The 61352-nt window shown below is 44.4% G+C and overlaps 1 protein-coding gene and 1 long non-coding RNA gene across 4 annotated transcripts; one reads left to right on the plus strand and one right to left on the minus strand.

The window, feature by feature from the left end:
- Positions 1-6261: 6261 nt before the first annotated feature.
- SERINC2 (serine incorporator 2) lies at positions 6262-33708 on the plus strand. The gene is made up of 10 exons (XM_072609677.1): positions 6262-6515; positions 18886-19047; positions 19624-19811; positions 22725-22804; positions 23454-23591; positions 25870-26039; positions 26430-26520; positions 26688-26826; positions 28529-28732; positions 30122-33708. Exons 1-10 carry the CDS (start codon positions 6477-6479, stop codon positions 30258-30260), a joined length of 1350 nt encoding a protein of 449 aa, XP_072465778.1. The 5' UTR covers positions 6262-6476; the 3' UTR covers positions 30261-33708.
- LOC140504563 (uncharacterized) lies at positions 32040-60637 on the minus strand. Of its 3 annotated transcripts, none has more exons than XR_011967149.1 (7): positions 57790-60637; positions 54739-54795; positions 54328-54449; positions 51977-52116; positions 49489-49701; positions 42416-45061; positions 32040-32482 (listed from the first exon to the last, which is right to left on the minus strand). It is a non-coding gene; the product is annotated as an uncharacterized lncRNA (long non-coding RNA). The 3 variants fall into 3 exon arrangements; XR_011967148.1 differs by having other exon boundaries at positions 42416-45066; XR_011967147.1 differs by lacking the exons at positions 32040-32482; positions 42416-45061 and having other exon boundaries at positions 49331-49701; positions 57790-57935.
- Positions 60638-61352: the final 715 nt, after the last annotated feature.

Raw genomic sequence — 61352 nt, forward strand, 5'->3', positions numbered from 1 at the left:
AGAGGTAGGTGCCCTCCCTGGGAGGAGGGGCACTATCTGTGGGTCCTGGGTCAGACTGAGGAAGGGCTAGAAGGGAAGGGCTAGACTGAAACTTTTCATTACTGTCACTAGGGCAGGTGCACCTTCAAATGTACGTGTACAGCACCAGGCAGCTCTGGCAGTAGGGAAAGCTCAAAGTTGCCTGCTGGGGACCAAGGTAACAGTCTGCCCCACTAAGCATTTAGGGAGTGCCTAAAACTTTTCACACACTCTTTCATATTCATGATCTCACTTACTTCACTCAAGAGCCCAGCAAGAATATGTATCCATGAAAAAACAGGAACAATCAGCTGAAATTATTTGTCCAAGGTCAATGGCAGAGCAGGAACTGAATCCCAGATCCCTAGCTTTCTATTCCAGACTCCCTTACCTAGGACTGACCACTACCTGAATCTTTACCATTAGAACTTCCTTCTTTTGGTTTAATAGTCTTTTCCAGACTTGACGCAAATTTCATTCAAAGGACTGAGGAGTTTAGCCTGATTCACTGTGAGCTAACCTACTTGACAGTACTTTTGTGGGGATCAAATAGATAATGGATATAAAGCCCTTTGCAGAATTTAAACTGCTATAGACATGTAAGTTGCTATTTTTGTGGTCTTCCTTTCTCTCTTGGGTTGAGGGATGGAATGATCCTTTCCCCTAAGGGATGGGTGGGCTTAGAATGGAGCTACCTTTCTGAAACCATAGAAGGCAGAAGGGATGTCTGTTCCTACCCCAGGGAAGCCTTGCCCAGACCACATCTCTTCAGTTCTGAACACTGCATTTTAGGAAGGATATTGACAAACTGGAGAGGAAGGATATGACAAGTTTGATGAAGGGAATGAGGAACATGCCATATGGGGACTAGCTGAAGGGACTGGGGTATATTCATGGAGAAGAGAAGACTTGTCCTCTCTACCTCACCCCTGATAAATTGGTTCGTGTTAAGGTATTAAGATTGTTAAGCTTAATTTGCCAGTTTTTCCAGGGATATTTTCATTAGTAGGAGTTAGAGTCTTGAGCCAAAGGAATGAAGCTCTAATGGTAGACTTTCTAGCACTGTCCAGTCCCTTCAGGGCTTTCACTTCATAGTGACTCAGTTAGGGGTGTGACAGTCCTGGGGGTTTGGTATGGCAAGGTCCTCCGTTGGTCCCAGCAGAATTGTCCTCCCCTTCTTCTCTCCCTCCCACCCACTTGAACCCCAATCCTGGGCACTGTTTGAATCATCTCTGGCTCCAAAGAATCTTTTTCTTTGTTCTCCATGAAATGTAAGACATCTGACTTTCCATTCTGTCCTCGAACTTTGGGTTCCTGCTTGGGGCTCTTCAATGCTGGGTGATTAGGAAAGACTTCAAATGTGAATAGCTGGTAATTACAAAGCAAAAGTGTGTGCATGTGTGTGTGTATGTGAATGTGTAAATTTGTTTCTGGGGAGGGAGTGTGGAGGTGATTCTTGGGTTCACCTCCCACATGAAGGTCTATACCTAAGGAAAAGGGAGAGGGATCACAGTTGTAGGTCTTCAGGGTCTTTCTTCTTCTGTGACTACGGGCTGTTGGGAACTGGTAATAAGAATTATAGCGAAGGTTTTCCAAATGGGATGTAGAGACAGCCATGGAGACCAGAACTAGCCATCACCACTTGTGCCAAATACTGTGTTAAGTTTTGCAGATACAAAGAAAGGCAAAAAAAGTTCCTGACCTCAAGGAGCTTATAGTCTAATGGGTGAGGCGAAATATTAGAAAAAGGGACATATAGGATACATGCAAAGTAGATGAAAGACATCCTCAAAGGGGAAGGCACTAGCAGCTGTGAGCAATAGGAAAAAGGCCTCCTGCAGAAGATGTCATTTGAGTTATTTGGAGGAAGCTAGGGAGACTAAGAGGCAGAGGTGAGGAGGAAGAACATCATCATCTTCATCGTCATAACATTTATACAGCACTTACTATGTTCTAGGCACTGTTCTAAGTGCTTTACAATCATTATATCATTTGATCTTCACAACAACTCTTGGAAATTGGGGAAATTATTATCCCCATTTTACAGATGAGGAAACTGAGGTTAAGTGTCTTGCCCACAGTCACACAACTATTAAGTGAGTTAGGTCAAATTTGAACTCAGGTCTTCCTGACTCCAAATCCAGTGCTCTCTGTACTCTGGCACCATTTAGGGATCAGAACATTCCAGGTATGGAACAAAGCCATGGGAGATGGACTATGGTATGTGAGTTTGGTGTGAGCAGTAATACACTAGCTAACCTAAAGAAAAGGTACGTTTATGATTTTCATTCAACAGCCCTGAGAGGTAGGTGGTTCGAGTGTGGTTGTCCTCACTTGACATAAAATGGAAGGAATCCTTTTGGGGTCAGCTTAGGAGTTTGTCACAGAAAGGTTCCTCTGCACTCAATAAAGGGATCACAGGATGTGGATATCTTGTTAACACATTAATACCTCATCACCTGTGAGGGCAGAGGAGGAAAATGAGGCTGGAGAAGTGAAATGGTTTGTTCATAGTCATCCAAATGACAAGTGGGAATTGAACCCACAGCTCTGATGACTTTAAAATTGCCATTTTAAGAGAAAGAAAAAAGATGGACCCTAAGTTTAGAATTGGAAAGGACTTTAGAGGTCATTGAGTACAGTCAGTCAATAAACGTTTATTAAGCACCTACTATATACCAGACATTGTGTTAAGTGCCAGGAGAAACTAAAAAGAGACTAAAGACAGCAGCCCTGCCCTCAAGGAGCTTACAATCCTATGGGTGAGTGTTGCCCCTTTTATTTGATAGAGGAAAACATTGGAGCTTAGAAAGGGGAAATGATCTGATCAGGGTTACATATTTAGCAAGATAAATGAGGTAAGTAAAAAAAAACCAAAAAACAGTATAAAACCCTTCTCCCATATCCTCTCTCCATTATATCAAGTTGCCAGTGGGTTCTTAGGATCTCTTCATTTTGTCCTCCTTCCACTGAAAATTGAGTGTCCCCAGACCTTGCCAGGTCTACTGAGAAATCTGCCACCCCTTTCTTGTGCCCTCTTCCCGATTCTTGCCCGAGGCCTGGGTGCCCCACCTCTAACCTGTTTCCAGACCAGACAGTCCTGGTCCCAAGCACCTATGAATGGTCCTCTTCCTCTCTTTGGAAATGCCTTGGGTTATCCTTCTTTTGATCTCCGTTTAGGTTAGACTCAAGAGTCTATTTAGGGTTTCCTTATGGGCATCTTTTAAAATTATAATTATGAATATTGGTAATAATAATGACAGGATGATAACTGGCATTTATGTAATGCTTCCCATATATTATCTCCTCACAAAAATCCCAAGGGAGGTACTCAGCTATGATTATTTCCCTTTTACTTCGGAAACAGACTCAGAGATTAAGTGATTTGCCAATGATCCACAACTCTTAAGAAACAGACTTCAAATTTCATGACCCCTCACTGGCTCCTTTTTTCACAACTTCACTCCAAACTAACACTTCTGAACTGATACCCATGTTCACTTAGGGAGCTCTAGAAACTGCATTAAACACAAGGTAGGGCGGATCACTGAGCAGTCCTACCCTTTCTTCTTCCACTCGCTTTCTTTTTTCCTTCAATTTATCACTTAAAGACCAGAATCATTTCCCAACACACCTAGAACCCCTAACACATTGATTCTTGTAGTAATAGAAAATTTGAGCAAAACCTAACCATGAATCAACCATATCTGAAAATATATGCCTCATTCCATACTTGTAGTCTCCCCACCCCATATGACATTTCTTAGTCATGTCCAACTCTTTGTGACCTCATCTGAGGTTTTCTTGGCAAAAATACTGGAGTGGTTTTCCATTTCCTTCTCCAGCTCATTTTCCAGATGAGGAAACTGAGGCAAACAGGGTTAAGTGACTTGCCCAGGGCCACACAGCTGATATGTGTCTGAAACCAGATTTGAACTCAGGAAGATGAGTCTTCCTGACTCCAGTACCATGACTGCAGTCCTCTACTTCTCTAATTTGAGGAGGGACATATGTTTCCCCCTCTTTTCTCTCTGACCAAAATGGGTCATTACCATTCATCTGAGTTTGGCAGCATTTTTGTGTAGTTTTTGTTTATATTATTGTAGTTGTATATATTATATTATTTTCTTGGTTCTGTGTCATTTCAACATACCTTTCTATGTTTCTCTGAATATGCCTCATTTCCTAATGGCACATTAATACTCCATTACATTTATTTGCGACTGTTCAGCCACTCCCCAGTCAATGGGGAGTACTGGCTGTGTTTCCAACTTTTTGCTACCATGAAGAGTGCTGCTATGAATGTTATGTTACATAGATCAGCCTTCTTTTTGTCAGTGGTCTCTTTGACATAACTGGTCAGTAGTGAGATGTCTGGGTCAAAAGGGATGGAACATTTAAGTGAAATGACTAGACAGCCTCACCAATGATGCTTTAATGTACCTGGCTTTCCCCAGCCCCTCCAACATCGACTGTTTTCTGTTCCTTATCATTTTTGTTAGTTTAAGCTAGAAGAACTGGTATTTAAGAATACCTTGAAGGGCCAAGCTTTGTCAACTGATGCCGTTCATTTTTTTTTTAACCTCTAAGGTTAAGAAAAAAAAATTGAGATACGATGAAAATAACTTCAAAGGAAAATTATAAAAAAATTTGTTACTTGACAACTGATACTTGAAGTGTCAATATCTCACCCACTAGCTAGCCATTCTATGATGGGTGGGGAACCTGCAGACTCAAGGCCAAATGTGGCCCTGTTGGTCCTCAAGTGCGGCCCTTTCACTGAATCCAAACTTCACAGAAAACTTGGACTCAGTCAAAAGGCCACACCTGAAGACCTAGAAGGCCACATGTGGCCTCCAGGGCAGAGGTTCCCCACCCCTGGCCCAAAATTCATCTTTGCTGGAAAGCTCTCAGTTCTAGCTACACTTTTATAAGCCGCTAAAGAGGAAGTGGCTGGTTACCAGTGTTCCCACCTCCAGGAAAAAACTCCTGAAGTAAGAAGACCTGGAATTGGGTCTTGCCTCTACTACTTATTTCCTGTGTGACCTCGGGCAAATTACTTCCCCTGTCTGGTTCTCAGTTTCCTCCTCTAAAAAATGACGGGGTTGGATTCAATGAGCTCTGAGGTGCCTTCCAACTCCGGCGTTCTTGGAGTGATAATGACATCTTACCTTAAGAAAGCACTCGACGTTTAGCTGTACATTCATTATCTCATTTAATCCTTCTAACAGCCCTGGATGACAAATATTATTATAGACTTTTTACAGGTGAGGAAACCGAAGCTTCACTTGCTTGTCCCCATCGCACATTCATTTAGGGACAGGCTGGGGCTTGGAGCCAAGCTCTTCGGATTACCTAGCAGACTCCCACTTCCCTCCCACCACCTCTGCTGGCCTCCATTACAGACGGAAGCTGCTAGGTTAGAGAATAGGAAGATTTCCCCCGCTTTGAGAACTGTGAGGTCTTGAGAAGAGGGGGAAGGAAGAGAGAAAGTGGCATTTCTGCAACTTCCTCACCCCTTTCTGATCAAGGAAGAACTTCGGAATCTGCGAGATGCGCAGGCAGTGGGTCAAATCTGCAAATTTCCTCCACTCTTGGCCTCCCCCCCCCCCCCCCCCCCCCCGTCTGTCTGTCTCTGTCTCTCTTTTCCCGTTGCGCAGCACTGGGCACAGAACATAGAATGTCAGAACTGGATCAGATTCTAGATGTCACTCTCGTCCAAGTCCTCTCATTTTACCGAAAGGAAAGGTAGGGCCCAGAGAGGACAAAGAGATTTACTAAGGGGACCCTAGTTCATCAGTGGCAGAGCCCGGACTCCTACTCTATTCCTGTCGGTCAGTTAAAAACCCACGTTCCTTAAGCGCTCAGTGATTGGCACTGAAGATACGAAAGACCAAATAAAGGGCTTGATTCGGGGCCTCAGGGAACTTACTGTCTTTTGCCGCCACTGTGGCTCCTTGGGAGAAGAGGGGACAGATATGTAAATACATGTAACTGTGTAGAACTAGGTAGTAGTGATGGGGTCAAAGGAGATGAGTGCCAGGCTAATTGATCTCTGCATACTAGGAGAGGGCGACCCAGTGTGGCAAAACCAGTTCAGGGACAGCTCCCTTAGAAACGGAGAACTCTCAAATTCTCCGAGCCTTCTCCCAATCTCCACCTGGCCCCGCCCGGGGTTAGGGAAGGTGCCCACCTATCGCCAGGTGAGCTCTGGAGTGCCGGGCTCTCGAGCGCCCCCGAGGCTTCGCCGGAAAGGGCCGAGCGTGGGAGGAGGCGTGGGGGGGCGGACCGCGGAACTTGCGGAGGAGGAGGGTAGAGGACTCCGCAGGTAGGGCGGCGGAGGAGGCCGGTGTTCTTCGTGGAGCGGCCCTGGGCACGGTGGCGCTGCGCGCCCCGTGGGCGCAGAAAGAGCGCACGAGCCAGAGTCCCCCAGGAAAACTGAGTTTGAAGCCGCCACCATGGGCGCGTGTTTGGGAGTCTGTTCCCTGCTCAGCTGTGTAAGTGACTCTTCTGTTCTCCCCCAGCCTCATCCCCAGTCCGGGGCTCCTTTCTTCTCTACCCGGTGCCTTTACTCTGTGCCCAACACCTAGTTGTTGCGCGACAACAGCTCCTTGCCCGATGCCCCTACCCTTCATGCGGGATCCCTTCCTGGAGTCCCCCGACTCCTGCTGGCCGGGCTCCGGCTTCCTCGCTCGGGCTAGACTCCTTGTTTACCCTGGGTGAGCTGGTGCCCTGAACAGCTGGCTGCAGGTTCTCGTATTACGGGGTGAATGGAGACCGTGCGCTCTCCGCCCTGGGGTGGGGTGAGGCCCGGAATAGCTTGGGGATGTAAGGAGGGAGTGTTTCTCTCCACGCCTGGCCCCCCTAGACCCTGGTATTTGGGTTGGAGGGTGAAAGTCAGGACAGGGATTGGGGGAGGGGTGGCTGGTTCTCGGGTTACAGAACAGAGAGGGTGTTTTCCTCTCTGGCAACTCCGTATACCGCTAAAGGTGGGATTTGGCTGTTGGGGCTGGACTGGTAGTGGGATTGGTGGTGGTTCGGAGGGAGGAGAGTCCTAGAGTGGTCTGGCAGGAAGAGGTGGGGGGAGTCCGAGAGTGAGATTCAGGGTGGTCTGGGAGGAGGGGGTCCAGGAATAATATTGGGGGTGGTCTGGGAGGAGGGTCGTTGAGTGGGATGAAAGATTAACTTGTTATTCATAGAAAGTCTGAACTGGAAGGGAATGTTGAGTCTTTAGGCCATGCCTCCCCCTTTATTTTACGGGGCGGGGGCAGGGGAGAATACAATGGGTAGGGTCTGGGAATGCGTTGGGTCTGATTCTAGGGGAGGGTTGAGACTGGAACGAGACTTTTAAGTTCTCTATGTGATGTCAGACCTGGAGGTACTTTAAGGATCCTGAGAAGCAGGAAAAAGAGCTCTCCATTTCGAGGACCAGGAGATGAGTTCAAATTCAGACTGGCTGTTTTGATTTAGTCTAAGCCTGTTAACCTCTTCCTCGTCTCAGTTTCCTCCTCTGTATAATAGGGGGATTGGACTGCGGGGTCTAAGAGTCCCTCCCAGCTCTGACTCTTTGATCTTAATTACGCCCTTAGGGGGATATGGGAGTGGGACTTTGGTGTGGGAAGGGGTGCAGATTGGGGCTTATCCCTGAACTAGCTACCAAACCTAATTAAGTCCTATTCTCAGTCATCAATGGGCCACTCTTTCCCCTTGGACTATTCCTCTTACCCTCAGAGACTGGTCTGAGCCTAGGGGGAAACCTGGCCTCTGAGCTTTTGGGGGCAGAGAAGTCAAACGACCTGACTGGTGGCTCTGACACAGAGTGCCACTTGGACCTGCAGTCCCTCAGACTAGGTGCTTGGGACCGGGATTGGGCTTGTAAAATGCTACTGTAAGCTGTCTGTAGGTGGGGGTAGGGGAATGCAGGGACAACTTTGGGGGCTCAACTTTTAAAAGAAAGTCCCATCTCTCCTAGAAGTGGGGCCCTCAATTTGTGGAAAGCAGAGGGGGACCATTCATTCAGTTCCAGCCAGGGTAGGCTTTGGCTCTAAGCCAAGTGTCTTGGAAAATGTGTCTGGGAAAAAAACAGCCCCTGCACTCCGGCTTTTAGCTGAGTGAAATAAATCCCCCTCTTGTTAGCCCCAGGCCCAGAGGGCAAGGCTGTTCCTGAGTTTCTTCCCCTTCCCAGCCGGGCCTCATTAAGTCTTTCTGGGGTTTATTCTTTCCTAGTCCAACCCACCCTTTCCTCTCCACAAAGAAGAGGGCTCAGGGTGTTTGTCCTGTTGAATGGAAGGGAGGGGGGGATTTTTTCCTCTTTCTTTCCCTGCTCAGACTCATCTCCTCTATCATAGTGTGGGGGGAGGAGTCAGGCTCCCCAGCTACATGGCCATTTTCTAGGGGTTGTGGGAAGGTTGAGAATGGGCTGGTCCTTGACTGGCCAGGGTGTGTTGAGACCTTTGTTTCCTTGGGTGGGAGAGCCTACTAGGAAATAATACACTCTAGGTGGTGGTGGTGGTAGTAATGGGGGGAAGGGGATAATGTGTGTGTGTGTGTGCGTTTTAGCATGAGTGTGGAGAAATCTGGTGAATCATGGAGGGTTGGCCCAGAGAAGACAGCCAGTGCCAGGCAGCAACAGGAGAGTGGAAATGTTGACTGTAGGAATGAGTCTTGTAAAATTGTGAGGCAGGATTTTTATCCTCTTTTTCATCTCCCCTTTTCGTGCCTTCCTTTCACCTCCCATCCAGCATCTTCATTCCAAACACACAAATCTCTGATGGTAGAATCGGTTACTTTTGCCAATCTTCACATACAACTTTCCAACTCCTAACTCCCATGATGTCTTTGTACACTGCCCTGCCATGCCTGGAATGCACTTCCTCCTCACCTCTGCTAAAGTGAAAACCTTCCTGTTCCTCCTCCTTCTCTTCCCCCTCCTCTGTGTTTTCTCCCCCTCCTCCCCTTCCTCCTGCTCCTCTCTTTCCTTCTCTTCCTCCTCTTCCCCTTGTCCCTTTCCTCCTCCCCCCCTAAATTTTCTTGGACTTATTTTGTATAAATTCATGTTTATAGAGACAGTAAGCTCTTTGAGGATAGGAACAGACATTTTTGAATTTGTATCCCCCAGAACCTGGCACAAGGCCCAGTATTTATGAAGTATTGAATAAATGTGTTTTTGTGCATGTGTCTGACACAAAGCTGGGAAGGCTAACAGCCATCTCAACTTTTCTAAACTCACTGTCTTTTAGCAAATATACTCTTTGGGATCCTGCTGTTAGATCAATCATGGGAGAGCCTTAGGCATCACTGGCTGATCTGATCAGTTTCTTGGAGAGGTCAGCACCTCCTTGGAATCATCCCAGGAACCTTTCCTTGGGATTCAGGGCTTTCACTTTCCAAACCTTTCCTTCTCACTGATCTCAAATCTCTAGCCTGCCTCCTGCCTCCTAGAAGGGTGGAGCCTGTTTTGTTCCCAAAGCTCAGAGATCTGAGACCCTTTTAATAATTACCTTGTCCTTCTTCTGCCACCTATATCCAAACTAGGGATGCCCTATTCTGGAATCTATTTCTTTTTTGTCCCACCTGGTCCATCCTCCAGATTGCTAGGTTGAGTTTGCCAGAATTTATTTACAAAGGAAGAAATAATATACAAATGCAGAAGGAATATACTAGGGAAAGGTAATAAGGTGTGGATGAAGAAAAAATACCTAGTCAATCACCAAGTATTTATTAAATGTTTAAGCAGCTAGGTGGCTCACTGGGTAGAGTCCTGGATGTAGAATTAGGAAGACCTGAATTCAAATTCTGCTTTAGATCCTGGGTAACTCATTTAACTTGTCTGCCTCAGTTTCCTTATCTATAAAATGGGTATAATAATATCCTGCCTCTCAAGGTTTTATTTAGATTATGTCTGTAAAGTGCTTTAATAGCCTTAAGGCACTATGTAAATACTGCTGCTGTTTACTAGGCCCCAGGAATAGCTTTTAAATTCTGGGAATACAAAGACAAAAGTGAAAACCTCTGCCCTGTAGGAGTTTACTTTCTCGAGGTGTAAGGAGTCTTGGTTCCTGACTGACTGATTCTTTGTGACTCCTTTTGGGGTTTTCTTGACAAAGAGTGGTTTGCCATTTCCTTTTCCAGCTCATTTTACAAATGAGGAAATTGAGGCAAACAAGTTTAAGTGACTTGCCCAGGGTCACACAACTGGTAAGTTTCTGAAGCTGGATTTGAACTCAGGAAGAGGAGTCTGATCCTATCCACTGCAACACTTAGCCAGCTGCCTGTATACATGTGGGAGACTTCACTTATAGGCTGCTGTTTGTCCTTTGTTCCTTTAAGAGGACCCTTACATCTTGGAATGAGTCGGTTGTTGTCCCTCATTCTCGAAGAAGAACAAAATGACATCACCATGATAAAGTGAAATTTCAGTGTGTCCCGCTGTGACTGATCAGACCAATAGGAGCTCAGCATGCTCTACCACAGATTGGGCACAGATAGTCCGTATGAATATTTGGGGTGGATATCCCAAATCTGCGCATCCTACATTTACTTTGTGCTGTCTCAATTCTGCTTTGCTCAAAGAGCACAGCACCCTGTCTGATGTGGGCACGCCATACTGAGCGGTCCTGTGCCAGTGTCTCCCATGTTGCATAGTAAAATCCAAAGTTCTTGAGAGAGACCTCGAGAGTGTCATTGTGTCGCTTTTTCTGGCCACATGTGCTCAACTACCCCATGAGAGTTCGCCACAAAATAGTCGTTTTGGCAAGTGTATATTTTGCCTTTGAACGTTTTGGCAAGTGTATATTTTGCCTTTGAACAACATAGCTAGTCCATCGGAGTTGCGCTCTCTGAAGCATAGTCTGAATGCTTGGCAGTTCAGCTTGAGCAAGGACTTCAGTGTCTGGTGCTTTATCCTTCAAGGTGATCCTCAGAATCTAAGACAGTTCAAATGGAAGCATTTCTGTTTCCTGGCATGGCTCTGGTGGACTGTCCATGTTTCACAGGCATACAGCAATGAGGTCAGCACAACACCAGAAAGCCGTGGAAGATGGTGGCATTTGAGCTGAGCTGAGCCTTAGAGCATTCCCTGCCAGGGCTGGGAGAGGGCTAGGGCAGGAGAACAGGCAGTCAGTGAAAAGCATAGTTGGGATCTACACCTTCAAATTTCAACTTTCACTAGAGTTTTCCAGCCTGAGCCGAGCAGCTCATGGGTCCCTCTAGGGCACGATCTTCATGGAGAGAATGAAGTCTTTGAACCACGGCTGTGTCTTTCAGAGAAAGTTAATTTTTATTGTTACATTTTTTTCATCATTTCCTTAAATCTAGACAAAGAGCAATAAATCAACCCCCAATTTGTAGCATTTACCAATTTTGGAGATATAACTGTTCACAGTGAATACTGAACAGTTTGCTCACTAGTTGGAGCTGGCTGTTCAACACAGCCTTGCTTCTAACACCCCAGAATACCCCTAGCCCAATTGGAGGGCTAAGAGTGCTAGCTCAAACTCATGGGTCCATACATTCTGAACCATTAGAACTCCTGAAGATTTCTCATGGTGTGGTGCCCTCAGTGTTCTCCCCATAGTCCTATGACTGATTCACTTTATTTCCTCCACCAAGGGAAGGACAAGACAAAGTCACACAAACAGATGAACTCATACAGCCTCCCTGTCACTTCAAGAATAAGAAATATTCTTATTTCTCAGGAAAGACTGAATGACAAACCCAAAATGAAGGATGGGCTGAATCTAATAATATGAAATTTAATAGTGACAAATATAAAGTCCTATGTTTGGCTTAAAAAAAAATCCCCTGCACAAATACAAGATTGGAGGTGTAGCTGAACCTTTTATGGAAAGGACCCCGGGGTTTTAGTGGACCACAAGCTCTGTGTGATTCCACAATGACTGTGCAGTCAAGGAAAAGGCCCCTGAGCTAATGGGACTTTGATTTTACAGGGTAGATTGTAGGATCATAGCTAGAAGGAAATCTTAGAGGTCATCCATTCCATTGTTTTAAAGATGAGGAAACTGAGGCAAGCAGCGAATGCATGAAAAGATCACAACTTTAGAACTGGGCCAGACTTTAGAGGCCTTACAGGAAAGGAAATTGAGGCCTAAGAGGTGAAATGACTTACCCTCAGTCACCTAGGCAGTCAGCATTAGAGATGAGATTTGAAACCAGATCTCATTCTAGGGCTCTTTCCACTGTACAGCCCTAGGTCCCAGTTGGCTGTCCCAGAGCTCCATAATATCCTATATTTAGAACTGGCAGGAACTTTAAAGGTCATCTGGTCTAACACCCTCATTTTACAAAGGAGAAAATTGAGCTCCAGAGAGGTTAAGCAACTTAACCCAAAGTTAATGTAATGAGGCAGTCTCATTAGTGATGTAACTGAACTTGAAAAGGATTTTTGGTGACCTAGAGTTGCTGAAACCTAGGAGACCAAGGCCACTTGGGCTGCAGTTTGGGTCTCAACTCAGTTGAATTGAAAGTCTGACATTTTAACTATGATTCAGCTCTATACAATGGACGTTAAGTGCATAGTATAGATAGATAAGGCACCATTCTAGGTACTGGAGATGCAAAATTCAAAATGATGTGGTCCCTGCCCCCAAGGAGCTTACATTCTTCTTGAGGTTACAATCTGTATTACAAAACCTCAGGCTTGAAAAGCATCACAGAAGTAAAAGGCCAACCTGTACTTTGATGAGAATTCATCCTCTCTGTGGAAATATGCTTCGCATGACTTCATATGTATAATGGGTAACATATTTCTTGACTTTGCAATGGGGTGGGGGAGGAGTGGAAGAAAAGGAGAGAATGTGAAACTGAAAATAAAACTAAATTAAATTAAATTTTCAAAAAAAGAGAACCCATCCTTTCTACCCAAATATACCCAAATGATCCTCTAGAATTTTCTTGAGGACCTCTTGTTAAAGGGGAGCCCCAACTTCCTGTGGCAGCCTGTGTCACTCTGGGATTTCTCCATTGGGACAGGAAGTTTTCCCTGTCATCAAGGCTCTGCATCTTCTAGTTCAGCCCTCAGGATCCAAACTGAACATGTCTCACACTTCTTCCATGTGATGACATACCCAGTTAATTGAACTCAATCTCACTATCTAAAAGGCCCAGGAGTAGTTGAGATCAGATAGCATAAGTATGTAGTAGACCCAGTCTGATGGGCTGTGTTGCCTCTACCAATACTCTTTGGCCTCGCTCTCGTTTCTGGTCCCTCCTTCTCCCTTCCCTTTTTCCTCCCTCAGTTTTTTTAAATTTAATTTGTTTTCAGTTTTCAATAATCACTTCCATAAGTCTGCCTCAGTTTTGACTCTATAAATTAACTACTTCAGCTATAAGCTGTTCTCTACTGTTTGCTTACCCCCTGGTCCTCTCATCATTCATGACTTGCCAGGTCCCTGTCCTGGAGTACTTCCTACTGTCTACCTTCTTTACTCCTACTGCTGAGCTGCAGGATGGCATTGGAAGGAGTCTTCCAATATACCAACTGGGTCCATGGCATATTTATGTGTCTAAACTCAGATGGCAAAGCAGCTAGGTAGCTGGGTCTGGAGTCAGGAAGACCTGAGTTCAAACCTAGCTTCAGAAACTTATTAGCTGTGTGACCCCGGCCATGTCACTTCACCTGGTTTGCCTCCATTTCCTCATATGTCAAATGAGCTGGAGAAGGAAATGACAAACCACTCCAGGATCTCTGCCAAGAAAACCCCAAATGGGGGCGGCAAAGGGTCAGATATGACTGAAGTGACTCAGTAGCAACGATCTCAGCTGGACTTCATTGTTAGATGAACTCCTTCCTTCTTTCTCTTAGATTTTCAGTGGAACTCTCCACAGCAGTGGTTCTAAGCCTTCTTTTCTCAAGCCCCCTATATCCTACCCTTTGTTTCCTTTCCTGGCAAAGAATCTTACCTATTTTATTTGGAATATTGCGTATAAGTTCCCTCTTTCTGTCTCACTCTTCATTCAAAATCCTTCTATGTGGTTCCTTGGATCCTCCTAGGCCCCAGGCTGACAAAGAGTTGACCCTCCCCTTGTCAAGGCCTAGCTATCTCCTTGGACTCTTGCTCCTGCCCCCTGCTTGGTCAGAGAAGTGAATAGAAGGTCATTTGAAGAAAGGAAGAACATTAATGACAGGAGAGATTAGGAAAGGCTTTCCAGAGAAGGTGACAGTTAAGCCAAGCCTTGAAGAAAGGTCAGGATTCTGGTGGCAGAGAGAAGGGAGTTCATCCTGGGAATGGAGGTCAGCTTGTCTAAATGTGTAGAAGTAGGAGATGGAATGCCAGGTTGTAAGAATGACTCATAGTCTTCCTTGGATGGAATTTAGGGAATGTAAAAAGTGGTACCATGAGATAAGGCTGGAAAGGTAGATTGGATCTGGATTGTGGAAGGCCTTGAATGCCAGGCTGGGGTTCTTACTTGTATATCATCTTAGAGGCAATGGGGCAAATTTTGCTTTTTCTTGTCCCAGCTTGCCTCCTAATTTGCTTTGTGACCATGGGCTCAGTTTCCCTATTTGTAAAATGAATGTATTTGGACTAGAATGCTTCCAGAAAGTAGAAAACTTGTTATCTTTATCTTCCTATATTAAATACAGTCTCTTCACACTGTTGGTTGTCCTTCATTATCAGAGAGGAACAAAATGGCTTCACTATGGTGGGGTCAAGGTACAGTATGTCCAACTGTGGCTAATTAGACCAGTAAGAGCTCAGAAGGCTCTACCACAGGTCAGGCACAAATAGTTCATGTGAACATCTGGAGTGGAGATGGTTCTAAATTTGTGTATCTCATGTTTTTTTTAAGCTACTCCGATTCTGCTTTGCTCATAGACCACAGTGCCTTCTTTGATGTGGGCATGCCATGCTGGGCAGTCCTGTGCCAGTGTCTCTTATGCCATACAATCAATTCCAAAGTCCTTCAGAAATATAGGTGTGAATGGAACGAATGAATGGAAAAATGAAGGAATGAATGAGTTAGTAAGTGAAAGAAACAATGATCTCCAACATCTCTTCCAGCTCTGATGTTTTAGGAGATGACTGTTCCAGGGTGAATAGTTAACAAGTTAATTCTTTAACTCATCAACTATTTCATCAACTCATTAATTAATTCATTAATTAACTCATTAATATGTTTGTAATAGAACTTGTAAGAGGGACTGGAGAGAACAGCTGGTCTTGGAGTCAGAAAAATCTGGGTCAGATCTTGCCTCTGATTCCCAGTCACTGAGCCACCCTGGGCAAATCCCTTACTGCCCAGTACCCTAGGCAACTGTCTTGAGGCCATTTTGTCAAGCAGTTCTCAGTTTGCCTTGGGAGAGGAATTTTCTTCATGGGGAGTTTCCTACACCTTGATACCAGAGCTCAGATCAAACCATAAGACCTGCTAGCTGCGTATTGACCTAGAAAATCACAAATTCACATTGTCCGTGTTCTATTGCATTTTCATTTATTTTGTTAATTATTTCATAATTACATTGTGATCTGGTTCAGGCCACTCTGAGTATCTGTGTTGTGACCTTTGCCCTGCACTGATGACATCACAGGTCTAGTCTGAAAGATAAATATGTTAAAGTTTAATAAAATCTGTAGAACTCTGAGAAGTAGGCACATGGAAACAGGGGAAAAGAAAAGAGGGTGCTTCTCAGAGGGAGAAAAGGTCATTGGCCTTTCTCCCACTTGTGCCTGGTCAGAGCAGGCATTACCAGCCAACCTCAATGAGAAGGCATTTCTGGGTCAAAGCTAACTGGGACTGAGGCTTCTTCCCAGACTCTGTGTCTAAACCAGGCCCTTCCCTTTTGGGGAAGCCTTATCCCGGCTTTGCTGAGGGACTGGTTTAGTGCCTCTGACTACTGGCTGGGGTGGAAGGAGCACTGGATTCAGGAATCGGGAAACTGGATCCCTCTTCACCTCCCTAGGTGACTTTATCCATAGAATCCCAGTTGGGAGGAAACTCAGAGATCCATCTCTTTCCTGATTTATTGAAGTCTTCTATATTAGATTAACAATTATTTCAGAAACTGCCTTCTTCTGATCCTAGAGGCAGCTAGGTAGCACAGGGCATTGAATGCCAGACTTGGCGTCAGGAAGAACAGAGTTCACATCCTGTCTCAGAGACTTACTTGCTATGTGAGCCTGGGCAAATCACTTCAAACTTCTCCCAATCTCATTTTTCTCTTCTCTAAAATGAGTATAACCATAGCATCTTCCGTGAGTACTTTGCAAACCTTGAAGTGCTATTTAAATGCTCACTATTATTATTGTTAATGATAATCCTCCCCCAATGATCTCTCTTTAACTAAGAAAAACACCCAATACTGTGACTGCCTCTGACAATGTGTGCACTGTTCTGCTTTGGTAGTCCCTCACCTCTTTGCTGTGACAAGAAAGAGATATTTCGTTATCTCTGGGACTGTCCTTGGTTTTTCAGTTGTTCAGAATTTGGTTTCCTTTTTTCAATCTTTCCATTTACAATATTGTCATCATTATATCTGCTTACACTTCTCTGTATCAGTCATTTCCTACACCAACTTTTCCTTAATCATTTCTCTTCCCTTGGCTCCCGGAACGTTACTTTCTTTTTTTTTCTTTTTCTTTTTTTTTTTTTTACTAGTTGTGTTGAGTTTAATGCAGTGTTTATGATACATTTTTTTAAATAAAGGGAAAAAAGATAGGAAGAATTATTAGTGACAAAGTATACCTAGAGGGGATAATATTAGACTGATAACACTGTCTTATTTACCAAAGGGGAAAGGAAAACTGACTAGGTTGTATCAAACCGTAAAAAATAAAAAAATAAATGCTAGAGAAATTATGGGAAAACAAGCATCCAAACACGTTATTGAGAGAGCTGTGATCTGGTCCAACCTTTCTAGAAAATTTGAATTGCTCAAGGAAAGTCACTGAACTATCATCCCCTTTGACAATGGAAAACTAGTACCACATACATCCCAAAGAAGTCCATGACTAAAAGAAATATCTCATATATATCAAAATATTCATAGCAGCATCTTTCTGTAGCAAAAGAAAGTGAACAAAATGGCTGTCCAGTTGAGAAATTGGTTTAAAAAAATTATGATTTATGAACATACTATTATTATACAATTGAACAGTGTGAAACAAAGAATATAAAAGAATTCACAAACCCTCAGAAGACTTTTATGAAATGACACAGAATAAAGTAACCAGAGCTAGAGAGCTATAATGTTAATGAAAAGGGAGTAAGTCAAAAGAACCCAATTGTAACGCTAAGCAAATTCCTTGGGAAAAGCAAGACTCTTGTGTAGGGGTTTCTATTGACAGCAGACTAATTCAGTATGTCTCACCCTTACCTGATAAAACTGCATTGAGTTAGTTTCCCTTATTTTCAGTTGGTCCTCTAGATTTTATGCTATACACATGCCCCACGTTACTTTCTAACTGATCTCCCAACCTCTCTTCTTGCTGTCCCTTGGCTCCCATTGACTGTCCTCCTTCTCCTGCCCTCCCACCTCCTCCCAACAGAGTTGCTTCTACCCACAACTCTGTCCTTGGTCCTGTCTTTCTTTTCTCTCTAGAGACAGCTAGTGGTACAGTGGATAGAGTACTAGGCAGGAAATCACTTTGAGCCTCACAACAACCCTATGAGGTGGTATTATGTTCCCCATTTCATAGCAGAGGGAAACTGAGGCTCAGAGGGGCTAAGTGGCTTGACCACTTCGTGCACACTGAAAGTATCTAAGGTGAAATCAGAATCAAGGTTTTCTTGATTCCAAGTCTAGTGCTCTTTTCAGTAGCCAACAATTCTAGAAGTGTGGTCAACTCAAGAGAGAGAAAGAGTTTGAAGCACAAAATTTTGTTGTCCCAAAGACAAATGAAGAAGAAAATAGGGAGCTCTATTGAGGTTGATGTGGATGCACAAGAAACTCTTGGACCAAATAAGATGTTAATGCTAGAAGGACTTGACTTGTTAATTAACACAAAAAATTAAATTTTACATTTAAATAAAAACTTTCATCTTATTACCTCTATTTTATTTGTCTTATGGATTAAAAATGCACTTTGTCAGTTGTCAAAGCTTGATTGTTTGAGGCATTCTTAAATTTCAGTTTTTCTGGTGTGAAAAAGGCATGAGTATAAGATGGAGGTATGAGCAAGTAAATATAGATGAATGCATAAGATTGTGAAGATCCTATCAGAATGGTGTCAGGAGACCTAAAGTCCAGGAAGTGCTAAGGCTGCCAAGAAGAGCCAAGGACAATGCCACTCAGCAAGTATTAGGCATTGTGCTAAGTACTGGGGATACAAAGAAAGGCAAACAAAACCAAAGAAAACCAACTCAACTCCATCTGTCCAGGAGCTCACAGTGAAAGAGATTTAGCTCTGTTGAGGGTAAGGACCCAAACCATTGCTTGAGTCATTGGTTGATAATAATGGGTGACAGAAAGCAGAAATCCATAACTTTATTTTGCCTTTGCTTTCCCTTAAGGAAAGCCCTGCCCCCATTCATTTCTCTTCTATAAGAGTGAAAAAAAGGGGTGGGGGGGGATTCCAATCTTCCTTGAGGAGATGCTTTCTGGGGCAGGGGTGTCACTTGTATTTTGGGGGGGCTTCCCTGAGCTGAAAACCAATGTTCACAAGCCACAGAGCAGCAGATGAAACATGTTCCCTCAGTAGGAAGGTTGGAAGGGGTATATGGATGAAATGTGGTATTTGTAGCTGGAGAAGTTAGAGTATTGGTTTGTTTCTCCTGTTTTTCCTTGTTCCCAAGGAGGGTTCAGTTGGGAGGTGGGATATTAGGAAATAGCTGATGTAAAGAAACAGAAGCTATGAGCAAAATATAAAGAAATCAATAATTAGTATCTGGGTGTCACTGTCCTTCCAGGCATCCTGTCTCTGTGGCTCAGCCCCCTGCATCTTGTGTGGCTGCTGCCCCTCCAGCCGCAATTCCACCATCAGTCGCCTTGCCTTCACCTTCTTACTGTTCCTAGGAGTCCTGGTGGCCGTCATTATGCTCGCCCCTGGAGTGGAGAGCCAACTATACAAGGTCATTGCAGGGAGTGGCCAGCTTGGAGGAGGAGGGGAAAACTTGGGGGATCCTGAGCAGTTTAGGTGGGGTGCTGGGGAACTTCCCATTGAAGTCCCCCTTTTGGAGCAATAATAGGGGTTCTTTTTCCCCTTTTTGTGGTCTCCCACAAGGGATGGGGGAGGGGAGAGGAAGCTGGAGAGACTTGGGATCAAGAGAAGGCAAAATCTGAGAGTTTTGGGCTCTGCTGGAACAGAGTGGGCTTGAAAGCCCACCCTGGGCTTACAGGGAATGTAAGAATGGAGAAGGGAGGGGCCTAAAGGAATATTTCAGGAAGAGTGCAGCTGTGAACTCTGCTCACAAGATAATCCGCTCAGTGAAAGTGGGGAATCACAGCTGTTCTGGGGCCACAAGGGGCTTGGATGAGGAGAGAAGGATCAGGCCTATCCCAAGAATTTCTGGATGGAAGGGGCCTATTGCACCTGTTCTGAGACAATGAGGATGGGTAGCAGGTGGTCTCCCCCCCTCCTCAGGGTATGCCAAGGAAATGGGGATGGGCTGGGGGAGAGGGGAGTCATCACTGCCTTATCCCCACAGCTACCCTGGGTGTGTGAGGGGGGCACATCCACCTTGGGTATCCAGGGCCATATTGACTGTGGATCCCTGCTGGGCCATCGTGCTGTCTATCGCATGTGCTTCGCCCTGGCTGCTTTCTTCTTTCTCTTCACCCTGCTGATGATCTGCGTGAAGACCAGCAAGGACCCCCGAGCTGCCATTCAGAATGGGTGAGAGAGCAGCCCTCCCCACTGCCCACACCAATCAATAATAATAGTCAATAAATCCTACTATGTGCAATGCCCTCCCCACTGCCCACACCAATCAGTAATAATAGTCAATAAACCCTACTATGTGCAATGCACCAGAGTTATGGAGACAAGTAATGAAACAAGGAGTTTATATCATGTACCTGTCTAAACAGGAACAAAATTAACACATGGTTATTTTAGGGGGAGACATTAGCAGCAGGGGGAGGGCTTTTGGACAAGCCTGATGGAGAAGGTGACCCTTGAGCTAACCTTCAAAGGAAGCTAGGGCTTCTAAGAGGCTGAGGTGAGGAGGGAGAGCATTCCAGGTATGGGGGGAGCCAATCTCAAGGCACCAAGACCAAGATAGAATGGCCTATGCAAGAAATAACTAAAAATGGCAGCTAGGTGGCACCCTGGAGTTGGGAGGACCTGAGTTCAAATCTAGCCTCAGACACTTACTGGCTGGGTGACCCTGAGCAAGTCACTTAACCCCAATTGCCTTCATAAATAAGAAAAAAGAAAACTCTAGAAGACTAGTGTTGTTGGATTGTAGAGTGTCAAGGGCAGTGATGTGTGGAGGCTGGATTGGTGAGGAGGGAGATTGGAGCAGGAAGAGGAAATCAAAGGATTGTAATAGTAGTGTGGTACAATGGGAGGCATGTACTTAAAGGAAAGAACACTGACTCCAAAGTCAAAAGACTCACCTCTGATGGTTATTGCATGAGTTTCCTTGGGCCTCAGTTTCTTTCTCTGTAAAATGGGGGAGTTGGAAAAGAGGTCTTCTAAGGTCCCTTTTATAATTCAAGATCTATGATCCCATGTGGAAGCCCTGAACTAAGGGGATAACAGTGTGAGTAAAGAGTTTTTCCTCCAAGCCCAGAGCTCAGGATTGATTATACAGACAAAATATCCATCCTTATCATCCAATCAAGGCCTCATCATTTCCTCTCTCCATTCTGATCATTAATTCATTTAAAGAATACTATCTGATTGCACATATATAACCTATATCAAATTGCTTACCATCCTAGGGAAGGGGGAGGAAAGGAGGGAGGGAGAAAATTTGGAACTCAAAATTTTATAAAAAATGAATGTTAAAAAAAGAGTTATTTTTAAAAAATAAAGTGTACTAAGATGAGAAAAATAATATATATTATCTGAGGCCCACTATACACAAGGCTTTGTGTTAGGGAGGTAGCTACTCACTTGGGGAGCTCACAATCTAATAAAGAGAAGAAAAAATAGATAGATACATAGGATAATGGCAAGTATCCTGTACTGGGGAGCTCACTACCACCTCCTGAGGCAGGCCATGCCATTTTGAGAAAATTCTCATTGTTAGCAAGTTTTTCCTTCTGGAACCAAAATCCACCTCACCACTTCCATGCACCTCCCCAAATCAAAGTCCCATCCCTCTTATGCTGGAAAGCTCTTCAGCTATGATGACCTCCCAACATCACCTCAGGTCCAGGTTAAACATCCCCAGTTCCTTCAACCAATCCTCACACAGCACGGCTTCCAATTCATTTCCCCATCCTAGCTGCCCTCTTCTGAATACATCCTAGATTGTTAATGTCCTCCCCAATATGTGGCTCCTAGAAGTGAATGTGTCCTCCAGATGGAGCCTCCTCAGATGAGCGGATCCTCAGGCTATGCCTCCCACGTTACAGACACTTTACCTCACAGAATTTAGCCTAGGATTGCACTAACTTTTTTGGCCAACATGTTGCCCTGTTGACACTCATGGACTTCACCATCCAAGTCCACTAAGACCTCCAAGTCTTCCTTCCACCCTCCTTTCCTCTCTCCCTCTGTTCATCCCTTCTTTCCCTCCATTTATTTCTCCCTCCTTCCCTCCATTCCTCCCCCACTCTATTGTTTCTTCTTTTTTCTTTTCTTGCTCCCTTCTTTTCTTCCTCCATCCCTTCCTCTCTCCATCTTTCCTCACTCCATGGTATTGAACGTTTTAAGTTTTTGAATAAAAAACTGGTTCAAATTGATATGAAAAGCAGGTTCTACCCTCCAAGTCCAGAATTCTCTGCAATGGAAAAACAGCCCAAGACAGAGTGACTCTCCAACTCAGGGTGATGACCAACAGAGGGGCTTGCCTAGGATGCTCCTAGAGGAAGGGAAGGGAGGAGAAGGGAGAAGAGGGAAAGAAGCACTGATTAAGTACTTACTGTATTCCGGGCACTGTATTAGGGGTTTTTCAAAGATCTTATTCAATCAATCGAATCTCAGTCAAGAAAGGAGTGCCTTCCCCAGGGATGAGATCAGGCTACATTTCACAATGAAGCCAGTTAGCCAGGCCCTCCTGCAGCTGAGTGAGGCCACTTTTTCTAAACCCTGTTTTCCAGAGAAGGTGGCTGAGGCACCAACAAGCCCTGTGATCAGCCTCCCCTAGGATTTTTTCACTTATCTTGCTGCCGCCGCCTCCCCACCCTATACTTCTGCAGCTGATTTTTTTGAGTCCAAGTGTAGGTAGGAATTTGCTTTTTTCCTATTAGGTTTCATCTTGGTATATTCAGCCCATTGTTTTAACCTATCCATAGTCTGGGATCTTTATTGTTCCCCCATCTTAGCCATCCCTCTTTCTTATCTTTAGCTGTGATAAATATGCCATTTTTCATTTCATCCATTCTAAAAATGTCAAAGAGAACAGGGCCAAGGACAGATCCTTGGGGTCCTACACTAGAGACCTCCCCCAGGTTGATCTTTGTCCATGAATCATCATTCCTCTTGTCTAGACATCCAGCTAGCTCTGAATCCACCTAATAGAATCCTCCAACTCCCATCTTTCCATTTTATGCACAAAGATGTCATGAAAGGCTGGGTACTAGTTTTGTTACTGTGGATGAGCCCCATTAATGACATCTTCTCTCCCTTCCTCAGGTTTTGGTTTTTTAAGTTCCTGGTTCTTCTGGGCATCACTGTGGGTGCCTTCTATATTCCGGATGGCTCCTTCACCAATGGTAGGTGGCAGAGGGTGGCAAGTCCAGGTGTGCTGCCTGTCAGTCACCTTCAGGCCAGGTTAATTTGTCTTCTGTATTCTCTCTCCTCCCCACTTCCCTGATGGTGGGTACCAAGGAGGGATGCCAGTTTGGGGATAGCCCTTCTGATCTTTGCTCACTGAGCCTGATCTGAGCTCTAAATACCCATATCCATTTGGCTTATCCCAGGCCTTTCACCTGCTACTACTGCCCAGGTTAATGGTGATATTCAAGAGACCTAAGTATTTCCTGTTTGTGGCACTAACCCTGAAGTAATGAGCCAGCCAACTCACCTGGGGTGGAGGGCATACTCACATCTACACATAGCATGCTGCGCCTTTCTGAGACTTGTGTGTGTGTGTGTGTGTGTGTGTGTGTGTGTGTGTGTGTATGTGTGTGTATGTATGTGTATGTATGTGTATGAGAGAGAGAGTGCTTAAAAGAGGGTTGGCCTCCTCTGACCTAAAGCTCTCCAACCTTCTTGAGGCACTAATGAGAACTTACTGTCTCCTGGTAGTGGGACTGGGCCAGTGTTTCTGGGTCAGAATTTCTGGTGGACTGTAGGGGGAGAGTCTGAATCAGGAACACGGCCCTCACTCCTCTTTCCCCCTTCTCCACCCCCATTCCCCAGTCTGGTTCTACTTTGGGGTGGTCGGCTCCTTTCTCTTCATCCTCATCCAACTCATCCTGCTGATCGACTTTGCACACTCTTGGAACCAGAGCTGGCTGTGGAAGGCTGAAGAGCGAGATTCGCGGTGCTGGTATGCAGGTTGGTGGTCATCCCTTCCCTCTCTCCTACCTCACTCTGCATCTCAGTATTCCACTGGGACACACAGATGCAAAAGGTCCTCCATGCATTTGTGCGTACACACACACACACACACACACACACACACACACACACACACACACACAGCATCTTTTACCTAGGAAGCGCTGACACAACTGGAATCCAGTTCTCTTGATTCATCAGGGGCTACCAGTTCTTTCAGAAGAATAGGAATATTTGTGTCTCCTAATACTTCTGCTCTTCAGGGAATCACAAGATGTTAGAGTCAGAAGAAGCCCAGGGATCAGTGGTTCTTTTTCTTTGTTTTGGTTTAGGGGAGGGGAGAGGCAGTCAGAGTTAAATGTCTTGCCCAAGATTACATGACTTTTATTTTTTTTAGTAAATAGTATTTGGTTTTTTCCAATTACATATAAAGATAGTTTTCAACATTCATTTTTTATAAGATTTTGAGTTCCATATTTTTCTCCCTCCCTAAAATGGCAAGCAATCTGATATAAGTTATACATGTGCAATCATGTTAAACATATTTCCACATTGATCATATTGTGAAAGAAGAAACAGAACAAAAGGGAAAGACTACCAAAAAAAAAAGCTAAATAGTCTGCTTCGCTCTGCATTCAGACTCTGGGTGTGGATAGCATTGTTCATCGTGAGTCTTTCAGAATTGTCTTGGATCATTGCGTTGCTGAGAAGAGCTCAGTCTATTATAGTTGATCATTGCTACAATGTTGCTGTTACAATGTTGCAATGTTCTCCTGGTTCTGCTCACTTCACTCAGCGTCAGTTCATGTAAGTCTTCCTAGGTTTTTCTGAAGTCTGCTTGCTCATCATTTTTTATGGAACAATAGTATTCCATTCCATTCATGTACCACAACTTCTTCTGCCATTCCCCAGCTGATGGGCATCCCCTCAATTTCCAATTCTTTGTCACCACCAAAGAGCTGCTACAAATATTTTTGTTCATGTGGGTCCTTTCTCCATTTTTATGACCTCTTTGGGATATAGACTTAGAAGTGGTATTGCTGGGTCAAAGGGTGTGCACAGTTTATTTGTTGTTTGGGCATAGTTCCAAATTGCTCTCCAGAATGGTTGAATTGGTTCACAGTAGTCACATAGCTTTTAACCATCAGAGATATAATTTGAACTCTGCTGTGATAGACTTTGAGTCAGGCATGCCAGCCATGTCCCATACTGCCTCAATCAAATGATTAACATCTATATTTTATCATACTTTTCTTTACTTTATTAAATATTACCCAATTGTATTTTTTTTTCCTGAGGCAATCAGTGTTAAGCCCAGGGTCACATAGCTAGTAAGTGTCTGAGGCTGTGTTTGAACTCAGGTCTTTTTGGCTCCAGGGCTGGTGCTCTATTCACTGCCCCACCTAGCTGCCCGTTGGGATCAATGGTTCTTAAAATAACCACTAAGTTTGAGGTGGCCTGCTAGATAGAGTCCTGGATTTGGAGTCAAGGAGAACTGAGCTTGAATCCTCCCTCACATACTTCCTAGGTCTGTGACTATAGAAAAATCCCTTAATCTCTCTCCACCTCAGTTTCCTCATCTGTAAAATGAATATGATGAGTGCTTACCTCACAACATTATTGTGAGGATCAAGTAGGGTAACATTTGTAAAGTGCTTTGAAAACCTTAAAAATGTTAAGTATTATTATTAAATGTCAAAATAATGAATTATAGAAGCTATAGAAACAAATAGGGGAATGAGGTGTGGGTTTGCGGATTATCTCTCTTTCCCAAATAAAGTAGAATTAGGAAATTTTAAAATAGAAGAGAGGAAATTAAGTCTGCTTTCATGCCAAGAGCTATAAGCGTTTTCCATACATTCCTAATTTGGTATCTAATATTTTAAAGTGGAAAATGTCACTAATCCTGAATTCCTTTTACAGAGGAAACTCCTATTGGCATCCTACAGAGCAGAACTAGAAAGTGTTCAGTAGCTTCCATAGTCTGATGTTACAGATGATGAAACTAAGGCCCAGGGAGGCAAAGGGCCTGGAGGAGGCTGCATGCTATCGTGGAAAGGCCCCTGGCTTTGGAGTCAGGAGCTGGGTTCCAGCCATGGCTCAGCCACTGCTGACCCTGGGCAAGTCCTGCCTGGCATCTCGGGCTGGGCTTAGGTGATTGTTCAGGTTCCTTTCAGATCTAAAATCTGTACCTCGGGGAGGGGCCGAGCCAGGACTGGGCCTCTGGTCTCAGGGACTCCCAGCCCAAAATTGCTTTTGCCTCATCCCTCTCCAGGCCTCTTCTTCTTCACCTTCCTCTTCTATGGAATTGCCATCGCTGCCATAGCCCTCATGTACACCTACTATACCCATTCTGGAGGCTGTTACGAAGGCAAGGTCTTCATCAGCCTCAACCTTGTCTTCTGTGTCTGTGTCTCCATTGTGTCTGTTCTACCCAAGGTTCAGGTGAGCCCTGCTTGGCCCCTCCTGGGATAAAAGGCTAGGAGGGGCCTTAGAACACAGAATGTGAGAGCTGGAAAGGCCCTTAGAATAGAGAATGTCAGAGCTGGGAGGGCCTTAGAACAGACAATGTCAGGGTTGGGAGGGCCCTTAGAACAGAGAATGTTAGAGCTGGGAGGGCCCTTATAGAACACATAGTGTCAGAGCTGGGAAGGCCCTTAGAACACAGAATATAGAACTGAGAGGGACGTTATGGAAAATACCAGAGCTGGGAGGGGCCTTAGAATAGAGTCTGGCAGAGGTAGCTACAAGGCACAATTGAGATTATGTATATAATGGGATTTGGAAAGTCTTCCTGGTGAGTGAGTGAGGTGTCATGTGGTTGTTGATTAACAGGAAGCCCAGCCAAACTCAGGCCTGCTCCAGGCCTCTGTCATCAGTGCCTACACCATGTTCGTCACCTGGTTAGCTCTGACCAACATCCCTGGTGAGTAAAGGAGTTCCTCCTCCCTCTTCTTCCCCTCCCCCAGAAGGCAGGAGGCTGTGGAGAGGTGGGACCCCCTCTGTAAAAGCTTGGCACCTGCAATGTTGCCCCTTACCCTGGCTTCCCTTCTGCACTGCCTGCCTCTGAGTAACCAGCCCTTCTGTCCTCAGACCAGAAATGCAACCCTAACCTTCCAGTAATCGCCAACACAACAAGCGTGGATCCTTCTGATGTCTACGTTACCCAGTGGTGGGATGCACCTAGCATCGTTGGCCTAATCGTCTTCATCCTCTGTACCATCTTCATCAGGTGGGGTTTTTCTTCCCCAAGTCTACACTGACACGGCCCTTGCTCCTTGGAGGACTCCCCAGACTCACTTGATGCATCCCTGGGCACACCGTTAGCTTCTCTGAGCATCAAGCTTTGCTGCTAGCTCTTTTTTGGGTGGAAGTCTTTTTCCTTGTCTAATTCTGATCTCTCCAGCTGTTCTTTGAGCTCCCTCCCACATTCAGACCTCAAAGAAAAGCATTCATGTCTCATTCCTTCCATTTCATGTCTTCAAATAGTATTTCTAAACTCCTACCAACTTCTCCTGTGGACCAAATTCCTATCACTTTTTAAACATTTAATATTATTTGTAACAAATAATTTATATGCTGATCCAGATTTACAGGAAACTATACACAGGATACATAGGAAATAATGAAAAGAGGGAAAGCCCTGGAATTAAGACTTTTGGGATAGTCTAACAATAATACATCATGATGTTCATGTTTCTGTTGAATCATTTCAGTTGTGTCTGATTCTTTGTGACCCCACTTGGGGTTTTCATGGCAAAGATACTGGAGTAGTTTGCCATTTCCTTCTCCAGCTTATTTTACAGGAGAGGAAACTGAGGCAAATAGGGTGAAGTGATTTGTCCAGGGTCACACAGCTAGTGTGTGACCAGATTTGAACTCAGGAAGAGGAGTCTTTTTTATTCTAAGACCAGAGCCCTTTTCTCATTATAGTATATTTTCATCCATTGGGAAACCAAGAAGAGGAAGTATGGGAATATAGACTGGACCTATAAGATCATAGGTTTAGGAGCTCTCAGGGAGAAGCTTCCTCTTTTGGCACCTTCTCTGCAATTTTTTGAGCACTCAGAGGTTAAATGACTTGTCCCAGTGACTCAGGCAGTACTGGATAGAGGTAGAGCTTGAACGCAAAGGGATGTACAGAGCTATGGTAGTTATACCAGTGCAGAGGCTCATCCTGAATTTAATAATTGATTCTCTGTGATCCTGTTCTAGCTGCCTCCAAAACATCCCTGACTCTTTACAGCTGTGGGGCATTTCACTTTTCTTTTTAGTGCTTCTCTTTGTAATTTGCAATAGCCATTCTATTTCATAGGAATACATCCTTTTCCCCACCCTTTTCAATTATATCCTGAGGATTTATTTCCAAGGATGTGTTATAGTATCAGAGGGTGTTGTTGGCTTTATAAAACTCAATTCCTGTACTTCTGAGATTGAATGGTGTCTTCTAAGTAGCAGCCATTTACTTAACCAATATTTGTTAAATTGAATTAAAATTTGCAGAGAAGTGATTCCAGCTTTCAGTTCTACCAATAATGTATGAGTGAACCTTTTTCTTCACACCCCAAGTTTTGCCATTATTTTTAAAAACCAACTTGATGTGTACAGTGTGACACCTCAAGTTGATTTAAACTTGCATTTGTTTGATATTAGTGTGATTGAATATTTTTTAAAATATATATTTACATCGTGCACCTTTGCTTTTGTGAATTGTTTGGCATCCATTGTTTCTATAGTCAATGCTTTAGGGTCCTTGGCTATCTTTAGTCTTGTCTTTCTCCATGCTCAGCTAGTACTTCAAAGACAGGGGAGGACATTCAAGAGGAAATTGGTGCTTGGTCAAGGTTTCCCAGAGATGGAACCACAACCTCCTGCTTACCTGCCCAACTTCAGGGTCTTTTGTCTTAACCCATTCCCTTCTGCCTTCTCTGCAGCATCCGCTCTTCTGACAACAAGCAGGTGAACAGCCTGATGCAGACAGAGGAGACCCCGCCCATGCTGAATGGTCAGGAGCAGGCATCTGAGGGCCGGGCCTATGATAATGAGCAGGATGGAGTCTCCTACAGCTACTCCTTCTTCCACTTCTGCCTCTTCCTTGCCTCTCTCTACATCATGATGACTCTCACCAACTGGTACAGGTGAGTGCCTCCCTGGAAGCCAATGGTCTGGCTTGCCTGATTACATATGCCCTCCAGGGGCTGGGGAGCAAAGTTATTGTTTGTCCTTCCTTCTTGAAGAGGGTCATGACATCAGGGAAGTGATGCCATGACAGGTAAGTCGATCAGATTTAAGTGAGGCAGGGCTGTGGAAAGTCACCAGTCTCACTATCCCCTCCAGACACATCTGCGTCCAGGGGCCAGACATAGATCAAGATGACTGGACATGGCCCACTGTAGAGCATGGAGAAGAGAAGGAAAGCCTTCCTCCTTGCCCAGCTCAGGGGGCACCATACCGGAGAGTAGTAAAAAGAATAGCCCACATCTCTACAATGCCTTAAAGTTTGTAAAGCATTCCATGCACGTTATTGGAATTGATTCTCACAACAGCCCTCTGAGGTAGGTGCTATTTTTATCCCCATTTTACAAAAGAGAAAGCCAAGGCAGATTGAGATTAAGTGACTTGTCCAAGTGTCACTCAGCTAGTAAATGTCTGGGGCAGAATTTGAACTAAGATCTTCCTGATTCCAAGTCCAGCTTGGCATCTACTTAGCTGGGTACCTGGGATGGAAGATGTGTACACAGCCTCAGGCTCCTAGACCTGGTGGTGTCCAGCCTAGGCTGAGAGGGCAGAATGAAGGCTAGTAGGGAAAGGGCCTGGGTACACTTCCAGGGCTGTTATGAGAATCAGATGAGATAATATTTGTAAAGCTCTTTGCAAACTTTAAAGCACTCTAGAAATGCTAGCTGGTTCAGGTAGGGGTTGGGGAGCCTGCAACCTCGAGAACTTCTAGGTCCTCAAGTGTGGCTCTTTGACAGAATCCAAACTTCCCAGAACAAATCCTCAAGAGTGGCCCTTTGGCTGAATCCAAACTTTACAGAACAAATTCTCAAGTGTGGTCTTTTGAATCCAAACTTCACAGAACAGAACTTCTGTGAAGTTTGGATTCAAAGGACCACACTTGAGGACCTAGAGGACCACATGTGACCTCAAAGCCACAGGTTCCCCATCCCTGTTTCAAATGCCCTGAGATTTTTGGGGGTCCATAGCCTGGGGTAGGGGTGGGACATGCCACCCCTACTATGCCCACCTGTCAGTTTTGATACTTTCAGCCCCTAACAACTTTTCTGCACCTTTGGGTGCCCATTTCTCTATAGTTTTCCCCTCCTCTGGGTTGCCTCTTAGGGCCCCCATCTTCCACTCTTAGAATTGTATCAGGTGTTGCAGTCTACAGTCTCTGTTCCTTCTTTAGAGGGATTTTAGAGATGAGGCTGCGGCCTGATGGAGATTCAGGACCCTTGGGATCAGTATTTTGGGGTCAAGCAGTAGGGAGTTAAGACTTGTGCTCAGAAGGATGCCTCTTTTTTCAGACCAGACGATGTCACTAGGAAGATGGTCAGCACTTGGACTGCAGTCTGGGTGAAAATTAGTGCCACCTGGGCGGGGCTGGTCCTCTACCTGTGGACCCTGGTTGCTCCACTTCTCCTGCCCAACCGAGACTTCAGCTGAGACCAGTCCAGATCCCCAGCACCGCTACTGCCTGACCAAAGATGCCTTATTGCCAAGGGACAGATGACATCAGTCCCTATTCGGGTCTGGCTCCCACAATCCTCCCCTGCCCCTCACCTCCTCTGGACCTTCTGTGATGGAACTACTCATCCTTCCCCTTCTCTCCACTCTTCCCTAAAGCCCGTGTGGAAGGACAGAGGCAGGGAAAGCATTCTGAAGGCCAGAGACCATTGGACTAGATGACTTCTTGGTACTCTTTCATCTGTAACCCCCTGTGAGAGAGCCTGCGAGCATCCCTACCTATGGCTGAGCTTGGAAAGTGTCTCTTTTCTTCTTTGTGCCTTTGTGACTTGGATAGGACTTGGAGGAACCAGGGTGCGGGTGATGGGGCCATGCTACTGCTTGGAGCCATATACATCTGTTCCTCCTGTCACCTCCTGCTTTCTCCTTCTCCTACCTCGCCAAGTCTCTAACTCCCCCTTACATCCCTCAATTACGTAACTTTCAACTTTACTCCAGGACGGGTGTCCTCCCTTAGAGCGGGGACAGGACGGGACAAGCCTGAATCTTCATTGCCCAGCAGGGAGGTTCGTAGAGGCCACTGTGCTGGGAGGAAAGGTTCCTACCATTATGGTCAAGAATGTTCTCCACCCCTCATTGCTCCCTCTCTTTTCCATTCCTGGGCTCTATGTCTTTTAGAAATCCTCCCTTTTTTAAAAACAACACAATAATAAACATCCAGTGGGTTTGCCTTCCTGAATCCCCTGCCTCTATCCATCTCCTTGGACTCCTGAGCTTGTGCCTTTTGTGCCCAATGGGGCCGTGTCTAGCTGCGTCCCCAGCTCTCCGCCTGCCTCACTTCCCAACCAGCCTAAAGGAGCTGGAGCTGTCCTCCCTACAGTCTTATCAAGCTCTGCCCCTGATAAAGGGGAAGTAGAGGTCCTCACCTTTCTGCGAATAGCTGCACTTGAACTGAGATTCTGCCCTGCTAACCAGGGATTCCTAGTCCTGAATCAGTCTTTCCATGCCACCATCTGGGCAGCCTTCTAGATCTAGCTCAGGGGGCTAGTCTTGGAAAAGGGCACGCTCTGCATGAACGTCTCTGCTGTTCTTTCTAGGGCTCTTAGGGTGGGAAGCAGAGATATCCAACCAAACACAGCTTCCCATCTCCATTACTGGGTTAGACACTCCCCATCCTTCACAGGAGAGAGCCCTGAATGAGAAAACAGCTAAATGTCATATGTAGATAGTCAAGTGCCACCAGGGAGATGAAGAAAGGAACCCCCACTCATGGGGAACCCTGGGTGTGATGGGGAAAGTAGGACCCTTTTGAAACAACCTGTAAGAAGATTTTTGGCTTCCCTGCTAACTCTACCAATGGGTCATCTCCACTTGGGGCCTCAGTTACATCTTCTGTAAGATGGTCTGAGGATGGATGTACCCAGATATGTAACTAGCTCATTTTAATTCCACTGTTACTGTGGCCTTAAAAAAAATCATCACTAACTTGCTGTATGGCCCTGGGAAAGTCACTTCTCCATGAGTCTCAGTTTACTCATGTGTAAAAAGGGGATAATATTTCACAGGACTGTATCAAGGGTGATATAATGTATATGAAGGCCCTCTGTAAACTGAAGTACTGTATAAATAGGAGTTATTTTAACATGATGACTGAGGACACCTACCTTAGGGTCCTATGCAAGACATCGGGGCCATTAGATGCTGTCAGCCCTTAAGGATTTTATAATCCAGTTGAGACAAAGTTTACCATGTACTGTGTGTGTTCAATTAAACATTTATTAGGTATGTGCCCTTAAGAAGTTTACATTCCACTGGAGAGAAACAATACATTTAACAGAGAAGTAAATACAATGTTATTTCAATTGGGATTGGGTTCTGACCCCTGGGGAGAGTGCATAGGACAAGGCTGCCAAGCTGTGAGTGTGAATGTCCTATGAGGGAGGCAGGCAGATGGATGCCTTGAGTGGCAGGAGTGGAAGGGAGGCAGAGCTGTGTATTGGAAAGCACATTGCATGTAGAGTCTGTAAACAGGTTTGCATTTTGGCTCTGCTACTTCCTGTGGGATCATACATGAGTCTCTCTTTGGACCTTGGACTTACTGATTGACCCTGCTGGCACCCTCTTGTGCCTGGATTTTCAGAGCACTGCTTTCTCCTGGTTCACAGTTGAGTTCTTTCAGCACTCTTAACCACAGTCGTCACCTGCAAAATGAAAGAGTTGTGTTAAGGATGGCCATAATAAACATATATTTTTCTTCATTCATTCATTCATAGGAACATCTGAGCTCTAAAGTCATGATTCTATAAATCACCTCCTCAACTGACTGTTGACCATGGCTCAGTCTCCTTTGTTTTCCTCCAGGGGTGGGTTCAGTCCTAGACCCCTTTCCTTCTGTGCTCTCTCAGTGACCTCATCAGTTCCTGTGTATTCAACTATCGTTTCTATGATTAGATTATTTCTAGACTTCTAGTATATGTGCTGCCGAAGCAACCACAGATTCCCAGACTTCCATATCCAGTCCTTGTCTTCTAAGATCCAGCCCAATGTCACCAACTCCTATTAGACATTTACCAGTGGAGATCTTTTAGACATCGCAAACCACCTGTCCCAAAGTACTTATTATTTTTCCCTTAAAATCCTGCCCTTGTCCAAATTGCCATCTTTGTAGAAGTTTCCACCATCCTTCTAATTCCAACTAATGAACTGTCCTTGACTTCCCTCTCCCTTACCCCACATATCCAAATATTTGCCAATTCTTGCCGATTATGTCTCCATAATACATTATATGTGAGTCATGACCTTAGTCTAATCCCTCCTCACTTCTCCCCTGGGCTCTTTCCCATATTCCTAATTGATTTTGTTACCACTAGAGTTTCCATCCTCTTTTCAACTGTCAAAGTGATATCCATGACCATGGTACTCTTCTGCTCAAGAAGCTCCAGTGGCCCCAGTTCTTTCTAAGTCGGAATACAGACTTTTCTGCCATTTAGAGCTCTTCAGAATCAGGCTTCCAGACTTATTACAGGTTGCTCCAGCCAAACTGACCTCTTAGCTGCTCCTTAAACATAAAGTTACATTTACCATCTCTGTGCCTTTGTAAAGGTGATCCTCCATAGCTGGGGTAGATGGCCTCCTCACCTCCATCTGGGAGGGTCCCATTCTTCAAGGATCAGCTCAAATACCACCTCCTTCAGAGGGGACACCTACCTTCATCTTGCCAGTTACTTTAGTTCCTTCACCTCCAACATTAATTTTTAATTTCCTTAGTATTTTTTTTTTTTGTATTTATGTATCTGTCCAAATTGTTTCTTCCATAAGATTGTAAGCTCATTAAGGGCAGGTACTGTGGGGGTTTTTTTAACCTCAGAGTTTAGCACAGTGCCTGGTATTTAGTGAACACCTAATAAATGCTTGTTGAATGAATAAATGCAAGTCAATGAATCTCTCATCTATAAAACTAGAGTGCTGAATTAGATCTCTAAGATGCTTTTTATTTCTAAATCTTAGGAATTTGAGCCAGGCATTCATTGAAGGATGACTGCAAGGTAAATAAGCAAAGTTGAGAACACACCTGTGTGCTCTGGAAAACAGGTTTGGTGAGGGAGGAAGGAGGGCTCCATGTAAGCGGAAAAACTGAAAAGATAGTTTGGAGTGTGATCATAAAGAGTTTTTATTGTCAGACCAGAGAGTTTGGACTTGTTCCTGGCCGTAGGGTGAGCCTGGCAGAGTGGGTATCATTGTCATTCTTCAGCAGAGGACTGACATGTCAATCTAATTACTAAAAACCTCTGACAAAAATCAGTGGTGGAGGGGGGGGCGGGGAGAATAGAAAAACAATGATAGTACAAAACATTTTAAGGTTTTATACAACCTTGTGAGACAGATGCTATTATCATCTGCATTTTACAGATGTAGAAACTGAGGCTTAGAGAGGTCAAAAGACTTGCCCAAGGTCACATAGCTAATAAGTTTCAGGGATGGATTTTGAACCCTTTCCAAGTCCAGAGCCCTATCCACTACAAAGATCTTTTGTGTCCCAGGATTTCTTTGCTGGGGGCTTGCTGCAGCCATCTACTCTCTTAAGGAAAAGAGCTGGGAGTCATAGGGAAACTGGAGTTTTAAGGGAAATGCCCTGAATTTGAGCCATTTGAGAGAGAGAGAGAGTATGGGAGAAGGTGATGTTTCTGCCATTTCTTAGCTCACTAAGGCTCAGTTTCCGCCTCTGTAAAGTGAAGGCTTGTACTATATACTTCACAGGCTCTTGAGAAAAAGCAATTTTGTAAACCTTAACACTATAAATCAATTTAAATCAAATAAAAATAAAATCAACCCAACAAATGTTTATTAAATTCCTACTCTATACACAGAGCTTTTTACTAGACAGTAGATGTACAAAGAAAAAGGGGACAGTCTCTGCCCTCAAGGAGCTTACAATCTGCTGAGTGAGCTGTAACATTGTACAGAAAAGTACTATCAGGATAAAGATTATTGGGGTAAAAAATCTAGACAAAGAACATTTGAGGAAGGAGAGATTCCTTTTAGCTGGGCAGATCAGGGAGATCAGATCTCTTTCATGGAGAAGGGGGCAGGCACCCCAACTCAGACTCAGGAAAAGGTTTCTGGAAGGGGGAGATTAAGGAATGCATTTTAAGAATGAGGAGCAGATGCAATTATGTGGAGGTGGGAGATTCTATGCTGAGTCCAGTTTGACTGGAACACAGAGTGAATTATACTTAACTCTAAACCTGGGCATATTCTCTCTCTCTCTTTCTCTCCCTCTCTCCCTCCTTCCTTCCTCAGTCTCTATGTCTCTCTTTCATTCTGTATCTCTCTGACCCTCTATCTCTTACTCCAGCTCCACTCTCCCTCTCTCCTTCCTCCTCTTTCCCAATCTCTCTTATATCTCCCTTTGTTTCTTTGTCTCTGTCTGTGAGAATATAAATTTCATGAACCATTTCTGTTCGGGGGACTGGTACTGGATGGGACAGGAAGGTAGACTGCACTAAATCATTGCCCCTTGGATCTATGGTGTATCCAAGCTGGAGGGGGCTTAGAACATAGCACTGGGAGGGAACTGTTGAGCACATGGCAGAGCTGGAAGGAACCTTCGAACACAGAGTGTCTCACCTAGGAAGAGCCTTACACTGTAGAATGACAAGAGCTAGGAGGAACCTTAGAATAGTCAAACTGGAGGGAATCTTACAGACTTCTCATTTTACAGAGGGGGAAACTGAGGTTCAGAAAGGAGAACTAATTTCCCCAAGCTCACCCAGCAGATTTGAAGCACATTATAGGACTAAACGCTGGATCTGAGGTATTCCTTGCATGACACTGTCCTGCTTCTTTGAGGAGCAACAAAATAAAAGTAGGATTTTTTTTTCTGGAAAGATTGATGGAAAAGAATGAAGACCAGACCACACCTACTATAAAAATGTCCCCACTGGTGGTTCACAGTGATGGAATCTAATCCATCTTAGACCTGGACCATCAGAATCCCCCACCTTCAGCCTCCCCAGTGCCTTTCAGTGGCTTTCTACAACCATCTCCCAGCCACAAAATCAGGTCAAACAGAGAAGCTCCCTCCAGAAGGGAAGCTGATGCCCTTGTCATCTACCTCGACCCCTTACTCCTAGGGAGGCTTTTAATAAAACTAGGGCAGAAGGGAATTGGTTCCCAGCAGCAATACCACATTGTCAGGAAAGGCTTCAGGTAGGAGGGTCAGGATTAAGAAGAGGGAGGTCTCTGGGTTTAGAAGGTTGCTAAGAGTTCCCTTTGACCTGGGAGCCTCTGCCCCTTTGACTGTTAGGACACTTGGCCTCCAGATTGCATCTGCCTAGAACCTACTACTTAGACTGACACACCACTCCTTGCTGTCCTCCGTCCCCTTAGGGATCCAGTAGCCACATCTTTGACACTGGAAGGCTCCTGGCATTGCCCACTAACCCATGAAACCAGCCCACTCCTGCTGAGATAAAAAAACAGGCAGATTCAGTTCTGGGAATTCCAGGAGCTGACAGCAGCAGGTGGCTGCCACAGATGGATAATCTTATCTATCCATTTCAGTAATCTGTCACTGAGAAGAGAGCAGAGTTCTCATAAAGACCCTAGCAGGTGAAGCTGGAGTCCTCAGGGGGGTTCCTGGGGGCAGGGACAGAGATCTTGGGGGCCTCTGAGGAGGAGGGCAGGATGGGGACACAGTATTTGGTGATAGGAGTCCTAGGAAGTGATAACAGAGGTGGAGATGAAAAGACCGTGCATTCCAGGCATATATTGCAGTTCATGCAAAGGTGTGAAGGTGGGACCTAGAATATCACATGTGATGAGCAAAGAGAAGGCCTAGACTTGACCAGGGAGTCTGGGAGGGGGAGTTATATAGAACAAAACTGGAAAGATAGGTTGGGGACACGTTATGAAGGGCTTTAAAAGCCAAACAGAAAAGTGAATATTTGATCCTGGAGGCAATAGAAAGCCACAGGAGTTTATTGAGTGAAGGGAGTGATGTGATCAGACAACACTTCAGAAAGATCACTTAGGCAGCTGTGTAAAGGATGGACTGATGAAAATGCTCAGTACTAAGTCGTATGATGATCATTTGAAAGAACTGGGGATGTTTAACCTGAGGATTGAATGGGGAGCAGGATGGAAGGAGGAAATGATCACTGTCTTCAACTATTTGAAGAGCTCTCCCACGCATTTAGAATGTCAGAGATAAAGGCTAGCAAAGAAATCATTTTGATGGCATTGAGGAAATGACAGTCAGGCTTCTGCAAATGGTCTGATAAGAAAATGACCCTCCTCTTAAACAGTAACATGAAATGTTTTTTATTAGTCATTGTGCAGTACTAGGTTTGAGCTCTCTCTCTCTCTCTCTCTCTCTCTCTCTCTCTCTCTCTCTCTCTCTCTCTCACTCTCTCACTCATTCTCTCATTGTTGGCATAATAAAACAAATTCTGCAATGAAAAAGAAAATATTTCCTCTGCTTGGGCAGAACTAGGGAAAAGAGGGAAAGCACAGAGAGACATATTTTGGCTTGATGTAAGGGAAAGCTTCCTAACATTTAGAACTATACCAAAAGGCTGTCTTGATCTCAAGAATCACAACTTCAGGTGAGCCAAAGAGTAATGGAAAGCGCAGGTATAGACAGGCTATGTTGCAAATTATTAATGATGATTTGTGTACATGTAGTGAGACTTGGTAGGATGAATCTCATGATTAGGCTCCAGCTCTGAAAGGATACATCTTAATTCAAGAAGAAGAGAATAGACTGTGGAAAGGAGAAGGTCAAAGTGCTATTGTAAATTAAGAAAATAGGAAATCCAGGAATAGGAGAACTGGGGAAACATGGTGGAGACATGTAGGTGAAGATAAGTGGAGGGCAGATTAGGAGAATCAATGTTACCATTTGAGCGTATCACAGATCCCTTCGACTGAAACAAGAAAGAGATAGAGTTTAGGAAAAATCATAAGCTGATTTAAAGGGATCATATAGCATTGGTGGGAGAATTTGAATTATCCAGATATCTGCTAAAGCTCTCTTTCTTACTGAAGTAGATAATAACTTATTAGTTTGTTAAGAACGATTCATTCTTCAAAAAAGTGGAGGACAGACAAGGGAAAGGGTTATTCTGGGTCTGATTGGGAGCTATAAGGAATAGGTTCTGGTACAGAAATGATGACAGTCTTTGGCGGGGGTCAGGATGACCGATCCATCTTAGAATTTTCAAGAGAGAAGAAAGTTAGAAATAGTTGGCCACGAATCATAGATTTGTGAAGAATACATTTCAAAGAGTTCAAAGAATGGATAAATAGAATCTCATTGCCTAAAATTTTCTAGGGGAAGTTAGACCAAAAGAGAAAGAAAGAATTTAAGAATGAAATTCCAAACGTGCAGAGAAATAATTCCCAGAGTAAGGAAAGAGGGAACTTATCTAAAGAGAAATAGTACATGCATAAGGAGCTCATTAACCAACTCAGATTTAAAATAAATGTATAAATGTATTTTCAGATTTTTTCCAATGTATTAATCAGTTGTGCTGATTTTATTCCTCTTCTTTGTCTTTAAAATATTGTTATATGAGATGGCTCTGGAGGATGGGGTGCTGCTGGGGGGAAATTATGGTGATATAACAAAAAACATGTCAATAACAACTCATTTTAAAAATACATATACACAAAACAATCAACATGGCATTAAAAATAGAGAACCAGCTTTGAAGCCAGGAAGACCTGGGTTCAAGTTTCACCTCGGACACATATTGTGGTGTCACCCTAGGCAAGTCATTGCATCCCAGAGTGATGGAAGCCAGAGGTGTCAAATATGTAGCCAGTGGGTTACATGTAGTCCCTAACCCTCTGGAGTGCCAAATTAAACTTTGGAGGAACCAAATTAAAATTGTAAAATACTTAACAAAATAAATAAAAATACAATAAACCATAGACAATGTGTGATTTTCTAAGTCCATATGCAGTCCATAGAGATCCTTAGTCTGTTTAGAGGCGTCTTTCTCCCTCTTTTCCCTTTTTGAGTTTGATGCAACGGAACTAGAAAACCCTCCAAGGCTCACTGTTGCAGAGCAGAGGCCAAGGGGCATTGATAGAGGGTGCTTTCTACTCTGGGAGTTCCCTATACTGATAACATCAAGAGATCCAGTTCCTAGGTCTCCATATAGAAGATGCAGTCAAGGGATAAATACCAAACAATGATAGATTCCTGTAAAAATAGTGTCAGGATCACTAAATCTTAGGCTTAGCTCAATCCTTTGACGATTATAAGGACAATAAAAAAGGAAAAGACAAGGTGGAAACCAGATTGCTGCTGGAGATGGATTGATAATGCAATGATAAGGGTGGATCAAGGGGACTTTGTGTGTGTGTGTGTGTGTGTGTGTGTGTGTGTGTGTACACATATGTATGTATACATTTCTCTCACTTCTATTCTCTCTCTTGAGCCCTGGTCCCATTTCACAACTATTGGACATTTTGAACTGGATCTTCTGTAGGCATCTCAAACTCACCCTATCCAAAACAGAATTCGTTATCTTTATCCCCAAGTCTCTCCCTTCTGAATTTCCCTATTTGAGAACACCATCATCCTTCCAATTAATTACTGATCCTCTTCAACCCCTTGAGGTCAAACCAGATTCATTACTTTTCCTCACGCCATATATCCAATCAGTTACCAAATCTTGTTTCTGTCTCCACAACATCCCTCAGACCCATCCTCTTCTCTCCATTCACACAGCCCTTACCCTACTTCAGACTCTTATCACCTCTCCTCCATAATATTTCAATAGCCTCCTAATCAATAGCCTCCTTTCCCCACCTCAAACTCTTCCATTTCCAATATTCCCAAGCTATTAAAATGTTTCTCCTAAGGCACAGTCCTGACCATGTCACTTCTGGCTCTCATAACTTGACCCCATCCTACTTTTGTAGCTGTATTTCATATTACTTGGATCCACAAAGTATGTGTCCAGTCACACTCCTCTCTCTTCCTTCTCTCTGTCTTTCACATATGCTCACCCATCTCCCATTTCTGTGCCTTTGCACAGGCTGACCTCATGCCTGGCATGCACTCCCTTTTCTTCTTTCCCTCTTGGAATGCCTGGTTTTCTTCAGAATTCAATTCAAGCGCCACCTTCTGTTCAACACCTTTCCTGATTCCCCCAGCCGTTAGTATCTCTCCACCCCCTCTTTCTGGCAATGCCCTCCCAGCTCATGGTTACCTTGGATTTATGCCTTTTGAGGTGTATGCTGTCTCTGTTGGAATGCAAGTTCCTTGAGGACAGGGACTGTTCTACTCTAGCTCTGTATCTCCACTGTTACTCCCCTGAATAACATCTCTTGCATATGCCCCCTTCTGTCCCTTGACACTGCCACCACCCTGGCTCTCATCACCCCATGCCTGGACTATTGCATTGGCCCTTCTGGTTGGTCTCCCTGCCTCAGGTCCCCCAAAGTGATCTTTCTAAGGCACAGACCCTCCTCTGTAAGTTTCAGTGGCTCCCTATCACCTATAGGAATAAATACAAAATGCTCTGGTTGGCATTCAAAGTCCTTCATAACCTAGTCCCTTCCTCCCTTTCCAGCCTTCTTAACTCTTACATTTTCTTCTTACGCACTCTTCAGTCCAGTAACCATGGTGTTCCATGTACAATCCCCTCCATATCCCGACTCCAAGAATTTTCACTGGCTGCCCCCCATGCTGGGGCATTCCTTCAAGTTTCAGCTAAAATAGCACTTTCTTTAGGAAGCCCTTCCGATCTCCCTTAATTTTCCCTATATTGATTCTTTCCATTTCATCCTGTATATAATTTTTCTGTACAAAATTGTTGTCTGTTGTCTCCTTGAGAGCAGAAAATATCTTGCACCTTTCTTTGTAGCCCTAGCACACAGGAGGCACTTAATAAATGCTGGACATGGATCCCATATTAGCTGTATCCGGTTCCCCACCCCCAACCTCTCCTGGCTCTGCAGACTCTGGGGGTTGGGGAGAGAGAAAAGGTGTCGGAATGAAACTGGATGAGTTGAGATCTACTTCCAATTCAACACATTGTGGTAGACAGTGGAATATAACTTGTGCTGTAAGACATGTGAATACGGAGGACAGGAGAAAAACAAACAAAACTAATGCAAAGTGAAATTAGTACAACCAAGAATACAGTATACCCAAAGAGGATAATGGAAATGGGGGAGCTGATGGGGGGGTGGGTGGGAGTGGGGGAAGAAACTTAATGCTCCAAAAAGCAGAAGAGAAATTTTAATATTAATTTGCAGAATTGGGGAACTATTCGTATGAAATTTTGCAGATCCCACAGGTCTGGCTAGTCTATTTGATGGGTTACAGACTCTGGGAACTCCCTTGAACTGAACCTTCCCACCTGATCTGGGGTTCCCTTGGGGCTGTAAGCCTTTCATGATCACTTTGTCTAATTGCCTCAGACTGCTTCCCATCCTAGATTTTATCAAAATGCCTCTGGATGGCCCCCACCTACTTCCCACCCTAGCCCTCCACAGTCTGTTATCTCCCGATTGCCTCCAGCTGTTTCCCACCTTTGATCCCGTCAAAATCCCATTCTCTTGGCTCTGACCTCGTCACCCCAGTTCCACCAAGACCCTCCCTCAACTCCTCCCAGACCACCCCCCAGATCCCTCTCAGACCACCCTCCCAGATCCCTCCCAGACCACCCTCCCAGATCCCTCCCAGACCACCCCCCAGATCCCTCCCATATTCTTTCTGTACATAAGATCCTTCTGGTCTCCGTGAAGGTGCTCAGGTCCAATCTGGCTCTGATTCTATCTGGCCCCTGCTTGTCAATACAAGCGTCACAAATGCTTAGCCGTCTTTATAAACTTTGTTTTTCTTCGGCTGAAAGAAGGCTTGGGTCGAATTCATTCCGGGAGGACCCCGGGTGTTGGTATTTTGGGGTCCCAAGCACCCCAAACCTCAACATATGGTTAGTTTTACTCAATTTTTCTTTTTTTCATTTTTATCACTTGTACCAGTAGTACTATCCATATTTTACAGATAAGCAAGGTGAGGTTCAGAGGAATTAACCGATAGGGTCATGTTTTTAATACATACATTTAGTAAAATGCTAGAGGAGAGAATCGAACTCATGTCTTTAGGTACCTCGGAGTCTCACTGACGTAAAGGTAAAGGGGCGGGGTTCTTTGTGATCTCTGTTCCCGCCACACCCTGTTTGGGAGCTAAGCACGCGAGATTGGAGTATGTTGGGGGGGGTGAGGAGGGTGTTCTTTGTGACGCACGAAGAAAAATAGTAACCTTAAGCCAATGAGCATTGACTTTTTGAAGGAGGCGGTTGCCGCTGGATTCCGAGCCAATGAGCTCCCAGGATTACTGTTGGTATTACGGTTGTCCCACCCCGCTTCCGCTCCGAGCCAATGAGCATGCTTGTTTTCGGAATGGGGCGGGCCCTTCCATATAAAGATTGGATCCGAGGACTTGGCTGTGGAGTTGAGGTCGGGGGCGGGAGTTCTGTGATGTGTGGATTGGCTCGGGGATAATGAATAAAGAAAAAAGAAAGAAAGAAAGGAAGAAAAAATAGGACGGGAGCTAGTAAATGGAAAGTAGGACCACGGTGGAAATACAGTCCTCAAGGACTTCCACTTACAGAGTCAGGAAGAACGTCAACGGAAGTGAAACACAAATTGCCCGTCACTTCCGGTCCCCTCGGCGATGGAGGCCGCGACGCCGGATGTTTGAGGACGTTCGCGGTTTTAGTTAGAGGGTGCTGTGCTCCCGGTTGTGGCCCGTCCCCTGTCAGAGGGTCGTCCTCGGAAAAGCCTCGCACTTGGGTCTTAGAGTACGAGCTCCAGAGGGAGGGCAGGGAGGAGGTTGGTCGCCCCGCCCCTGCCTCAGCTCCTCACGCCTGCGCAGTCTCGTGTCCTCGTCCCACCTTAGCCTCGGTGTTTGCGGATGGAGCTGACAGCCGTCTCTGTTCCGCTTCCAGGAATCCACGACACATGGATTAAGCGCCTCATTTGACCAGTGAGAGGCGACGCGAGCTTGTACTTGGAGGAGCCGGGCTAGCCACGTGCCATTGGACGAGTCCCTTAATCCCCGGTTACCTCCCGTGACGGAGCGCTAGATATGGGTCAGCAGGACCCGAGTTCGAAATGGGCTGCAGATACCGGCTGTGTGCCTTTGGGCAAATCACTCAGCCGCCCCCTGCCTCAGCTTCTTCATCTGTAAAAGGATAATAAGAGCATACACACCACCCCTCCAATTCCTGCTCCCTCCCCCGTCTCCGTGCTTGTAAGGAGAAAGAGATACATTGTATACAGCTCTTTGTAAACCTTGAAACTTTGTTTAAATGCGGCAGTGCTTCCCATCTCAGTGGGGTGAGAGAACTTCGGTAACAAAAGTAGTTTATGCTTGAGTAGTTAGTGTGTGCAAGGCTGGAGGCTGGGGTACTAAAATGAAAAATGACAGTTTTTCCAGAAAATAAGAGAATCCACAAAACGCCGTTCAGATATAGATGCGTTTAAAAGCTGCCACTAGATGGTGAATTCCAATAAAAGATTTCATACTTTAGCCAAAGGAAATGGCCAATGAGGGAATTTGTTTTTCTTGACTACATATTTCAGTGGGGTGGGGGAAGAGGTGAGAGGAAAAGAAAATAAACTTTTGTTAATTGAAAACATGAAAACTCTAAATCCCTGTCAAGTATCCCAACTCTTGTTACCTATCTTTGAACGGTTCATTGATTTCTGGTTTTCTAAATGACCAAGAAGGAACATTGCCTGATGTAGGCATATCTCTCAAGATGAGTTCTCAGGAACAATAATAAACATTTATTAAGCCTCTGTTATGTACAAGGCACTGGGGATACCAGCAAAAACAGACGTTCCTGGTCCACAAGGAACTTATCCTTGACAAAGAAGGAGGAAAAGTTGGGAAAAGGGGAGAGTTTTGGGGGAAAGATAAATTAATTCTGTTTTGGACATATCATGGGGAAGTGACTTCCATGCCTGGGGGAACAGTCTGTAGAGATAGGAGAGAGCATGGTGAGATTGGGGTACAGCTAACAGAACTTAAATAGTGTATGCAGGGAGGGGTTCATGAACAAAAACTGAGAAGCGGGCCAGACTCTGGAAGTTCTTAAATGCAAAGTCAAGGAATTTTTAAATATTTTATCCTACCGGTGACTGAAGGTCTTTGTCTAAGGCTTTGATAGTGTCAGAGTTGTGTATTAGAAACAAATACTTTGATAGCTACATGAAAGGTAAAGTGAAGAGGAAGAGACCAGAAATAAATAATAACAATAGCATTCATACAGTATTTTAAGATTTGCACAGCAACCCCAGGAGAGAAGTGCTATTATTGGCTCTATTTTTACAGAAAAGGAAACTGGGGCTAATAGGTTAAATGAACTAAGTGTCTGAGGCAGGTTTTGAACACAGATCTTGGCTTCCAGTCAACTCTATTTACACTAAATCTATGACAGAATTCCAGAGTAGGTTACGAGGGCTAGATATAGGGTGATAGGAATGGAAAAGGGGGGAGGGGGGAGATGGATATGACAATGTAGATTTGATTAATAACTGATTAACTGAACTGGGGGTGGTCAAAGGGGAGAGAGAAGTTTAGAAGAGAAAGGCATTATTTTAGTTCTGTACATGTTGAGTTTGAGGTGCCAGGGAGAAAGACACCCAAGTGGAGATGCCATGGGCCTGGATTTCAGGAGAGAAAATAGGGATGGATATAGAGATTTGGGCATTTATCAAGGGGATAGCTGAACCCATGGGAGCTGATGAAGCAACCGAGAGAGGATGAATGGAGAAGGTGGTGGATAGCTTTGGGTGGCACCCACACTTGCTCAGAACAAGTGAGTATATCTATTCAACGTGATGGAATTTTCAGAGGACCAAGAGATCATAACCGAAACCACAGTTCTAGAACAGGAAGGGATCTCAGGTCAACTCTTTCATTTAACAGAAATGGAAACTAAGGCCCAGGGAAGTGAACTGACTTTCCCAAGATTACATAGGTAGCATGAGGTGGTATTTGAGTAGTCATTCCACTCCGGAAATAGTGTTCTTTTCATTGTATCTTGATGTCATGAAGTCAGAGTAGGAGGGAGGGCAATTGTCAGATGATGCAAATAAGTCAAGGAATATGACACAGAGAAAAAGCCTTTAGATTTAAAAAAAATTTTTCCTAAATATTTCCCAATTACATTTTAATCTTGTTTTGGGTCTGGAGTGTTGTACACCATTTGGGCCTCATGCTGCCTTCAGGGCACTGTGGAACACTTCTGTTCTGGAGAATTGCCAGTGAAAGGGAGAAGAGACATAAGATTATTTTTGTTTTTAGCATGGGGTTTGACTTGAGCACACTTGTAAGCAAAGGGGAAGGAACCAGTGGAGGAAAGATTCTTTAGTAAAAGAGAAAAATGGAGAATAATTGTTCAGTCACATCTGACTCTTTGTGACTCCATTGGGGGTTTTTTTGGCAGAGATACTGGAGTGGTTTGCTATTTCCTTCTCCTTCATTTTAAAGATGAGGAAACTGAGGCAACCAGGGCTAAGTAATTTGCCCAGGGTCACATAGCTAGTAAGTGTCTGAAGCTGGATTTGAATTCAGGTCTTCCTGACTTAGGGCCCAGTTCTCTATCCACTGTGCCATCTAGTTGATCTGAGAATAATTGAGTGCTATATAAAAATCAGTTATTTATTGAAGGGAAGGAAGAAAGGATGTGTGGAGTCATAAACGGGTTTGAGGGTCATAGAATTGAAAGGGACCTCAGAAGCCACCTAGTTCAATCCCCTTTTAGCTCCTGATTAGTCAGAGTTTATAACTCACCCAACCCAGACCCCATCACACATCCTGCTGCTCTTCAGTCATCTTCTTGTCATGTCACCACCCCAACCTTTAGCTTTTGGAACAATAATCAAATGAACACCCCCATTTCTGGAAAGGATATATCGATAAATTGTCCTATGACCAGCTGAGATTCTATCTGACCTGCTTGTCAATACAAGCATCACAAATGCTTAGGCTCCTAATAAACTTTGCTTTATTTTGGCTGAAAGAAGGCTTGAGTCAAATTCATATGGCAGGACCTGGTGTGTCCATTATGGTTCCCTGACCTCAACATATGTTTTCCTGCCACTCACCATATCTGTGGTTCCTCAGTCCAAAACAACAATACCTCCATATATAGTATTATCTTTTCCTATTAGAATGTAAGCTCATTGAAGACAGGGACTGTCTTGTTTTTGCTTTGTAGCCCCAGTATGTCTGTTGCACAGTGCCTGGCACATAGTAATCAATCTTTCCTTCCTTCCTTCCTTCCTTCCTTCCTTCCTTCCTTCCTTCCTTCCTTCCTTCCTTCCTCCCTCCCTTCCTTCCTTCCTTCCTTCCTTCCTTCCTTCCTTCCTTCCTTCCTTCCATTAGAAGTGAAATTTGGATCCCATTCCATCAATTCCTAAATCAGTGCCCTTTCCATTCTAGTATATTGAACAGATGAGCATGTCTGTGGGAAAAGGGATTTGGAGGTGGCTTAAGGATGAGCATATTTGAAGTAGTAACTGGGGGAAATGTGATAGAGAATCAATCAGAAATAAATACAATTGCCACACAGTAGTGAGAACCCAGCTAAGTTATATCCAGGAGTATGCAAGAGGTGATTGTTCCTTCTTTTCAGCATATTTATTTCCACCTCAGAAGTGGGCAAAGGTTACAAATAGGAGCTTAATTTGTTGTTTTGTTGATTGTCTAGACATAGGACAGTGCTGGAGAAAATGTTAATAATAAATATTAAAAGTGTGCCATGGTACATTTCCTCCCCCAGAGAGTTGAATTTTAAACGTTTACCAGTACAATTCTAATCATATCAACCCAGCACCTGTGGTTTCATAGCTTCCTTCAGTAGCATTCTATTGCTCTGGATTAGGAGAAGAGAAGGCAGATAGTGGGGGTGATCTAGAGTTAGGGCTTGTTGTTGTTCAATCATTTCAGACTCTTTGTGACCCCATTTGGGATTTTCTTAGCAAAGATCCTGGAGTGGTTTGCCATTTTCTTCTCCAGCTCATTTTGCAGATGAGAAAACTGAGGCAAATAGTGTTAAGTGACTTACTCAGGGTCACACAGCTAGTAAGTGTCTGAGGTCACATTTGAACTCAGGTCTTTCTGACTCCAGGCCCAAAACTTGGTCCAACTGTGCCACCTAGCTGCCCCAACTGAGGTTTAGGTGGGAACTACTGCTTGATGTAAGATGGGTAGTACCTGGTTGAAATGGCAAATTACAGGTTAAAAGGAGGGAAGGAGATGAAAGGAGGGAAGTCACGTTGGAGTAAGGGGTTTGACTAGCAAATAATGAAGAAATTGAGGAACTAGAGGTTATATTGAAGGTAAAAGACAGGTTTAAGTGGAATTAAGTAATAGAAGAGGTGGAAGGACAGGAGATTCTGATCAGATAAACAATGTTCTGGTTGTAGGTAGGGAACAAGAAATATACCTATGTAGTCTGGGGGTATCTTTTGTGAATTTGGGAGTGATCAGTTGTTGGGCTGAATCCTGATGTTAAGAATTGTGGAAATTATCCTTTATTTGTTTTTTATTATTAGTTCCTTGGTGGGATGAGGTTCAGGTGGATCACTAGCTAATGTTTATGAGCTCAGTCCAGAGAACCCAGGGTGTCCAAACATAGGACTGCCTAGTGTAGCACTGAGGGGAGTTTTTGTATCCTGACTCCTAGTTCTCTTATTCAGATGTACTATTTATAAATTTGCATATATTCTCTGGTTAATAAACTCTATTAAATGCACTCATGAGTTGGAATGTTCAGGTGTGCACTGAAGGGAAAGAGAAGATTGGCTTCTGGGAAAGGGAAACTGAACACAGTGTCTGTGACAGAAGACCGGAGAGGCAATTAGGGTTTGCATAATATAGATTAGGATCTCAGTAAGGCAAGTCTGCTGAGGTGCTGGGAAAATCTACGAAGCTTGGTCCTTCAGGTTGGGGTTCACAGATCAAGGGAAGTTTTATAAAGAATTCAGGTTAAAGTCCTGAGGTCTTCTGAGAATGAAGACTATGGATCAGTGAATCTTAAACCCCAGCAAATCCCTCTGTTGTGTGTTGGTGAGATAAAGACAAACATGGAAACTTATAATCTATGGAGGAATACAATACATAAAGCAGTTTGAAGTGTGCTAGGGTACTGGAAATAGAATAAGGACATAAGACTGGCAAGGTAGGGAAGTTCATATTTAATTCTGGGGATCCACTGAATGAATACTTAGGAGCAGGAGAATGATGTGATCAGACTTGTGCCTTAGGAAGATTATTTTGGAAGGAGGATAGGGGACTGTGAATCTTAGGCTTTATGATAGTGAATTGTTAAAAGTTCAGAGAAAGGGTCTCAAGGACTAAAATGTTACCAGGGAAGTAAGCTCAAGGGAGCCTTGGTTGAGAGACTCTTTCTTAAAAATACGTTCTAATGAAACACATTTCTGATAAGGGAAAAAAGGGAAAGGTGTTTAAAGAGACTGAGGAAGTTGTTCTAGAAATTTGTTGATCAATTTAGATTTACAAAGAAAGGATATAGAAAATGGAAGCAAAAGCCAGTAAAACACAAGAGTTGAAAACACGAGTGACACCTTCCTGTCAAAATGTTGGGGTGTTGAATCCAATAATTAGCAGAAAGCAGTAGTCAAAAGGAGCTGTGTTGGGGACAAGGGAAGACCAAGGGAAGGACAGGACCTCCATGTGCCCAGGTAGAATCAGAACTACTCAACTCTTCCAACTGGGAAGTACAGAAGAGAAATGGTTAATGGGTTTTGGAATCATCAAGACTACAAGACCAGGATAACCTTATACTATATTATACCACATTGCCTCTCCTATATGGATGGCACTAAATTCATTTTTGCTGAGAAAATGAATTCATTTGTAGGGCACTTGTTGGCTATAAGGTCCAGGTCCTTGGCTTGAGACCCTCATCACTCTAGCGGGAAAATGAAGCGAGGGTGAAGTATTTGAGTGTTGGACGGATATGATGTGGATACAAATGGTACCCTAATGGTCGGTAAGGATCACTGAGGGGGTCTGAGCCTCATTCTATAACCCATTCTGTAACTTGAGGGTATCCTAATGCCTTTTCCCCCTTATCTTGAAATATCCTGCAACTTGTACCAAAAGAATTGCTTTTGTTCCCCTTATCCTGTGTTCCCTATCCTGTCATTCATCTTGCTCATCCTGTATCATAAGTTTTCTTTATCTTGCAAGCAACCACCTTCCTCACCTTCTTTGTACTTAATCTTGTCCCTAAATCTCCCACCTCCATTAGAAGCCCTAAAAATCACATCATCATCATCCTACAGGCTGTATAGCTTTCTGTCTGCGTAAGTCTGGTTCTTTTCCTATATCAGTGGCTTTGTTTAGCTCCTTGCTAAATCTCAGGCCTGCTGTTTTTGCATAAATAAAGCTCCCATTGACTAAGGAGAAGGTCTAAGTGAATTCTTTCAAATCTGAACCAGCTCTCCCAACTCTGACCTCAACAGTAATGGAAAAGACTCAAAAACTGATTAAGTATCCTTCATTAACTCAAAAAATATTTGTTGAAAGCCTACTATACATATATGTCTATGGATCATCTTGTTCAGTAAATATTTGTTGAATGAATGAATGAATAGAAGACAATCCCTTAGGCTGCTGTTTACAACTTCTTGCCATGCTCACCCCAGGCAGAAAATGAAGATGGTGACAGCTGCTGACTCTTCAGGACTGTGTCTCTATCTGCTGGTTCATATTTGGGCTGTTGGTTCCAGTAGAAGGAGGTGCTGCTGCTATGGTTCCTGCTGCTATGATGTAGTGATAGGTGGTAGATAGGCCAAAGCTAGACATGAAGCAGGCAGATGGTCTCAAGGAAGTACCGACATTCATCTCAGGCACCTGCAGCAAAGCGCCAGTGGGTAGAATTGTAAAACATTCAGTACAGAGCTCCTGCAGCCACTCTCCCTCTCTCTTTTCTTAGCAGCCTGTAGCCTTGCTCTCTTAAGCTCCTTGCTTAAGTGGAGAGTCTTTGCTCCAATGCCAAGATCAAAGCACCCATTCCCTAAGGCTGGAAATGTCTTTTTATCTTGTGGGCTATGGATTTTTGGTTCTGACAAGTGCAGAGAGGGAAATGGAGGGAGAGGTAGGAAACCAGAGGGAATTTGAGGATCTTGCTTTCTTCTCTTGCCTAGACAGGGCTTTCCCCAGCATCTCCTGCTATTAGCTGATAACTTGGGAAATGCTCTTTTCAAGGTCTTTTTTTCTTAGGCAAAAGCTTCTCTTCCACCCAAGGGGACCATATTACAGATAGTCTGTTATAAAAGGGCACAAATACGTACAAATGAGGGGTTGAAAGTGGAAGAGATGGGGCTGGGTGTGAAGGGATGTCCTCAGTGGGTGAGCTGACCAGGGCTTTCCCTCACCTCAGTCAAGGCAGCTGTAGTGCAAAGATCCCAAGTTTGGAAGTCTGCAGACTTGGGTTCTATGTCCAGTTCTGTGACTAAACAGCTTTCTGACCTTGGTTAAATCCCTGCTCCCTATGAGCCTCTTTTCTTTTTTAAAAAAAGAAAGGGTTGCCCTTCATGATCTTTAAGGTCTCTTGAAATCCTGAGTGCTATAATGACCATGATTTTAATACATAGAAATCAAATTAAAGTCAAAGGATAGCCTTGAAAGGATAAAGAGATCTCAAAATACTGTGCAGGGAGGGCCTGAATTAGGGAGCAGTACCCTGGGATTAGTGGGATTATTTGGGTTGATTGTATGCATTGAAACCATGGCTCTTTATTTACTTATTTTTTAATGCAACCTAAAACCCAAAGCCCACTGATATGGGACTGTCCCATCATTTGTGGAGATCAGTGGCCTTCTGTCACATAAGGGGCAGGAGAGATGGGGAGAAGATGGACATGCTAGCTTTTCTCTAGCTCCAGAGTATTTTCATTCTCTTTGGGCTTTGAGAAAGAACACAGCAGATATCTTCTCAGAGTCTTCCTTCAGCAACCTGAAGTGGGATTGAGACATTGATCATCGTCAATGAGGAAAAGTCCCATACAAATGGACTTTGAGACTTGGGTTACATTCCAGCACCAGCAACAGTGCTCCCTCCCTATCCAGCCTACTGGGCTAGCATTTTGGGTTTCTTTCAGGAATGGAGTGGCAAGGGGCATTGTTATTCTGTTTCCACCTAAGGCTTTGACTGAGGGGTAGGATAGGAACAAGATAAAAGAGGGCAAAGATAGGAAGACTGAAGTTTAGGGAAGGAAAGAAGACTGGGTATCACTGGATGCCTCTGAGAAGGGCTGGGTTCATCTTGGGAATGGAGGTGAGCTCTGGGGGCAAAGTGCTAAAAAAGGCCAGGGCTTGAAATCCAGGAGAGAACTGGAGGCCAGTCCTGACTTGGTCATTGAATAGCTGGGGATGATTAGAAATCAAAGAATAATAAAATAGAATAATAAAACAGGTTACATTTCTCGTGTCTTTTAGAGTTTTTTTTTCCCACAACAGCTCTGTGAGAAAGGGCAGTGCAAGAATGGTATCCAGTTTTATCTGCCTCCTTCACAAAAAATGCAGATGACATTCAATGCCTCCAATCTTTGTAGATGTCTCCATTTACTCTGGACACTTGGGTGCCATGCTTCTGGTTATGAGCATGTTCAGACTTAGCTCAGTTGAGGCTCAGGTGATAAGCCATTTGGGGGCTGTGCTTATAACCTGCCTAACTTTGTGGGAGCTTATGCCACCCTGGCAGTTTCCCGGAATTCAAGGTCACCTCTGTACCATGATGAGATGATATCCCCATTTTGCAGATGAGAAAACTGAGACTCCCAGTAAAGTCATGTGATTCAAATCACAAAACTAATAAGCGGTGGATGTAGAAGTTAGATGCAGGCCTTCTTACTCAAACCTCAGTGAGTAGTTTTTTGTTTTTGGGGTTTGTTTTGTTTTTTGTTTTTTTTACAGATCATGCTTCAGGTTAACCTTTATAAGCCTCAGTTTCCCTACCTGGGGGGATGAGGAAGACAGAATAATAATCTCTGTCCTATTTACCTCAAAGGGTGGTTGTATGGATTATATGAGATAAAAGACATGAAATTGTTTTATTGCAGATGACTATACACATGTGAGAGATTGGTATGAGTTACTATTATTTTCAGGGCAGGCTTAGGCTTACCTGTCACTGGGGTGGGGAGCACTGGCCAGGAGTCCTCCACTTCCGACATGTCTTCCATACGATACAGCCAATCACAAGCAGTGTGGAGGAGGACAGCAGCACAGGGATGATGATCACTGGGGTCTGCAGGCTGACCACATCTGGGGACCGCCAGAAGAGGGGAGAGGCCCATCAGAGAGAGGCTGGATGACCTCTCCAGGGAGAGAGGAGCCTTCTTCTATCAGCCAGCAAAGACTTGGTGCCCATTTGCTGGGTATCTAGTCCTGGGTCTGACTCTACCCAGGGGGACTCCAAGAAGGAGAAGAAGACACAGAAGATGCATACTTCTCCTCCTCCTCCCCACTTCTTCCCTATGACTTAGTCTTCCGGTCTAGTCTTGTTAAAGAGATAGGATTCTCCAGCAAACAGTATGAATGGCAAGATGGTATTATGTGTAATGTCACAGTGTGCTGATGTGATAGAAAACTAAACCATTCCCCATGCAGAATACAGAATATTTTAGGTGTGTGTGGCTTTTGTATTTGTTTCCTGGGGAATCTGAAGGCTGCCCTGGCATCCACAGAGTAACAAAGGAACCAGAGAAAGACTTCTGGCATGTCAGATAGGAGCCTAGGATTTAGACCATCAAGCTTAGCCTACTACCAGCTCCAGTCCACAGGAGGTGAGACCCTCCTCTTTGAAGATCATCACATAAGGGCACTCTGGCCTAAACAAGGGAATGAATATGCCCAAGGTCACCTAGGTAGGATGCAATCTTTCCACTTCAGTTTTCTATTGTGGAGGATTTATGGAAATACAGACTGGAATTGGCCATGTTGGTACATCATAGAATGACAATGTTTTGCACCAGTGGAGAAAGGAGTCACATAGATGAAGTCACAGTGTCATCCAAATAGGAGGCCGGTGTCAATGTTACATGCAAAGACTGTTAAAGAAGGGAGGGAAGGATCTGTCCAAACTGGGATTATCAGGGCAAACTTCACAGACCAGAGTGGACATGAGCCTTGACATTGACAGAGGATTTGGATAAAGAAATAGGAGGAAAACATGACAGGTGAAGGAACTTGGTGTGCATTGGAAGGAGTTCAATACACCCCTTAGTTTGTTCCGCTGAAGAGCAGACAACATCCTTAGAAAGACAAAAACTACGGGGATAGGAGTGGCTGCTAGTTGGGTTCTGGTTTGTGTCCACAGTCCAGTGTGAGATCAGCGGATTTTGCCATAATGGCCAAGGCCAGCTGTACCAGGGACTATTAATACTTCTTACTTCAGGTATCAAGGCTCACTTCACATACACAGTAGCTAATGATTACCTACAAAGGACTCCTCCAAAGTCAATACAGGTCTTGTTACAGAGGAGGGAGGGCACACCTGCCTTCTGAACCCTTCGCTTCCCTAGCATGGGCTTGAATAGGAGCTCCCGGAGCCCCTGTTTTGCTCCTCACCCTGCCCAAGAGCTTGGCATCAGTTCGGGAAAAATAACTATGGCCTGCATGATCCCAAGGGGCCTTTTCTGGTTCCCCTGCCCCATGGCTCTTGGGATTCCCTTCCCTTCTTCTCTTTCAAGAACTGGTCTGGTTCATTAAAAAGAAACCCAAGTAGAGAATCAGGAGACCCGAGTTCTATTACCCGCTTGGTTACTGACATCCTCTGAGAATTTAGGCAAATTCTTAACATAGCTCATCTTCACGCTTCTCTTCTATAAAATGAAGAAAATGCCTATACTTCCTTTTGTGGAGATAAATTTAGATAATGTAGGTAAAAGTACCTTGGGAATAAATGAGCATTTATACAAATGTGAGCTATAATGATGATGACTTTCTTAGGGAAGAGAATTTTGGAGTTATCTAATGCATCGAAAGGGAGAGAAAGCCTGGGTATCCCTCTTATAGACAGCTTCTGAATCACTAAATGATGGCATTTAATTCTTCTTGGTGTTTCGAACTCCCCATTGGTGCTTATTGATTGATGGAGCTGATAGGAAGGGGGCCTGTGGAGAGAGGGAAAGGAACCCTAGGGATATTTTACAGAATACAGACTTGGTCAGGATTATTAGACTTTTGCAGCTGCCCTATGCCAGCTCCTGGATCTCTTGTACCAGCTAGGATGCTGGTGTGGGAGAACCCCTAGGAGCCAGAGCACTCACTTGACTTATTCTTGACCCCAAGTGACTGGATGGGGTAACAGCAGAGGAGGGGAGGACCTCACCTCCTGTGGACTAGAGTGGGTGGTAGACTGAGAACATCTGGCAGTGTTGGCCAGAAGTTGTCACTGGTCGCTGGTCCCACAGACAGATTGAAGTAGGATAGAAGACTACCAAGAGCCTGGGCAAGAAGGGGATTTCTACTTACTGCATCGATAGTCAGCACTGGAGAAGTTGCATGGATGATTGATGCTCATGAGTAGAGTTGTTCCTCAACAGGATTGTCAAGTGCAAAGTGGGGATGAGGCCTGATGTTCTCAACTTCAAAACCTGTGAATGATACATTAGTCAGAGGCATGAACCCAGGACTTTCCCAGCTCTGACCCCACCTCATCCTATTCCACAGAGTGCCCTTGGTATCAGAAGCTGGCCTTTGTCTCCCTTCTTCCTAGCTCCTGCTAAGAATCTGGCTTCCAGAGCCTGGATCTTCTTCCTTCTGGGCTTTATTTCTTCAATTTCAACATTGGGAGGGACCTTAGGTTTCATCTACTTCAATGTCCCATTAAATTCAAGAATCCTCTTTATGGCTTCCTGACACACCCAGTGATGGGGAGCTTACCTTGTATGGCAGTTCATTCCATTGTGGGACAACCCTGTTGGAAAGTTGATTCTCCAACTAAAGGCAACCAACAAATCTTGATTAGTATTTTTAAGACAAACCAAAGCACGTTTTATCTTTTTCATGGTGTATACAGTGGTGTGTTAGGAGAGAGGACTCCTGAATTTCTAGAAATAGAAATAGCTTCATAAGAAGTTCAGATAAATCCCTGGATGGTGGAGTATTATCCTTAATAGGAACTACAGGATTGCCTATCTTCTCAAGAGTGACATCAGGGAGGGCAATCCTAGCTTCCCCAAACTTTCCCCTTACGCCCAAATCCTGAGCTGGAGGGATATGAGAGCTAACTCTAGGGCATGGATGATGTCTTAAGTATTCTCCTTATCTGTAAAATCAGGCAGCTTGATAAGATGGTCATTAAAGTTTTCTCTAGCCCTGACAGTGTCTATCTGAAGATCCTTTCTAGTTCTAACTTTCTATGTGTTTCCCTTCATCCTTATACCTACAAGGTACAAGGTCAATGGGGGTTTTCATGTGTGTATCTTAACTTCTGTACCAGACTTTGAACTCCTGAAAAGCAGAGACTGTCTTACTTTGTTCTCTGTTCCCAACCATATCAAGCATAGGGCTCTACCCAGAAAAGAATAGTGTAGTATAGTGAAAAGAATGCTAGAAAGGTAATCAGAAGGCTTACAAACTTCCTAATAAGTAGAGCTGCACAAAAATGGAGTGGACTGCCTAGGAATGTCATAGGTTTTCCCTCATTGGAGGTCTTTGGGCAAAGACTGGATGCCCACTTACCTGGGCATGTTATAGAAGGTGTTTGGTTTTTTGGGGGGTAGGGAACAGGCATGCTTTGGACTGCTGAGGTCCTTTCTAATATTGATATTCTGTGACTTGGGTTCCAGATCTAACTCTACTACTTGTTAACCATGTGACTTTGGGCAAACCACCTCTTCTTTCTGGGTCTGAGTTCCCTACACTGCAAAATGAGGCAGTTAGAGTGTCTCATCCCTTCTAGCTCTTACATTCTGTGTATCTATGATTTTATTTTGTTCCCTCCTCAGGAAAAGTCTATGAAAATGGAAGGCCTATGGGCTTTGCAAAACCAGCTGCATTTTCTTTCTGGTCTGTGAGAGGAAGAAATCTTATGTATTTCATTCTCAAGTTTGATCTCACAGCAACCTAGATTGTTGGTAGTGAGGAAGAGGAGGTGGCGAAAGGAGGAGATATAGGGGGGTTGACCTTGAAAGCTTCCCTGGGAATTAGAATTTAATGGGCAAAAGCAATCTGCCTCATGCAGGCTGGTCAGGGAAAGACAGAAGGGGATAAGGGGGAACTTTGGGAAAGCCTTCTGATCTTCAGTCTCTCCCTGTGTGAGGCCTCTAATCTAAGGACATTAGCTACTTCTTTTGGGAATACAGGTATACATTAGGGGCTGCTAGGTGGTGCAGTGGATAGAGCATCAGTGCAGGAGTCAGGAGGACCTGAGGTCAAATCTCACCTCAGATACTTGACACTCACTAGCTGTGTGACCTTGGGCAAGTCACTTAACCCCAATTGCCTCATCCTGGGTCATCTCCAGTCATCCTGATGAATATCTGGTCACTGGATTCAGATGACTGGAGGAAAAGTGAGGCTGGTGACCTGCACAGCCCTCCCTCACTCAAAACAAAGTCAAGTGCAAGTCTTGTCATTATTTCTCTGATGGCGTGGTCTTCTTCAGCAATGAAGGATGAACACACACACAACAGGTACACATTACAATGACTAGAAAGATGGATCTCTTCATAGGGCCTGGATGGAACTTTTCCAAAGTAACTTGGATCTGAACCCAGGTTCTCTGACTCCAGAGCTGTTTCCATGACACCATACTAATAAGACAATTTTAATAGGGATAAATGTGAAGCTTTAAATTTTAGGTTCAGAAAAGCCCACCGTACAAGTAGAAGGTTGAGGAAACGTGTCTGGATAATAGTTCACTGAAAAGATCTAGGGACTTCAGCAGCCTGTAAGCTCAGAGTCAGTAGTGTTAATGTGGCAGCCAGAAAGGTTCATGCCAACAGACTATGGTACTAAAAACAGTTTCCAGAATAAGAGGTGAAAAGTCACAGTGTCCTCTGTCCTAGGCAGACCAGCTTGAGAGTATTATGGCCAGTTCTGGCTGTTACCTTCTAGGAAGGACATTGACAACTGGAGGGCATCCAGGGAAAGGTGAACAGGATGTTTGGGGGACTCGCACAATGAAAGGAACTGGGCCTGTTTGGCTTGGACTTAGGGGAACATGTTAGCTGATTTCAAATATTGAAAGGGCAACCATGTGGAACACGAATTAAGCTTGTTTGGTTTGGCCTTGGACTGCAGAATTAGGAGCAATGGGCCCAAGTTGCTTGAGAAGCAGATTTGGGCTCAATGTAAGGATGAAAAAAAAAAAAACCCTAACAATCCGAACTGTCAGAAAGTGAAATAGGAACTTTGGGAGGCAGAAAAGTACCCCATCATTGGACTTATTAAAGGGAGGCTTGCTGAACACTTGTCTTGAGTTCAGTTGAGACGCTGGATCAGTAAGTTGTGACTGGGGGTTTGAGATGAGATAGCTCTAGATTACAGTTAGACAGGGAGGATTGGTCCAGGTGGGGCACTGTACTGGGGGCTCTGGGGAAACCTGGAGGATCTGAGTGGAAAAGGGAGAAGGAAATGGAAACGAAAGTGGCCCTGAAGATTCTGGAGACCCTTAGGTACCAATATCTAGTGCTCTCCCCATTTCCCATCTGCTTACAGAGACAGCTGTTCTGCACTGTGTCCCTGGTTAGAGAGGAGTTCCTTTGACTTGGGTCTTGGGAGTCCCAGGCATTTCTGAAATTAGTGATAGATCTATGCTGCTGGTTCTTTCCCTGGGGAAAAAAATCCCAGAGCTCTCTGGTTCAGATCTGAGATCCCAGGGCTTACATATTACAGTTCTCTGGGCACAAAAAGACTCAAGGGTCCAAATCCACTACATGCCCTCCATCACCCCAGCCATCCCTATTCCCAAGTCCTCCCAACACCCACCTGGGAATCCGTGAAGCTCCAGTGATAGGCCCAGGCTAGGCAAGGGGTAGGGGTGTAGTCCCTTTCTGTGGCTGCTGCCTCAGGCTCGCTCCTGCTTCTGCTCTGGCTTTGGACTTGGTTACCAGTGTACCAGGTGTGGGCAGGTGCTGACTCTGTCCTTGGAGGGGTGGGGCCTCTCTAAGAGCCAGGCCTGCCCCCTGGAGGAGAGGGCTTGGAACAACCTGGTGTAAGGACCAGTCAGCTGTTAAAGCAACCTGATGCACCAGAAAAGGAAGGGATGGCTTGACCCATGTGTCAGGGTCCCTCTGCTGAGCCTGGACCATGGGCCTCTTACTTCTTCTCAGGGCTCTCACACTTCAGGGATCTTTCAAGATTTCCCTAGAGTGTGAAAGGAGACTCAGGTGCCCCTAGCACTATTTGTCAAATCAACTAAGGCTTTAGTATCACTCTTCCCCATCTCTTTGCCTTCTCTCAGAAAATGTCACTAGGAGAGGGGAAAAAAAATTCCTAATTAGAAATTAGAGTAAATGACTTAAAGTAATAACAAGGGACATTTATACGATCATCTCTGATGACAAACAACATGTTTACATCTCACTTGAGCTTTTCTCCCAGCAATCCTGTGAAGTAAATAGTGTAGAGATCACAGTTCCATTTATGGTTAGGAAGCAGAGATTCAGAGAGTCATCCAGCTAGATGGTCTCTGAACTGGACAAAAGCAAAAAGAGGTCCTCTATTACACCCTATGACTGGGCAGAAATTTCTTCTATAATTTTCAAGGTAAGCAGCATCTCGCCTATTCTTGGAAACTCCCATTGATGGGGAACCCACTATTTTGTGTTAGTGATGCTTTGTCTCATATTGATCTGGACTATTTCACCCTTCCACCCATGGCATTTGGCCCTAGAAGAACAGCCTTAATTCCTCTTTCACAAAACAGTCCATACTCCCAGCATTCATGCTTGCCGAAATGTCTTTCTTGCTAAACATCCCTAGCTACTTTGGATGACTCTCAGGTGACCTTGTTCCAAGTTACGCTGCCTTCTTCTTCACCTCTCTTGGAGATGTGTTCTACCTTGTCAATGTTCTTTCTAAAATGTGATGGCAATCTACATGTCGTACTCTGGATGTGGTCTGATTATGGCAGAATACAATGGCAGGCTATCTTATTCTTGATTAGAGTGAACAGGGTGACTGATGGACAACCTGACCATGGTCCACTGGCATTCATGAGTTGTCCAAAGGCCCAAGGGAGGTCTATGGACCTTGTGGAGAATTTATGGGAGGACACTGACAAGTTGCCCAGAAGGAGAAGGCATGGAAGGATTGCCATCTGTACACAGTAAAGAGAGGGCTTGCATCAATGAGATTGCAAAACCATTGCAGTATGGAAATATTCTTCTAGTCACAGAAGCGTTATACTGACTTTGGGGGTGATCATGCCTTAGTCTGTGCAGCAACAAAATTAGCGGGTTATATTGTACTAAAGTCCCTTCTGTCTCTAACTCCTTTTTTTTCTAAGACTCCTTCCAGCTTTAACATTTTGTATCCAAAGTTTCTGTGCCCTGTTTATATACCATGTTCTAAGACTCTCCCAGCTCTGACATTCTATATTCTAAGGTCCCTCCCAGCTCTGATATCCTGTGTTCCAAGACTTCTCCCAGCTCTGACATTCTGCGTTCTAAGGGCCCTCCCTGCCCTGACATTCTGTGTTCTAAGATCCCTCCCAGCCCTGACATTCTGGGTTCTAAGGACCCTCTCAGTTCTGATATTTTCCATTCTAAGAACATTTCTGGCTCTTTGGCGTCATCATTTTGCCTCCCAATCTGGCCTATGTCTAGATTTGCTTCCCTAATCCTCACAGCAGTCTAGGGCAAGATCAGGAGGATGCCCTCACCTCCCCAATATTCACCTTTGCCCTGACTTCAGAGATGGGGCCGAAGTTTCAGAAAGCCCTTTCCCTGCTTCAGTGAGCCTCCTGAACTCCAAACCTGATCCCGGGTTCTTAACTCGAAGGAGTTAGGGTGGGAGAAACAGAGCCATGAGTCTGGGACAGAGATGAGAGAGCAGGGCCTTGGAGCTTGAGCAGTCAGCTCCAGGGGAGTTGAGCCCTCCCCAGGGGCAAGCTTCCTAGATAACAGGAGAGAGCTGTATCCCTCGAGACTGTTTTTGTTTTGCTAGGTGGTTTATATGACTTATTTTCTATCCTTGCAGAACCTCCAGAGAGAAGGTCCCAAAGTTCTATGGCCCTGTCCAACTCTAAATCTGTATGATACTGGAACTGACACCTTTGGCAAGATATTAAATGACCCCATTTGCTTTTGAATCTATTATGCAATCTATAAGATGGAGTCAGAAGTGAGGAGCAAAGCTGCCTCCCCTCTTCTGGAGGAGGAGGATTGGATGTAGTTAGTTAGTCACTTCCCTGGCCCCATTAAGTGGGGGCTGGGAGATAAAACAGCTCCATCTTTGCTTGTGGAGAGAATTCCTTTGACACAGTGTTTGTGGGTGGGCTGGAGCTTATCCAAGCCCCACTGTGGCGGGGGGGAGGTCAGACCTCGAGTGGGCCAGTGGGGAACAGCGCTGGTGGGTGTCCTCACAGAGTCACTCCTCCTCCCTGGGTCAGCGGATCCCAAATCAAATTCCAGTGCCCTCTAACCAATACCTGCAGTCAAGCAAGGCTTCTCTGCCCTTTCTGATTGGTCCTTTCATCTCTGGCCACCCTCATCACTGTGGCTCCACTCATCCTTCGGAGGCAGGACCTCAAGGCCAAGAGCAAAGACATTCTTTCCTCTCTGATTTGTTCTCGTCACTTCCCCACTTAATCTCCTCCCCCACTCCCTTCAAGGACTTAATCTGGTATTACAGTAATTTATCTCCTTATCATCAAATATAAACATTTATAGATCCATAGATAGTCTGAGCTAGAAGGAACCTTATTTTTTGACATTACCTGGTCCAAAGTAACTCTTCTGGCTGCTGCTTAAAATCATCCAAAGCTTTTGTATTGGTGATCAGCCCTTACCTCTGCTTGGCAGACCTCAGATCTTTCCCCTTGGCTTATATACCTTTGTGACGTTTTACCTTTCAAGCATGCCTTCGGTTTTTCTTGCAATCTGTCACTTAGTCATGTCAGAGACATAGTATAATTTGCTCCAGTCATATTCTTTGCCTTTGGGAATGACCTTTTTCACTGATCTATGTGTCCACTTGACTGTGAGCTTCTCCAAGAAGCCTTTCTCTGGAAAGCCTTTCTCTTTGGATTCTGGTTAGTTAGATTGTAATAACAACACATTAACAAAGTGCTTTAAATTTACAAAGCATTTTCCTCCAAGTTAGATAGCTTAAAGATCATTAACCTCATTTTACAGATCAAGAAACTGGGGCAGAGAGAGATGGAAAAGTTTCCCTAATATCACAACTGGTAAATACTGGAGCCAGGATTTGAATTCACTTAAATCTCCCCTAACTCCAAATCCAGTGCTGCCAGACACAATTTTGGACTTGGAGGCATGACGATCTAATTTCAAATCCCAGCTCAGACACTTAGGAGCTGTGGAGCC

Source organism: Notamacropus eugenii, chromosome 5 (genome assembly GCF_028372415.1).
Source record: "Notamacropus eugenii isolate mMacEug1 chromosome 5, mMacEug1.pri_v2, whole genome shotgun sequence".
Taxonomy (NCBI): domain Eukaryota; kingdom Metazoa; phylum Chordata; class Mammalia; order Diprotodontia; family Macropodidae; genus Notamacropus; species Notamacropus eugenii.

Excerpts from the sequence above, each read along its gene's own strand:
- SERINC2 (XM_072609677.1), top strand. The coding sequence starts at position 6,477 with ATGGGCGCGTGTTTGGGAGTCTGTTCCCTGCTCAGCTGT. Across the intron at positions 23,592-25,869 it reads TTCGCGGTGCTGGTATGCAG|GCCTCTTCTTCTTCACCTTC; the intron begins GTTGGTGGTCAT and ends ATCCCTCTCCAG. Across the intron at positions 26,827-28,528 it reads CTCTGTACCATCTTCATCAG|CATCCGCTCTTCTGACAACA; the intron begins GTGGGGTTTTTC and ends CCTTCTCTGCAG.